Genomic DNA, 66,409 nt, shown 5'->3' on the forward strand with positions numbered 1-66,409 from the left:
ACAGCCAAGACATAATGGCGGATACGTAATGAAGGATGCTTTTAGGAACTGAAATAAACGATCAAAAAGCTTAATTTTTGTGGTGCTAGTTTGTAATATATGCTCGTTCGAACTTGCCTGGTCGAGAAAATGTATCATTTAAAGAGAAAAATTAGGTGATTTTGAATTTCATGACGACAACAACACATCTCAAAAAAGTTGGGACAAGGCCATGTTTACCACTGTGAGACATCCCCTTTTCTCTTTACAACAGTCTGTAAACGTCTGGGGACTGAGGAGACAAGTCGCTCAAGTTTAGGGATAGGAATGTTAACCCATTCTTGTCTAATGTAGGATTCTAGTTGCTCAACTGTCTTGGGTCTTTTTTTTGTCGTATCTTCCGTTTTATGATGCGCCAAATGTTTTCTATGGGTGAAAGATCTGGACTGCAGGCTGGCCAGTTCAGTACCCGGACCCTTCTTCTATACAGCCATGATGCTGTAATTGATGCAGTATGTGGTTTGGAATTGTCATGTTGGAAAGTGCAAGGTCTTCCCTGAAAGAGACGTCGTCTGGATGGGAGCATATGTTGCTCTAGAACCTGGATATACCTTTCAGCATTGATGGTGTCTTTCCAGATGTGTAAGCTGCCCATGCCACACGCACTAATGCAACCCCATACCATCAGAGATGCAGGCTTCTGAACTGAGCGCTGAGAACAACTTGGGTCGTCCTTCTCCTCTTTAGTCCGAATGACACGGCGTCCCTGATTTCCATAAAGAACTTCACATTTTGATTCATCTGACCACAGAACAGTTTTCCACTTTGCCACAGTCCATTTTAAATGAGCCTTGGCCCAGAGAAGACGTCTGCGCTTCTGGATCATGTTTAGATACGGCTTCTTCTTTGAACTATAGAGTTTTAGCTGGCAACGGTGGATGGCACGGTGAATTGTGTTCACAGATAATGTTCTCTGGAAATGTTCCTGAGCCCATTTTGTGATTTCCAATACAGAAGCATGCCTGTATGTGATGCAGTGCCGTCTAAGGGCCCGAAGATCACGGGCACCCAGTATGGTTTTCCGGTCTTGACCCTTACACACAGAGATTCTTCCAGATTCTCTGAATCTTTTGATGATATTATGCACTGTAGATGATGATACGTTCAAACTCTTTGCAATTTTACACTGTCGAACTCCTTTCTGATATTGTGCCACTATTTGTCGGCGCAGAATTAGGGGGATTGGTGATCCTCTTCCCATCTTTACTTCTGAGAGCCGCTGCCACTCCAGGAGGCTCTTTTTATACCCAGTCATGTTAATGACCTATTGCCAATTGACCTAATGAGTTGCAATTTGGTCCTCCAGCTGTTCCTTTTTTGTACCTTTAACTTTTCCAGCCTCTTATTGCCCCTGTCCCAACTTTTTTGAGATGTGTTGCTGTCATGAAATTTCAAATGAGCCAATATTTGGCATGAAATTTCAAAATGTCTCACTTTCGACATTTGATATGTTGTCTATGTTCTATTGCGAATACAATATCAGTTTTTGAGATTTGTAAATTATTGCATTCCGTTTTTATTTACAATTTGTACTTTGTCCCAACTTTTTTGGAATCAGGGTTGTACTGTATACTGTAAAATGTTATTGTATACCTTTTTCATGGATTAAAGTTTTCCGTCGTGTGACGGATTTCCGTCAACTGAACTCTCCCAAGGCCAAGTGTGAGGTTGGTGCCGAGCCGAGGAGAATTAAAATGATGGGTGGTTGGGTAGAGATTGGGTTATAACACTGTGTTGCAACACCATCAACTATCAGCAGGGTTTATTTAACTTTTTTGTTTTTGAGCCATGCTTTGTGTCGTTCATTTCCTATGTTTGATCATGTTTAAACGTTCGCTGTCTACGGTGCGGCATTAAAAAAAACGTGCTGTCAAAATTGGCAAATACATTCCCATGTGCTTGGTGTGCTTGTGTCTGACCATTTCTGTTTTGTATTAAATTAAATCTTGCCAAAATGACTTGGTTCAAACCTGGACATATAGAAATAGAGCATGTTAAAAAAAAAAAAAAAACGAAAAAATAAACCCCGGAAAGCCCGCTCCTCTGCTTCAGCCAGATTTGAAGACCCGACGGTGCAATGCTTGCAGACTGTCAGAAGTAATTAGACCTAAATTTATAGCTAACAAATCAGCAGACGCCCCAACAATTATTTTCGTTAGGCCAATGTGTAAGGTATGTTAGAACCGTGCCTTATAGCCTACGTTATATCACAATTTAAAGGACGTTTGAGGAGTTGGAGGCTGCGAGCGCAATGATGTTCCGACATGTGCTAAACTTTATTCCCTGAAAATCATACACCAGCGTTCAATGCCCCAAACGGTCAAAATGTCTAGAAGACTACGGTTAAATAATAATCATAGCCTACTAAGTTAAATTACGTCAAAGCATCTGTTTCTGGCCGATGAAATGATGGAGGAAAATGAGAACGAACGCAAAGTAGATAGCAGCCAACTTCAAGCGATCTTTTAGGTAACTTAACACTCATGTTGGCCACAATATTTCTCTTAATAAAATCTTGAATTGTTTTTGAAGTCGTATTCAACACAAAGTAAGGTCAAACCCCAATTTTAATTTAAGCGAAGATCCAAACTTTTTTCTATATTGACGTCGAGCACAGAGGAGCATGTCATTCTGCTTTCGGTTTCGGCAGCATGGATGCGCTTTACATGAAAGAAGGCACTGATGTGTCTGCCATCGATAAAGGTGTAAAACAAGTGGAGGTGGGCTTGGCTGTACGAAATAGGTGAAAACGGAAAGCGATTTAGTTCATGGTGCAAAAAACTAAACATTCCAGGTGCTTGCATTTGTGTGGTTTGCCACAAAAAAAAATATACGGAAGCAATGGAGAGAGTGCAATAAATTGAATATATTAATCCATTAATTAATTGATAAAGTTATCAGTTCTAAGTTAATCATTCTCAGAATTTCATCGAAATCCAGTCAAATTTTTTTTTTTGCTTTAATCCATGCTTTTTACGTGTTTTTTTTTTTAAACATGTATTTGATGAAAGAGGGAAAGGGTTCAAGTTAATCTTTTCTCCTCTTATAGCTTAATGGTCTTACCATCTCACCACCCAGAAGGTAGTCTGGTTAACACCAGACCACATCACAAGTGAAATATGGTCTGGAATCCGCCTATTGAATTTCTCGTAGGGGAGGTGTGGTTTACGATTGTCAACAGCTGTTTATTGGACATTGCGAATGTCTGTCTATCATTTGGCGTATACGTAGCCCATGGCCAATCATGGCAGTTGTACCCGGTGACGTAGTTAGAGCGACGAAGAAAGACTGTAACGCCAAACGCTGTTCTTTTTTTTTTTTTTAAAACAAACTTTCGCTTTAAACTATTCAGAACAGTGTCTAAAGCTTGATCGAAAGTTTGGTTCGTATCGCTCGCCGCCATGTTAAATGTGATCCGTAAACAGTCCCAAATAAACTACAAGCTTCCGTTTGTCGAGTAGTACGCGTCACCATCTTTCCACCCCTCCCCACTCTCTGATTGGCTCCCTAACTCAGGCGAGCCTTTAGACCATAGTTTCCATGCTGTCTTTTCAGATCGGAACGATTGTGCAAAGCAGCATGGGATTTCCCAGGCTACCCAGAAGGCAGTCATGCTGAGAACTTGTCTAGCTCAAAACCTGCGTGTGTCAAGGGCTTTACATACAACATTGTGTCCTTTTGTGCTTGTTTTGTCATCATCTGCAGCGGTTTGTCCATCATGCTTGGTGGTGCGTTCAAAGGAGAGAGACTTCGAGTCAATCTCAGACTCGTCATCAACCGCCTCAAACTGCTCGAGAAGAAGAAAAGTGAGTCGTGTGTTTTTTGTTTTTTTTTTCTCTCCCCTTTCCTACTTGTTATTAAGCTGTAAATATTATCACTGAATCGTTTTATCTTTGCTCTATCTCCAGCTGAATTAGCTCAGAAGGCCCGGAAAGAGATCGCAGACTACCTGTCGGCAGGTAAAGACGAGCGAGCACGGATCAGGGTGGAGCACATTATCAGAGAAGATTATCTAGTGGAGGCCATGGAGATTCTCGAGCTGTACTGTGATCTGCTCCTGACCCGCTTCGGTCTAATCCAGTCTATGAAGTGAGTTTCAGAGACCAGCAGTTTACTCCTAATCATCAGGGTTTGTAAAAATGTGTGAGAGTCTTAGTGTATGTGATGCTTTAAAATGAATATCATTAGTAACGACCAAAATGAATTAATAAAGCGGGGGGGAAATAATATTCATTATTTATTTTATTATCAACAGGGATGGGAATTTTCCGTGGATCCGCGGAATTCTGCGGATTTTATCAACCCAGGGGTCATTTTTGTGAATCGTCTAAATCCGAGGAGAAAATATTTAGGGGGGGGTTAGGTATGTGTTGACCCGGTCAACCATCGGGAACAAGGCTCTGTTTACATCGGCAGTTCAGAACGTACACTGTATTTGATTGGCCGTTGAGAGAGAAATATCGCGATTTGACCAATGGTAAACGAGCATAGATAGGAAAGGCCAAAATGTCACATGTAAGCTTCGTTCTGATTGGTTCTTCGCATTTCGCTTTCTTACTCATTCAACATGGCGCTCCACGAGGCCGGAGATTGAGGATGTAACAGCGAATAAGAGCTTCAAAATGGTGAAAATTATCACAAAAGAAAACGAATCGCTTATTCAGGTGATAGATAAAGACGTGAAGAATAAATTCCATTGGGACTGGTTAGAGAGAACTGTAACTTTGAAGATAAAAATCGGCAAAACCACTGAAGACGTAGTTGAGAAATTGTCCGATTTCACTGGAAAATGTGACGCTCCCGGCAAAGCCCAATGTATCTACTGCAATGACATTATTAATTATGGCTCTCGCGGGTGCATTGCTTTGATTGATTGAACATGCTTCAAAAGGGAAGAAAGGGAGCTGAGAGAACTGTTCAACAGGGAAATTGTGTTTCTGTTGAGACAAGTTCACTGCAAAAGAGGTAACTGCATTCTTTAATAAAGTAACAAACATTTACAGGATTATGTCAAATATTCGGTCTTTATGTGTTTAATTTATATTCATCATTCCTTTCATTCTAGCATGAAGTTAAAAATTCTTTGTAGCTGAGCATTATTGAGACTATTTTTGTTTATTAGTGTCCAAAACTCAAGCTTCTTTGGACTGAAAATATTATTCAACTGAGCAATCTGAGACCATTTCTAGTGGTCTAAAATGTATGAAACTCATTAGCTTCCGGGGGCCTTCGGCCCCCTGGACCCCCGACCAGGCTCCGCCCTGGACCTGGCTGGGGGCCGATGGCCCCCAGACCCCCAATTAAATTTTCAGCTGAAAATACAATTTCTCATTCTCATCCCTGTATCAAGCACAAAACTATCACTAAATCGCGATTTCTGGATCCCGGAAAAAGGCAGCCTTACCTCAGGGCTAATCTCGCACAACGTCACATGTGGAACCCTGGTTATCTGGGTCATTTCGGTTCATCTGACTCCATGCTTGTTTACTCACCGAGATTGGATATTGTTGTAGGAATCTTACAAAAATAACGATGTGAAAGCGCTGCGTTGTGTTCGGATGTTCAAATCTATATACAGCAGGACATTCAGTTCACAAACTTCTGAGAAATGACACTAAAGCGACAGTTTGCACAAACGAAGCGGGCAAATTTTGTGTCGCTTACTACTAATAAATCTGATTCATCAAGTGTTCACCACCACCAGGACGACCACATGGGAATTACTGGAGCAAAAAGAAACCCATTTATTTAATAAATGACATTTGATCTGACATTTGGACAGTTTGTCGACTCCCCTATTATCACCAGACGCAGGATTATGAGCAACATTTTACATGCTCGCGACATCCGATCTGATCATATCTGATGCGTTTTAACAGAAAGAAAAATGCGCGCGTGCAATCATCATTAATTATTAGCTGAAACGTATTAAATGCTCTCAGATTGCAATATTGCAAGACTCGAGTTGTTTTTAGTTTTGTTCAGGAAAACATGATGAAAGGTAACCACCGCGTTCTGCACATCTCTCTATCCGTCTCGCGCACTGCAGAGGAAGATTGTCGTGAACTGGCAGTTTCTCGTCTTGGGGGCTCGAAAAGATAACTATTTACTCCGGAATATCCTTGATAATCATCTGCCCCTTCATCCGACATATCAGAATCCCAACCAGTATCAGAATCCTCTCCAAAACGTGATTCCATATCGAGACCGGTCTAACCTAGTCTGGTTAACACCAGACCATATCACAAGTGAAATATGGTCTGGAATCCACCTATTGAATTTCTCGTAGGGGAGGTGTGGTTTACGATTGTCAACGGCCGTTTATTGGACGTTGCGAATGTCTATCATTTGGCGTATACGTAGCCCATGGCCAATCATGGCAGTTGTACCCGGTGACGTAGTTAGAGCGGCGAAGAAGAGAAGGAAAGAGAAAGAGAAGGCAAAACAAAAATAGGAAAACAATGGCACCGAACGATTACTGCCGTTTGTGCAAGACAAAGCTTGATCGAAAGTTTGGTTTGTATCGCTCGCCGCCATGTTAAATGTGATCCGTAAACAGTCCCAATTAAACTACAAGCTTCCGTTTGTCGAGTAGTACGCGTCACCGTCTTTCCACCCCTCCCCACTCTCTGATTGGCTCCCTAACTCAGGCGAGCCTTTAGACCATAGTTTCCATGCTGTCTTTTCAGATCGGAACGATTGTGCAAAGCAGCATGGGATTTCCCAGGCTAGGTCTAACCACTGCTGCACACAGGAACGAAATTGATACCTGAATTGTTACACATGTGACGTCATGCACCCTTTCGGGATCTTCCGGTTCAGTCTCGGCAGATTCCGTGAAAATCGGCTGATCTTATTGATTTTCCGTCAATTTATAGCCTTTTTGGATCAGCTATGGTTGGAAAACCCATGGTCAATCAACATCATGATTGTTGCTTTGTACAAGGAAAAAAAAAAAAGTGTGGTTTAGAGACGTTACATAGACTTTTTTTTAAAAAAAATCTTTGATTTGTATTTAACTTCATTGTGAATGAAACAACCAGAGAATAAGCAACTGTTCGTTAAATATGAAAGGACTAAAACACTTCAGGATGTGGTGTTAGAAAAGAATCATTAATGGGTGGTCTGAAGTAGTGGAGTTACTGGGACCAACCTGAAGGTGATTTTAGACTGTTCATCCCACAGAAATGTGCCATGAGTTGCAATTTTTATTACATAACCTTGTTATACAGTATATGTTATTACGTAACATAATGTACAGGTAGTCGTCGACTTACGACTGCGTTTGGTTACGACTGACCGGTCGTAAACCGATCTGGTCGTAAGCCGGCCTGTGTTAAATGAACGTAAGTATATTGTGATGTGTAATGATATTGTAATCATCTTAGTCTTATTTTATCAACATTTTCTTATTTCATTACCTTGGCTCATTATTTGGTTTAAGTCAAACACTGCGTACAGTACAATTCGTTTAATATGTGCAAAACAAAAAATACGAAATACAGGTGTGAAAAATAGAAAACATTTTAGGTTGAAACATACCAAAATACAAATGTAAAACATAGCAAAATACAAAATTTAGTGACCACTGGCATCCCGCTGGGCTGGCGGGAGCATTTGCTCGTTTCATAAACCAGGAGCTGGGGCGGGAACTGTTGTATGCGGCAAGAGGCGCTGCCGGGAGCTGGGGCGGAAACTGTCGTACGCTCAGCTGGGAAACACTTGCCGGTCGTAAAGTCGATCGGTCGTAAGTCGCATAGGTTGTAAATCGACGACTACCTGTACGTTTTATTAGTTTATAGTTCTGTTTAAAGACATGGGACATCCTCAAAACAAGTTGGTTCCTGTTATCACTTACGATATAGCAGCTATAAACGGTCGTTCCTTCACCCACCTGTGTTGCTTCTGTTTTGATTAAAAAGTTGATGAGGCAAAAACACAACTCGTCATGTTTCAGAGAGACGCAGTATCGCAATGCTTAAAGTTACAGCTTTACCTCTGACTGTTACAAAGCTCTGGCACTGGAGACTCCTTTTGGAAAATATGAAATGAACATCTCTTAACAGAGAGCTTCAACAGTTTTTATTAGCTCATCCAGCTGTAGGCCAGGCCGGATGAGCTTATGCGATCACACATCGTCTGTCCACAATTGATTAAAAAATAGGCACCTTATGGGTACATGTGGCTCCTGCTTATAAATAAAATAGTTTTCTGACCCCATGTCCATACAGTAGTGTGTGTGTGTGTGTATACATGTTATTAATGATACTCGCCTCATCTCTTGCAAGCGTCACCAAGCTGTGAGCAGCATCAGGGCTTGTAATATTTTGGTGACCAATTTTGTTTACTGTGTTTTGTTCAAAATACAGTGCTGTGAACGAGATCTATTTTCAAAATAGTAAGAAAGCACTTGTTCATGAATTGTCTTAGAAGCATTATTTAGTACTAATGAGCACATTTTGTTTCACAAGTGTAGTGTAAAGACTCTAAAGGAGAACTGAAGGTAAATTTTTATCACAATTCTCATCTCATTATCTGTAGCCGCTTTATCCTGTTCTACAGGGTCGCAGGCAAGCTGGAGCCTATCCCAGCTGACTACGGGTGAAAGGCGGGGTACACCCTGGACGAGTCGCCAGGTCATCACAGGGCTGACACAGACACAGACAACCATTCACACTCACATTCACACCTACGCTCAATTCAGGCCAAGTTTACATTAGACCGTATCTGTCTCGTTTTCTTCGCGGATGCACTGTCCGTTTACATTAAAACCCCTGGAAACGCCGGGAAACGGGAATCCGCCAGGGTCCACGTATTCAATCCAGATCGTGTCTGGTCCGGTGCTGTGTAAACATTGAGAATACGTGGATACGCTGTGCTGAGCTCTAGCTGACGTCGTCATTGGACAACGTCACTGTGACATCCACCTTCCTGATTCGCTGGCGTTGGGATCACACACACACACAGCGGCTCAGTCCCGAATCACTGCTCGTGCGCTTCACTCGCGCGCTCTGTGAGCTGCGCAGGGCCGGAGTGCACACCCTCCAGAGGGCACTCGCTGTTCAGGGCGGAGTGATTTGGAGCGCGGGAGGAAGCGCTGAGCTGCACTGAGGTTTATTTACACATTTCAACCTCCTTCAGGCGCTTAAACTCAGTGAGAACATGAACATCACAGCCAGGTGTGTTTATCTGCTGGAGAAGGTGTTCGCTTGCCATCCTTCCACTTGCAAGTGGTGAGTGACTTGCGCATGCCCGATATGCACTGGGATCATGTGACGTGCCGTCTAATTAGTCATGTGATTAGCGTATCCGTGTATTGGCGTTGCTGTGTGCACGCGAATCGTGTATTGGCGTTGCTGTGTGCACGCGAATCGTTTTAAAAACGTTAATCTGATGATCCGCTGATTCGAAATAATGTAAACAGGGCCTCAGAGTCACCAGTTAACCTAACCTGCATGTCTTTGGACTGTGGAGGAAACCGGAGCACCCGGAGGAAACCCACGCGGACACGGGGAGAACATGCAAACTCCACACAGAAAGGCCCTCGCCGGCCACGGGGCTCGAACCCGGACCTTCTTGCTGTGAGGCGACAGCGCTAACCACTACACCTCCGTGCCGCCCTATCAAAATTCTATTTATCTCATTTTATTAAATATCGGCATGCATTTTTGATCGCTATTTTGTAACTGCTATAGCAAGTTATGAGTGTTTGAAATATGATCTGTAATATATCAGTCCGTATGTCAAAGCAACGGTTGTAAACAAGATTCGTTGAGACCTGTGCGAGACATCGTAGGACGGAAGTAAAACATACAGCGGAAATCAAAGTGACCAACATCTGCCAACATTGTCAAAAGACGCGCGCGCCCTCTTTCGAATGCTGACGTAATCAAGCTGGAAGGTTTTGTTTGTTTTGATAGCAATCAGGAAAGTTTGAAAAACGTAGGCAGTCATCGTCATTTAAACTCGTTTTTGTGCGATATTTCGTTTGGAAAACAGTTTTCAAAATGGCGGTGCTGACACTTCACGTTTCGAAGTCTCGCACAAGTCTGGTGAAGATCGCGCGGATAAGCAACGCCTGCCGTGGACCAAACGAACTAAATTCAACGTGGTTAAAATCCGAATAGGCCGATAAGTATAATATTTAATTGCAATTAGTTGCCAATACGAGTCACAATATAAGGTTACTAAAACCGAAAACGTAATTGAATAACACGTTAATTAAGAAATAAAGCACGTTTAAAAATGACTTCGGTTCTCCTTTAAAGCGAAAAGCAGAAGTTTGATATCGGCTTCTCATATCTGCCAAAAAGCTTAAAAAAAAAAAACCTTACCAAACCTTTCATTTGACCTTTCAAAAGGTCCAAACAAAAGCTATGATAATCAAAAGGTAAATTTTCTTAAAATAAACTCTACTTACTTGATATCAAATCAGTAGCCTTGGCGAACCACAAGGTGAATTTCATTTATCGTTTTATCTGCCGATTGTCTTCCGATACTCCGAAGTTATAACGAGGTTTCTCTTATTTCGTTTCTGGTTCTGATTGGTTCTAAAGTTTATCAGGAAGTAGAACAGGTAATTGAACTTGATCAGGATCAGTGCTGATTGGTTATGAAGTTTCGCTATTGTTACATACATTCTTACATGATGACAGTGGCTACTGCCTCTCTTCGCCTCTGAGGCAGTAGCCACAAAAATCACTACTCCTCCTATAGGATTTATCAGATTTCGATCAAACTCACAATGTTCCCCAGGTGGGTGTGCACAAAAGTTGTCAAGATGGTGGCGCCACCGGTCACATTTACGATTTTATGGGTGTCTGAAGATTTTGTGACTCATCACATTAAACACTACTCTTCGTAAACTGCTGGGATGTTCTCACTGAAACTCACCCACAAGACTCTAAAGACATATTCCAACAAGAATTGTTCACCAGGTGGCGCCACCTGCCATGGATCAGGCTACATAGGGGTTACGTGCAATTTCACGAAAATCGCTACTACTCCTACAGGAGTGATCAGATTTTGATCAAACTCGTATGGAATGTTCCCCACGTTGGTCTGTATAAAATTTGTCAAGACAGTGGTGTCACCTGTCACGTTTATGATTTTATAGGCGTCTGAAAATTTTGTGTGACTCATCACATTAAACGCTACTCTTCGTAAACTGCTGGGATGTTCTCACTGAAATTCACCCACAAGACTCTAAAGACATATTCCAACAAGAATTGTTTACCAGGTGGCACCACCTGCCATGAATGAGGCTACAGAGGGGTCGCGTGCAATTTCATGCAAATCGCTACTCCTCCTACAGGATTGGTCGGATTTCAAAGTCTCGCGCAACCGTGGCTGATACGAGGCTATTTTTCACATTTTATTTATTTATTTAAAGAAAAATCGGTTTTGTGGAATGTCTGCCATACAAATGAGGTGCTGCTGTAGAACAGATACTGCGTTAATATTAACTTGTGATTTGAATTACAGCTGGAATTATCGTCAGAGCTGCTGTTAGAGAAAACAAATCATCCAGTCAGAATTGAAAATTCAACGGTGCTGTGGAGAACATTAGCATGTCCGACAGTTTTCCAGGAGTCTGCAGTGCCAGATTAATAGCGCCTTAGTTTAATTTAATGTAATGACTATAATCAGATTCTAGCACTGGATATTAAACTAGGAAGGTGGCCCATTCAAGTAATTATACGATTACGATTTATACTCGCATCCGACTGGCAGTTCAGCTTAAATTGGTTAAAAATGGAAGTGAATACAGAAGGCTGAAGAGACCGAGAGCTTATTACAAATCCTGCAGAAAGGAAATGGGCATCCTCATGGCTTTTGTAATTTGTCATTATAGCCTGCGAAGGCTTTAACTTTTTGTACTATTTTCGTTCCTTCCAGTATATCGAAAACTCTGTCTATGCCACAGCCATGTGATATTACACACTCAACGGCCACTTTATTAGGAGCACCCATACATCCACCTGCTGTTTGATGCATCAAATCATGCAGATACAAATCTTCAGTTAATGTTCAAACATTAGAACAGGAAAAATCGTGATCTCAGAGCGTGACTTTCTTTCACTGTGGCATGGGTGTTGGTTTGAGCCAGATGGACTGGTTTGAGTATTTCAGAAACTGCTGATCTCCTGGGGTTTTCATACACAACAGTTGCTAGAGTTGACACAGACAGAATGGTGTGAAAAACATTGAGTGAGTGAGAGTTCTGTAGGTGGAAACGAACGCCTTGTTGATAAGAGAGGTCAGAGGAAAATGGCCAGATTGGTTCGAGCTGCCAGGAAGGCTCTAGTAGCTCATAGCAACTCTTTGCAACCGTGGTGAACAGAAAAGCATCTCAGCATGCAACAGCAGAACACCATATTGGGTTCCACTCCTGCAGCCAAGAACAGGAAGCTTAGAATCAAGAACAAGTTCCTGTTAAAGTGGCTGGTGTGTGTGTATTTAGGCATTGCCTAAAAGCAGAGCCCTTGATGAGCGTAAAATGTGTTTGTAAATAGTCCCGTGTTATTTTTTAAAATACGAATAAAAATAAGTGCTGGATAAAACCCCATCTCCATCCATTATCCGTAACCGCTTATCCTGTGCAGGGTCGCGGGCAAGTTGGAGCCTATCCCAGCTGACTATGGGCGAGAGGCGGAGTACACCCTGGACAAGTCGCCAGATAATCGCGGGGCTGACACACAGAGACAAACAACCATTCACACTCGCATTCACACCTACGGTCAGTTTACCGTAGAGTCACCAGTTAACCTAACCTGCATGTCTTTGGACTGTGGGGGAAACCGGAGCACCCGGAGGAAACCCACGTGGACACGGGGAGAACATGCAAACTCCGCACAGAAAGGCCCTCGCCGGCCACGGGGCTCGAACCCGGACCTTCTTGCTGTGAGGCGATAGTGCTAACCACTACTGCCCTAAAACCCCGTCTATCTTATGTAAATAAAGATACAAATTTTGTTGTCTGGTGGTCAAGTGTTTAAGACATGTTGCCTTGCACTTACGATCGAGTTCCTTGTGGTGGTACACGTACACACGTTGTACGGTCGCAAAAATCAATAAAAATCAGGTTGATGCATTACCATATTCTCCGAAGTATGGAGCTTTGTGCATAGAACCATATAAATGTGTTCATAGGCCAAAACCAAACTAAAAGTCTCATCTCATTATCTGTAGCCGCTTTATCCTTCTACAGGGTTGCAGGCAAGCTGGAGCCTATCCCAGCTGACTACGGGCGAAAGGCGGGGTACACCCTGGACAAGTCGCCAGGTCATCACAGGGCTGACACATAGACACAGACAACCATTCACACTCACATTCACACCTACGGTCAATTTAGAGTCACCAGTTAACCTAACCTGCATGTCTTTGGACTGTGGGGGAAACCGGAGCACCCGGAGGAAACCCACGCGGACACGGGGAGAACATGCAAACTCCACACAGAAAGGCCCTCGCCGGCCACGGGGCTCGAACCCAGGACCTTCTTGCTGTGAGGCGACAGCGCTAACCACTACACCACCGCGCCGCCCCCAAACTAAAAGTTCCTACTAGATTTGCAAAACATGAAAAAATGCCAGTCAGCTATGAAGTCCTACGCGTTCCAATTAACGGCACAGCAGATATAGATTTCAGGATGTTCATAAAACTAGAAAATGGCCAAGTTTTCATCACAAAGATGAAAATTTTGACTAGATGGTAAACGAGCACCTCTGAAACAAGGTATATGTTAAATCTTCCAGTAATACAGTGCAACCATCGACACAAACTCTACTTTTTTTTTATAGGGTGCCAATACTCTTTCCTAATCAAATAGTCAGTCATTGCTTTTATTTATGCATTTATATTGCTTCCATTCAAGCCTTTCATTTGTGTGTGTGTGTGTGTGTACTTGGAACAATTCAGGTGTTTAAAATTCTCAGCATAATTGACGATATGAATCCGATCAGTCGAGCTTCACGTTTGCGAGTCTCCTTGTACATGATTGCCGCTCTCTGAGCGAACTGGATTTTTATGAATACTGTATTTCTTGTGGAAATGTTCCTGGAAACGATTTACGAATGAACTTGTGATATCCAGTTTGATAAACAAAGCCGAATGAATTGAGTTTTGCTTTCTTTCTCGCAGAGAGCTTGATCCTGGCCTTCAGGAAGCAGTGTCCACTCTGATCTGGGCAGCTCCTCGTCTGCAGTCGGAAGTCACCGAGCTCAAAATCGTGAGTAGCCTCACACACAAGTAAAGGGCTCTGCGTGCTCTTGCGACAAGGCTTTCGCAGATAGCTTTTCGCAGATAGCTTTTCGCAGACAGTTGTAATTTATCATTGAGCGGGGAGTAATAGGCGTGCGCGATGTTATTCACCGCCACAACGCAAGGGGGCGCGAAGTCGCGAAATCGCTAGGAGTAGTTGGTGGGTGTGGTTAGTGGAGTGTTTATCCTCGCTGTCCTTATAATGACTAGAACTGGAGTCGTATAGATGTATGTACTTCCTCGATCAACCGCTCTTCGTGCTGCTCCATCTTCGCTCGTGTTTTTAAAAATGGCGGTCGTGAAAACAAACCAAACCGGGAAAGTAGAGAAGCGGAAGTGCGTGTACAGCGGCTGTAGAGTGGACCAATCAGAGCCCTCTCGTCTGCGACGCTGTCTGCGACGCTGTCTGCGGTGGTCACAATTTTTGGGAGGTGTGCGCAGAGCGTCTGCGAAGGGGGGGGGCTTCGCAGACGCCATCTGCGACGCCATCTGCGAGGACTGGGTTGTCAGCATAAATTGGCCTTAACGCAGACGTGTGGAATTCGATGTTTGTTTCCATCTTGATCTGGTTTCTTTTGTAGGTTTCAGACCAGCTGTGTGCCAAATACAGCAAGGAATACGGCAAGCTGTGTAGGACAAACCAAATCGGAACGGTCAACGACCGGGTATGACTTCATGCAAGGTATATTTATTACTGTATAAAATGTACACGTTTATGTTTAAACTCTATGTTGGTTGTATTTTGCCAGCTCATGCACAAACTGAGTGTGGAGGCGCCGCCAAAGATCCTGGTGGAACGTTACCTCATTGAAATAGCCAAAAACTACAATGTCCCGTATGAACCTGACGCTCTGGTGCGGGTAAGGTGCATACACACGGCGCCAGGTATCACTTGTTGTGGTTTATTCGGATGATTATGTTGAATTTAGTGCTGTGATTTATAGCCAGAGGTCGGAGAGGAAGCAGACCTCATAGATGTGGACAGCGACTTTAAGAAGCAGGGCGGCGGAGGAGGTGGAGGAGGTGGCGGTTTCACTGCACCGGCTACTGCTATGCCCATGCCTATGCCCATGCCTATGTCTATGCCATCACCCCAAGCCTTCAACTACCCTCCACCCAAAGGAAGTGTAAGTCACGCCTCCCGATCGATCAGTCACGCCTCCCGAGTCACGCCTTCTGATCAGTCACTTAGCAAATTAATGCTAATCTAGCCTTCATGCTTTTCTAACACACTCTTCCCCTCTATGTATAGGAGCCCTTCAGTGCTCCTGCTGGCACCTATGATGTTGGCTTTACCAATTTCCAGCCTCCGGTGAGGGGAGGGCAGCCGCCTCAGCTCCCCAGCTGCCCTCCAACCTACGAGTCTGTAAGTGCAAGTACCCCTTCCAGACCAAGCTGGACGTCCTGTTGGCCTTTCAGGAAAGACGAGTTTGTTCTAGTTCACATGCCCTGCTGCTTGTTGCTGTCCTTTTCTTTGGAAAACTAACCCCTAACTCTCAATGTTTACCAAATCTGGACATTCGGAGGTCTAACAAGGTTTAGCTGCTGAAGTGAATGCAGTGGTGCCCGGATACATTTAAATAGATTCTTTTCGGCCTGAGTCGCTACTCTGGAGTCAGGTGTTTGCACGCTCTTGGGTGTGAATGAAATGAAGAAAACGAGATGTTCTTTAGAGCTAGTGTGGTTTAGGGGACCTTTAGTAACATCCTACTCCTCCCCTACTGCCTTCATTCTGGACTTCTCAACATTCTTCCTGAATATTTTCCTTCCTTCCTTCCTTCCTTCCTCCCTCCCTCCCTCCCGACTGGTCCTTCCCTCTCTCCTTCCTGACTGATCCTTCCTTCCTTCTTCCTGACTGATCCTTCCTTCCTTCCTTCCTTCCTTCCTTCCTCCCTCCCTCCCGACTGGTCCTTCCCTCTCTCCTTCCTGACTGATCCTTCCTTCCTTCTTCCTGACTGATCCTTCCTTCCTTCTTCCCTCTGTCACTCCTTCCTGACTGATGCTTCCCTCCCTCCCTATTCTTTCATCCTTTCTTTCTTCCTGATCTCTCTCTCTCTCTCTCTCTCTCTCTCTCTCTCTCTCTCGCCTTACTTCTTCTGTTCTTCCTGACTTGCATCCATCCTTCTCTACTTCCTTCCTTACCTGCTTACTAACGTGCTTACTTCATTTTCTTATCAATAGTAACAAAATATCTCCGTATTGTGAGAGACTCTAATTCTGTAGTTACTAATTAATAAAAGTCCAGCAGTTTGTAATACATAATTTTGGGATATTTAAATATTATTCTATCCACATTCACTGGATATGAGCAGTCATGCACTCTGATTGGCTACTCTACTACTAGGCTAATTAGCTCATATACCATGAGTAGAGAAAAGCAAAATGGCAACGCATGTTGCTGAACCAACCGAGGATGAAATAAAAACTCTACTCGAAAACAAACCCCCAGAAAATACCAAAAAAAAGCAACAAATTATGGAATAAAAGTATTTGATGGTAAGAATGTGTATTTATTTTTCAAGAAATAATAATAATAATAATAATAATAATAATAAATTTATTATTATTATTATTATTATTATTATTATAGCATTTTTCACAAATTGTTAGTCATTTCACCGTTGTTTACATTCTTCATCTTTAAGGCTTTTTTTTTGAGACTGGTTCAAAAGCTCAAAGTAGTTTGAAAATTACAGAACTGAAATGTCCAAGGAAGAATTAAATAAATGTCTAAAGCTATTCTGTACCTCGGCATGACAGCAAGACAAACAACAACAACAAAAAAACACAAGTCAATTTGTGCAGCCATCGATAGGTTTTTAAGAGGTCTACTTAAGTGGAAATGGTTTTGTCGGCCTTTTGTATAAAGGTTTTTTTTTTTTTTAAATTTATCAAGTTTGCAGAAAATAAAAATGCTCCGTTTCTCAAAATCCAGTGAATGCGGATAGAATAAAACAGTTATTCCTCTCAATCTCGTCATACACGGCTTGTAGCTAACTCGGTGCTACGCGCCTCGTCAGCTATCGGCTCATGTAGAACTCGATTTCATGGAATAACTGTTAAATATTCCATTCATGATTTTGTGTATGTAGATAAATTAAACATAACCCCCGTTCAGAAAGCATCGGGGTACAAACTTTTGCACTCGCCAATATGCAGTGGTCACCTTTTTATCGTGCTTTTTATTTATTTATTTATTTAATTTAAAAAAAAAAAATTTTAGAATCTAGCAAACGCTTGTGTAGCCAGTCTCAGCTTAATGGTGTTTGTAATTAACATATCCTATGATTTAAAAAAAAAAAAAGCCATTTCCTTTTCCTGAGAGCAATAACACACTAACGCCAGCATCTAAAGATATAATATGCAGAATAGTAGCACTTTTTTTATACTCTCTCTAATGTATATTTTGTTTTTGTTGAAGATTGATGAATTGACCATCAAACCCTCTGCTTCTCCCCAGATTGTCCCAGGTACATATCCATATTCTCATAGAAACCTCACATGGTGGTTGTGGATGTTTATTTCCTCCAGACACCTCACTGTGTGTTGCCGTGTGTGCTTCTCTGTGCAGGCCCTGGTCCATCTGCTCAGATCTACGATAACTCCGTGATTCCCGAGCTTCCCTCAGTTCCTGACACGCTTCCCAACTCATCCTTGGGCGGCAGTAACGGCGCATCAGACGACATTGACTTTGACGACCTGTCACGGCGCTTTGAAGAGCTCAAGAAGAAGACTTAATCTCTCACAGCCCCACATCTGTCCACCTGTGTGTCCAGCTTCAGGAAAAGAGGGAGGACAAAAAAAAAAAAAAGCCCTGGTCAGATTATTTACCCAAAATCTTCATCTGGAGCAACGTTTTAATAATAATAATAATTACTTCTGACATCAGTGAAACATTTACCTCATACAGAAATAAAATGCACTGGTGTCTTTCTGGTGGAGGTTATTTTAATCCTAACATCGCAACATGAAGGATCTGATGGAATCTGAACACCATAAATCAAAACTTTTTTTTTTCATTCAACTATTACTATAATCCGTTTTTTAAGCACTTTCCATATATGGCCTTTCTGTAATGTAATCTATTGTAATATATATAATATAGCTTGAGCATTGCCATGCCCAGATGGTATGATGTGATGTCATCGTCAAGCCACTTTTTAACTTGGTTATGATCAATCATTAGGATTTTTTTTTTCCCCCTGGTTGAATAATAAAATGATTTAAATAATATTAATAAGAAGAAAGATCTAAGCCAACACGTAGTGCTTGTACTATGTGAAAGTGTTCAATGAGTCAGCAGTTGTTTTCAGTACAAACAGAATAGACAGGTTGAACCTGTTGGGACTGATTACACCCAGTCTCGAGGTTGGGATTTTATTTTATTGTTTTTCTCCCTCCGAGTGATGTAATCCACTATGTGAGCTACGTCACTGCTCAACAGGGCTAATTTGTTCGATTTGTCATGTGACCTGAATATCTCTGGAATGACATCACTACCTTTGGGAGGGGGGAAAAAAGATTAAATTAGCAAAGCATCACCTGATGCTGAGCAAGTGAATTATTATGACGTGGTTATTTCTCCTTAATGCCAGGACTATCCTTATGTCTTTTTTTTCTTTTGGTAAGATGAAAGTTTTCACACGAGAACATGGTTTTAACAAATAACAAACCGACTCACTGGTCTTTATCTTGGAAGCAAACACTCCCAGTAGTATTATTACCTTCGTCATTTATATTATCATCTCCTGATCTGTGGCCTTGCCTTTTTTCTTTTTTCCATTTAGTTCCAGTTTCTAAATGTATATTATTTTATATATATATATTTTTTTGGGGTGGTGAAGGGTTTACTTTAGTTTTTTTGTTCTTAGCTTCTGGAAAGTGTTAATATTTTCAGCATACACAAACTTTTTTTTTTTTTTAAATAGTTCTGAAATTCTTGACTTGTCTTTTTTTATTTCCACCCCTGTAACACTACTGTGCAGCAATGTTTCCCTCCACATCAGATAAAGGAGCAATATTGGGAGCTTTAGGAGTCTTGTTACTTGTTTAACATGTAGTGGAAACTTATGAGATGCTCATATAATAAAGTATATTTGCTCACAACTTTTCTCACACTACGAATTTTATTAAAGGACTGATTTGAGTCATATATTTGCAAATATGTTTGTTTCTTTATTAACAGGATATCACCTGCCCTTGATTTAGCATCATTTGATTTAATTCGACATGTATTTGGTTCTGGCACAGTGGTGTAGTGGTTAGTGCTGTCGCCTCACAGCAAGAAGGTCCTGGGTTCGAGCCCCAGGGCCGGCGAGGGCCTTTCTGTGTGGAGTTTGCATGTTCTCCCCGTGTCCACGTGGGTTTCCTCCGGGTGCTCCGGTTTCCCCCACAGTCCAAAGACATGCAGGTTAGGTTAACTGGTGACTCTAAATTAACCGTAGGTGTGAATGTGAGTGTGAATGGTTGTCTGTATCTATGTGTCAGCCCTGTGATGACCTGGCGACTTGTCCAGGGTGTACCCCGCCTTTCGCCCGTAGTCAGCTGGGATAGGCTCCAGCTTGCCTGTGACCCTGTAGAAGGATAAAGCGGCTAGAGATAGAGATGAGATGTATTTGGTTCATTAAAGTTCTTTTAAAAACAACAAAAAAACCTAAAAAGGCTGTTCTAGCAGATCAGATGCCAACGTTACGTTCTCACGGTGGTCACCAGAGGGTGCTCTCACTTTACTGCTTAGTTGTGCTCTGACCATCAAAGTGCTCTGGATAAGCAGATGCGGTATTTTATTATAATTTAGGAGCATCATATAATAATACAGCCCCGATTCCAAAAAGGTTTGGGACAGTACAAATTGTAAATAAAAATGGAATGCAATGATGTGGAAGTTTCAAAATTCCATATTTTATTCAGAATAGAACATAGATGGCATATCAAATGTTTAAACTGAGAAAATGTATCATTTAAAAAGAAAAATTAGGTTTTTTTTTTTTTTTAAATTTCATGACCACAACTGTCTTAGGTCTTTTTTTGTCGTATCTTCCGTTTTATGATGCGCCAAATGTTTTCTATGGGTGAAAGATCTGGACTGCAGGCTGGCCAGTTCAGTACCCGGACCCTTCTTCTATGCAGCCATGATGCTGTAATTGATGCAGTATGTGGTTTGGCATTGTCATGTTGGAAAGTGCAAGGTCTTCCCTGAAAGAGACGTCGTCTGGATGGGAGCATATGTTGCTCTAGAACCTGGATATACCTTTCAGCATTGATGGTGTCTTTCCAGATGTGTAAGCTGCCCATGCCACACGCACTAATGCAACCCCATACCATCAGAGATGCAGGCTTCTGAACTGAGCGCTGATAACAACTTGGGTCGTCCTTCTCCTCTTTAGTCCGAATGACACGGCGTCCGTGATTTCCAAAAAGAACTTCAAATTTTGTTTCGTCTGACCACAGAACAGTTTTCCACTTTGCCACAGTCCATTTTAAATGAGCCTTGGCCCAGAGAAGACGTCTGCGCTTCTGGATCATGTTTAGATACGGCTTCTTCTTTGAACTATAGAGTTTTAGCTGGCAATGGCGGATGGCACGGTGAATTGTGTTCACAGATAATGTTCTCTGGAAATTTTCCTGAGCCCATTTTGTGATTTCCAATACAGAAGCATGCCTGTATGTGATGCAGTGCCGTCTAAGGGCCCGAAGATCATGGGCACCCAGTATGGTTTTCCGGCCTTGACCCTTACGCACAGAGATTCTTCAGATTCTCTGAATCTTTTGATGATGATATGCACTGTAGATGATGATATGTTCAAACTCTGCAATTTTACACTGTCGAACTCCTTTCTGATATTGCTCCACTATTTGTCGGCGCAGAATTAGGGGGATTGGTGATCCTCTTCCCATCTTTACTTCTGAGAGCCGCTGCCACTCCAAGATGCTCTTTTTATACCCAGTCATGTTAATGACCTATTGCCAATTGACCTAATGAGTTGCAATTTGGTCCTCCAGCTGTTCCTTTTTTGTACCTTTAACTTTTCCAGCCTCTTATTGCCCCTGTCCCAACTTTTTTGAGATGTGTTGCTGTCATGAAATTTCAAATGAGCCAATATTTGGCATGAAATTTCAAAATGTCTCACTTTCGACATTTGATATGTTGTCTATGTTCTATTGTGAATACAATATCAGTTTTTGAGATTTGTAAATTATTGCATTCTGTTTTTATTTACAATTTGTACTTTGTCCCAACTTTTTTGGAATTGGGGTTGTACAAGCTAGATCTGCTTTACGCTAACATTTTGTTGTGTGTATCACTCACACACTTTGTTCTGGGTTTGAGCCCAGTGGCCAACAGGGGCCTTTCTGTGTGGAGTTTGCGTGTTCTCCACAGTTCATAGACATGTGGTTAGGTTAACATGGGGGGGCCTTGGGCTGAAGTGCCCTTGAGCAAGACACCTAACCCCCAACTGCTCCTGGGGCATTGTAGCATAGCTGCCCACTGTTCTGGCTGGGTGTGTGTGTGTTCTCATTACTTCCATCCATCCATCCATCCATTTTGGCATATCGCTACAGTGACATGGCTGCTCTGACGGCTTTAGCCATCAAAGTGTCTAGGGAATATTACAGTAGTGGTTTTCCATTGCCTTCTACTGGATTATTATAAAGGTTTTCCAGTCACAGACAATTTAGAGCCACCGATTAGCTGAACCTGCATGTCTTTGGACTGTGGGGGAAACCAGAGCACCTGGAGGAAACCCACGCAGACGCGGGGAGAACATGCAAACTCCGCACAGAAAGGCCCTCGCCGGCTGCTGGGCTCAAACCCAGAACCTTCTTGCTGTGAGGTGGCAGTGCTAACCACTATACCACCATGCCGCTGTTCACTGCTTCAGATGGGTTAAATGCACTGCGCTTAAGCATACATAAGACAAATAAAGGCTTCTTCTTCATCATCCATGCTTGCTCTGTAATGTTCCAGTTATAGCGACAGTCCCACTGAAACTATTACCACAGTAGAGCTTGTGCCACTGTCAGTGGACATGAAGAGTTTGGTTCCAAAACGTGATTTAAAAAAAAAAAATCAAGCTCCCACCAAAAGAAGTTTGGCATTTGATCGCTATTCAAAGTTCCAAAATCAATTTTATGCAAAACGTGATATCCACCATGTTTCTCTGCATTGTATAATCCACTTTCTTTCCAAACTGCAACAAACACTACTACTGATTTTCAGCAAAACCTAATATCTCTGCTCAACCAATCACAGTGCACCATTCAAATACATAAACAGTAATAGCAGCTCCCAGTGATTGTCAACGTCTTGGAGAATCCCCATCTTTTTGTGAGATTTTGAATAAAGTAACTGAATAACAATGATGGAATCAAACATTTTTTAATGTTTTACATTATTATTCCTTGAGCACCTGGGCTCTAGATATGCCAATTAATATATACACTGATTAGTCATAACATTATGACTACTGACAAGTGAAGTGAACAACATTGATTAGTCTATCCACATTCACTGGATATGATCAATCACATGCTCTGATTGGCTACTCTACTACTAGGATATCAGCTCATATACCATGAATAGAGAAAAACAAAATGGCGGAGTGTGTTGCTGAACCAAGCGAGGATGAAATAAAAACTCGACTCGAAAACAAAACCCCAGAAAATACAAAAAAAGCAATAAAATATGGAATAAAAGTATTTGATGTTGAGAATGTATCTTTTTTTCATTTTTCAATAATTATTTTGTATTTTTCACAAATTTGTCCTGTCATTTCACCGCAGGCTTGTAGTACTCGAGTCCGACTTGTACCCTAATTTTAAGCACTCGTGACTTGACTTGACTTGGACTTGGACTCAGACTCGTGCATTAACCGCGTTAGGACTTGTAAATTGGAGACAAGGACTTGGAATTTTTTCTTTATTTTTTGTAACATGCCATAATAATTTGGCATAAGATATTTATATCTGGGCGGCACGGTGGTGTAGTGGTTAGCGCTGTCGCCTCACAGCAAGAAGGTCCGGGTTCGAGCCCCGTGGCCGGCGAGGGCCTTTCTGTACGGAGTTTGCATGTTCTCCCCGTGTCCGCGTGGGTTTCCTCCGGGTGCTCCGGTTTCCCCCACAGTCCAAAGACATGCAGGTTAGGTTAACTGGTGACTCTAAATTGACGTAGGTGTGAATGGTTGTCTGTGTCTATGTGTCAGCCCTGTGATGACCTGGTGACTTGTCCAGGGTGTACCCCGCCTTTCACCCGTAGTCAGCTGGGATAGGCTCCAGCTTGCCTGCGACCCTGTAGAACAGGATAAAGTGGCTAGAGATAATGAGATGAGATGAGATATTTATATCTACATTAATTTTTGTACTAATTTCGTGCAAGAGTGTCACACCTGTGCGCCTTGGCGCGTGCATCAGATAGACTCTCGGGCGCGCTCTGGACAGTGTGGACGCTGTAAACGACTCGCACCTGCACAGGATTAAGGCGTAATCAGCGAGCCAATATAAAAACTGTGAAAACACACTTACTTTGCGAAGTATTGAGTTGTGTTGCTGATACGTTACTGAGCCTTATTTCCTTATTTGGTTTTCTGATCCCTGATTTCCTGTTTCTTGTCTTTGATTCTGCCGAGTCTACAATAGCCTGTTTGTGCCTCGCTTGACCTGTTGCCTGTTTCACTATTTTACGATTTTGCCTACCGTTCTGGATTGTTTACCGTCTTCACTTGTATTAATAAACACACCTTCTGCACTTATGTCCATCTCCCAACCATCTGTGACAGAATACTTCACACTCCCTGACAAAAAGAATGCACATTCACCTGTTCATATGTCATGTTCAGGAACAAACTAATGTTAATGGCGCGTAAACAGCCACCGTCAAATGGTGCAGTTGGAGTCTTGTTCTCGGACTTGACTCGAAATTTTTTTTTAATGACTCGGACTCGAACACTGGGGACTCGAGACTGGACTCAGACTCAAGGTTTAGTGACTCGACTACAGCACTGTTTCGTCGGTTTGTTTACATTCTTCATCTTTAAGCATTAAAAGTTGTTGAATTTTTCTTAGACTGGTTCAAAAACTCAGAGTTTGAAAATTACAGAACTGAAATGTCCAAGGAAGAATTAAATAAATGTCTAAAGCTATTCTATACTTCGGCACAACAGTAAGATGGCACTTTCTACAAAAAAACACACTAAAGTCAATTCTTGCAGCCATCGATAGGTTTTTAAGAAGTCAGCTTAAGCGGAAATGATTTTGTCAGAAGTTTTATATAAAGTTTTATTTATCGAATTCGAAAATAATAATGATAAAAATACTTTGTTTCTCAAAATCCCGGAAATGTGAATAGAATAAAAGTTCCACTCAGTCATCGTCGTATATGGTTTATAGCCAACTCGGTGCTACGTGCCTCATTGGCTATCAGCTCATGTACGACTCGATTTTGTGGAATAATTGTTAATTATTTCATCACAATGGAACCTGTCAAGGGGTGGGATATATTAGGCAGCAAGAGAACAGTCAGTTTGTGAAGTTGATGTGTTGGAAGCAGGAAAAATGGGCAAGCGTAAGGATCTGTGCGACTTTGACAAGGGCCAAATGATCTTCCATAAATCGTAAATAAATGTCTTTTTACAGAAAATCTCACCATAAGCAACTATTTTGTTCTTTGTTAAATGACAGAATGTGGTTTGCCTTTTAGCCGGTTTTAAAATTCACTCCGATATTGCAGTGTATAGTGAATAATTTCAGACAGAAAGAAACTTTGTTTTAGTCACTGATTACAATCAAGTGCTGCAACACAACTCAAATTTAAATTGAAATAAATCCAAGGTCTAATGTTGATCCAAACCGCCAGAGTCTTTTATGTGTAAAGCAGTTTGAGCTTTGTGACTAATTTGTTTTTTATTTTTGAATTACTAGATGGCGGCACGGTGGTGTAGTGGTTAGCGCTGTTGCCTCACAGCAAGAAGGTCCAGGTTCGAGCCCCGTGGCCGGCGAGAGCCTTTCTGTGCGGAGTTTGCATGTTCTCCCCGTGTCCGCGTGGGTTTCCTCCGGGTGCTCCGGTTTTCCCCACAGTCCAAAGACATGCAGGTTAGGTTAACTGGTGACTCTAAATTGAGCGTAGGTGTGAATGTGAGTGTGAATGGTTGTCTGTGTCTATGTGTCAGCCCTGTGATGACCTGGCGACTTGTCCAGGGTGTACCCCGCCTTTCACCCGTAGTCAGCTGGGATAGGCTCCAGCTTGCCTGCGACCCTGTAGAACAGGATAAAGCGGCTAGAGATAATGAGATGAGATGAGATGAGAATTACTAGATAGACGTAACTCAAGATAAGAGAAGCCATTTATTTCAGTTTCCATAAAGATAAGAACAATTACATAGAGAAGGAAATTAAACTGATCTGGTAATGTGTCACTTCCTCTTGGATTTTAGGATGACTGAAATCAGAGATATATTTCCAGTTAAACCCAACCCTGTGAAATGGGAAAACTAGATGTCTTTTTCCACTTCAACATTCCCACAAAGCTGTGATGCAATTTCAAATTTTGACAGATTCTTATGCTAAATATACAATAAAATACACAGTTTTTAAAGTTTTACTAAGACTATATATTGTAAATAAATTGCAAAAATCAGAGCACTCTGTAAGCAATTAACCGGTGACACGATTTATTTTAGTGTGGAGGGATTTCGTATTAAATACGGCCCCAATTTCGATAGAAATACCTTAAAGATGATTTTGCACTTGAACTTCTTAATTATTTATTTAAAATCCTGTGTGCACGTTGTGTCACTTTACGATTAGTTACAGGTTGCGCTGTACTTTTGCATGCGTTATGGGATTTTAGAGGGAGAATAGACACATATAGTACACATTTATGACACAAAAGATAAAACCTCCACCCTGATCGTTGTTTACATCAAAATCGTCAAGAGTCAGTTTAAGATTTTTTGCATCGGTCAAAATGACATCATTAAAGATTAGGGTCCGTCTTGTCTCATCATCCTAGTGCTGGATTTTACTCAAAAGCATCAGTGCATGTGCCGTCCGCAGTATGACTCGCATTTTTCACGTTGCTCTGCAAAAATAAACACGATCCATTAATATGTCTCTTTTAAAACATGCAAATATTAGAGGCTAAACCTGTTATTCTTAATAATTCAAGGCATCAAAAACATGTTGAGTTTCATGCACTTTGCTTTCGTTCCTACCGTCTAGCAAAAGCTCAACCTCCTTGTTGTCTTCGACTTTCACCGGCCTCAGAATGAGGGCGAAGAAGATGGCCAGACCAACGACCTGTCAGTTAAACCAGCATCCATGAGTTACAAGATGCTCCATATCAACACACTGCATCTATTAATGTTATTATTGTGTAATAATGATGTTGTTTCAGATGTAAAGATGTATTTACTACATATACTGAGGTCATTACTGCATGTACTAAAGCCATTACAGAGGTACAGGTATCATTAACTCAGTTCATTACAGTATAATAATGATGTTATAATCAATGTACTGCTGCCATTATTGCGTGGACTGATATTACTGCTTGAACTGATGTGATAACTACATACAGTATACTGACTATTACTGCATGTACTAATGTCATTATTGAGGTACTGAAATGATATTATTACTGCATGTACTGATATTATTATTGCATGTGCTGATATTGATATATTAATAAGATATTATTAATGAGGTACTGATATATTATTACTGCATGTACTGATATCAGTACTGATGTACCAATGTTATTATTGCATGTACTGATATGAAATATTAATAAGATATATTAATGAGGTACTGATATGATATTATTACTGCATGTTCTCAGGTAATTATTACATGTAGAGATGTCATTATTCTGATCTCGTGTGCACGTAAAGAAGTCATGATTATGTTTAATGACATCATTACTGCATGTACTGATGTCATTATTGTGTATAGTGATGTCACTACTGAATGTACTGATATCATTACTGTGTGTAATTAAGTCATTATTGTGTATAGTGATGTCACTACTGCATGTACTGACATCATTATTGTGTATTGTGATGTCATTACTGAAGTCATTATTTAGTATAGTGATGTCATTATTTAGTATAGTGATGTCATTATTGATGTCTTTTGTATAGTTATTGAGTATAGTGATGCCATTACTGCATGCACTGATGCCATTATTGTGTATAGTAATGTCATTAGTGCATGTAGTGATGCCATTATTATGGATAATGATGTCATTACTGCATGTTATTATTATGCATAGTGATGTCACTACTGCATGTACTGTCATTATTGTGTATAATGATGTCACTATTGCATGTACTGATGTCATTATTGTGTATAGTGTTGTCACTATTGCATGTGCTGATGTCATTATTGTGTATTGTGACATCATTACTGAAGTCATTATTTAGTACTGTATAGTGATGTCACTACTGCAGCCACTGATGCCATTACTGAGTATAGTGATGCCATTATTGTCTTTTTTAATAGTTATTGAGTATAGTGATGTCATTACTGCATACACTGATGCCATTATTGTGTATAGTGATGCCATTACTGCATGTAGTGATGTCAGTATTACTGATGTCATCACTGCATGTCCTTATTGTATAATACTGCATGTCATTGCGTACAGTGATGGCATTACTGAATGCACTGATGTCATTATTGCATATAGTGATGCCATTACTGCATGCGCTGAAGCCATTATTGTGTATAGTGATGTCACTACTGCATGTACTGATGTCATTCTTGCATATAGTGGTGCCATTATTGATGTATTGATGATTGCTACTGCATTTACTGAAGTCATTAATTGAAGAGTGAATAAAGCGTTCATGTTCACCTTCAGAGGCTGGATGATGAAGATGCTCTGGAACATGGACAGTGTCAGGGTGATGACCCATCGAGTGGACGACTCTTTCCCATACTTTAAGCCATACAGCAAGGTGAAGAAGGTGGAGATGCCGCTTATGGTAAGGAGAAGACCCCAACCAATAAAGATGAACCACCAGGGCAGCTTGCAGCCAGCTTTTTCCTTCTTCTCTTGCACAGGCACAAAACTGAGCATGGAAAAATAAATAAATGAAAAAAGAAGGAAATAAAAGTGATATCTTAATATCTTGATATATTTTTATTACTCAGTTCATTATTAGTCCAAAAATTCAGTGCTCCATTTAACACATTAACCTCTTAGCTTGTTATTGCTATCTTTATTATCCTGCAACTACCATGAAACTAACATGAAACATGTGTAGTGTACCACAGTGATTGGAGATTTAGGGGTTAAGCTTGAAATAACTCATAAATTGAATAACTATTTGAGGGATGACTGCATCCAGTTTTTATTACTGATGAGAAGAAAACACTTTATGGTAGGTGACAGACTTTTAGGTTTTATTGCATATAAAGAAAGTATTGAGCCAAGAAGGGAAAAAAAAATCTATAATTAATTAATAGATTTTTCCTCTTTTTCTGAACTGCTGGACAAATATTTACAGAAATCAACGGAATCGATGAAATACGTCCGTGAACAACTAAGAAGAAGAAAGAAAACGGCTGCAAGAGAGAAGATAACAGGAAATAGACAGAAATTAACTAGAATGTTTTTTTTTTTGTTGTAAAGTTAAACCACTTCAAGAGACAATCCCTTAATTAACCAGTGAACCTTGAAAGAACCCCTGAAGAACCTTCTTTTCTAAGAATTCATGTATTAATTGAATGCATATGTAGCACAAACTCCAAATTCTTGTTCATTATTTTCTTACTACAGTATCTAGAACCTAGAATTTAAATTGAGCAAAACTTTCTTGGTACTTTAAATGGTTTTATTTTTCAAGCAGGCGGCACGGTGGTGTAGTGGTTAGTGCTGTCGCCTCACAGCAAGAAGGTCCTGGGTTCGAGCCCCGTGGCCGGCGAGGGCCTTTCTGTGTGGAGTTTGCATGTTCTCCCCGTGTCCGCGTGGGTTTCCTCCGGGTGCTCCGGTTTCCCCCACAGTCCAAAGACATGCAGGTTAGGTTAACTGGTGACTCTAAATTGACCGTAGGTGTGAATGTGAGTGTGAATGGTTGTCTATGTGTCAGCCCTGTGATGACCTGGCGACTTGTCCAGGGTGTACCCCGCCTTTCGCCCGTAGTCAGCTGGGATAGGCTCCAGCTTGCCTGCGACCCTATAGAAGGATAAAGCGGCTACAGATAATGAGATGAGATGAGATTTTTCAAGCATTCTTTAATGGTTCGTTGGATAATTAAGTGTTTGTAGACAAATCAGAATTCTGACCTCTGCACTGGATGAGTGTTGGTCAACGCCTCAGCCTTCTTCAGCATCATGTTCACTGTGCTCTTGGCCAGATCGAGGTCCTCAGGGTGAGGAAACACTTTCTCTCCAGCGCGATCCAGTAATGATGACAGATGGCATGAAGTGTGAAAGACAAACTGGCTGCAGTAGGCCCAGTGCTGATCGCCAACAGTTTGACCTGAGTGGATGGAAATGTAGGAAAGGCAGTTAGATTTAGAGAGAAATCCATTCAGAAAGATGTTGTAATAAGCCACTGACTAAACACATTTTTGTAATGCCTACCTTCTATATTCACAATGACGTTATGCGTTTGATTAAGTGCAGCGAACAGATCTGCGGTGGTCTCGAGATTTTGCTGCAGTGCAATCACGTCATTTTTGGGGCTTTTGCTGAGGAGATTCACAATATCCTGTGTGTCCTGAAAAAATGACAATTATGTACATAAGATACAGGTCCATGCAGAATTTTGGATCCCCTTAGGATCATAAGAAGGCAAAGAAATGTAATGTAACAAGACACTAGTTCAAAAGTTTGCATCTCCACCAGGCTTGTAGTACTCGAGTCCGACTCATGCCCTAATTTTAAAGACTCATGACTTGACTTGGACTCGGACTCGTTCATTAACTGCATTCGGACTCGTAAATTGGAGACAAGGACTCAGATTTTTTTCTTCATTATTTTCTAACATGCCATAATAATTTGGCATAAGATATTTATATCTACATTAATTTTTATACTAATTTCGTGCAAGAGAATGCACATTCACCTGTTCATACGTCATGTTCAGGAACAAACTAATGTTAATGGCGCTAAAATGCCTGGAGAGAAGCCCCTAGGATTGTCCGCTTTGCTTATACAGACTTCTCGTGCAGTGGGAAAAAATGCACTGCTATGTGTTCCACATGTAGAAGAACTATCGAGGAGATGACGGGGACAACCTCGAACTTCAGTTGTCATTTGGCATGACTCCACCCAGAGAAGGAAGTGACACGCTATGTTCATTGCTCTGTTGATAGCGGGGCTTGCTTGCTGAGCGATGAATTAGCTAGTGTTAACCCTCTCTCATGTTATTTGCCCTGCTGATAGTGGGTGGGGCTTGCTGAGTGATGAACAAGCTTTTTATCTGTAGCCTATTGGGGCAGTCGAGCAGTAACGTTAGTCCAACACAGTAGCAGAGACGGTTTCACATAAAGGCAGCAACAGCCATGAAGTTAAATGGTTTAATGGCTTAAATGGTGCAGTTGGAGTCTTGTTCTCAGACTTGACTCGAAATTTTCTTGACTTGAACACTGGGGACTCGAGACTGGACTCGGACTCGGGCTTTAGTGACTCGACTACAACACTGATCTCTACTTTTAAATTTGCTTCATAGCTTGTATGCTATTATGCCTTTATAATCACTTCCACCTCTTTCATGTCCTCCGAGCAGATTTGGATCCCTTTCAGACAGCCATGGCCTGAAGGTTAGAGAAGCAGCCTTGGGCCCACAGGGTCGCCAGTTTGATTCCTGGGATTGGCAGGAAAAACATGAGTGGAGTTGAGTGAATGAACAGCACTTTCCTATTCCTCTGTATCATGGCTGAAGGGCCTTGAGCTAGACATCTAACCCCCAACTGCTGTCTGGGTGCTGGAGCATAATTGCCCACTGCTCTGGGTATGTGTGTGTTCATTGCTTACTTGTGTGTTCACTGCTTCAGATGGGTTAAATGCAGAGGAGAAATTTCACATGTGACAAATAAAGGCGTTTTCTTCTTTCTAACCGCTGTGAGTAGTGTTTCTGCCTCACAGTTCCAGGCTCCCTGGTTCAATCCTGAACTCTTTCTCAGTTCCGCCAGTAGCTGGACTGACTACTATGGCATTCATAAATGTGAACGTGTTTGTAAATGGGCTGGTATCCCATTTGAGGGTGTATTCCAACCTCCTGCTTTGTGAACCCAGGATAGGCTCCAGATCTGCCATGACCCTGACCAGGATAAAGCGTTTACGGTAGATGTATGCTTTACTGTCTTATGTTTGTTCCATTATTGTACATTAAAGTATGATTACATTTTTCCTTATCTCACTCCATCCGCAAATTGGCCTAGTGGTTAGCGTGTCCGCCTCTCGATTGGTCGGGTCATACCAAAGACCATCATAAAAATGGTACCTACTGCAGTCTGGCAAGGCACGCTGTAATACAGTTGCGAGTGAGGAGTCAAACTCTCGCGGTTACCAGAGGACTAGCCCCCCACTGTAACCCTAGCTATGTAATAGGCGAGAGGCCGAGGGCTACGGAAATGGAGATCGGCGCCACCCTATGCGCCACATGGCGTGGGAAGGACTTATCTCACTCCATTACCAGGGGGATGCAAACTTTTGCACTTATTACATTTGAATCTTCAACATTACAGTCTTCATTATACAACACATACGGTAATAACGTTTCAGATATCAGAGCAATGAAAATTTTTCAGATCTATTCGACTTGAGGACCTTGAGGATGGTCTGCATGGAAACAACAGAAGATTTGTTGCTGTTGTTGGTCTTGGACTTCTCTTCATCGTCTTTTCTAACGCGTGGTTGTATACTGCGGAATATGGTGACAATGAGGATGTTAATTGGGAACATGAGGAGAGCGCTTTCCACTGCAACCATGATCTGCTGCCAGGTGAGTTCAAAGGATCCTGCGGAAGCGACAGGGCAAGACGTTTAGACTACAAACAACTTAGATGATTCTGTATTTTTAATATATTTCACCATAACTACTGTACTAACTACTGTATGTAAGCGATAAAACATGTGGCATGCTGTTATAGGAAAATTATCAGTGACAAGGTGGTGTAAAGCAGAGTTACTGTTGTGAATTTGTTTTTTATTCCTTTAATAGCCTACCACAGCAATTTTCCCAAGACTGCCAGTTTTAATTGAGTAAAGAATGGGTAATTTTTAACCATTTATAATTACATTTAATGTTAACAGTGGTGTGCATTGTTAAATGCCTCTATCTGGTCCAATGTGGATTATTCTATCCACATTCGCTGAATATGAGCAATCACGTGCTCTGACTGGCTACTTTACTACTAGGATATCAGCTCATATACTCTGAGTAGAGAAAAACAAAATGGCGGCGCGTGTTGCTAAACCAACCCAATGAAATACAAACTACTTGAAAACAAAACTCTGAAAAATACAAAAAACAAGCAACAAAATATGTAATAAAAGTAATTGATGGTAAGAACGTATCTTTTTTTTTTTTTTTTTCCAAAATTATTATTATCGCATTTTTCACAAATTGCTCCTGTCATTTCACCGGTTTGTTTACATTCTAAGCGGAAATTATTTTGTCTGACGTTTTGTATAAAGTTTTTATTTATCGGATTTGCAAAAAATAAAAACAAACATGCTCTGCTTCTCAAAATCCAGTGAATGTGAATATAATAAAATAGTTATTCCACTCAATCTCGTCGTACATGGCTTTTAGCCAACGAGGTGCTACACGCCTCGTCGGCTATCAGCTCATGTACGTACGACCCGATTTTGTGGAATAACTGTTAACTATATTCCATGTACAACACAGGAAATGTGTCGACCATATATGGACTGTATATTAGCACACTGCAAAAAATGATGAGTCGAGAGTATGAAATGTGGCTCATCGCTCCAACCTATCTTAATGATGACAGGAGACTGTCCATCTTCGGGAATGTTCCAGAACATGATGTTGATGACCATGGTGCACAGCAGCAGGCACATACAGCAGGAGACTCGCTGCACTCGGGTGAAGGGGCTGTGGCGTGGTGGATTCACAATAGACATCCAAATGTGTTCGTCTCGGAACCCAGTGGATGTCCGAGCATGGAATAAATTGCTGGGGTGGGACAAAGGGAACGGGAGTGTGAGCTTCATTCTTAGAAATAAAGGTGTGTTAGGACTGGGACTGTTTTGGCCTCTAGAGGCTGCTGTTATTTCCTTTTCTGGTCATGTTTGTTTTGGCCTCTAGAGGTCACCACTGTGTTCTGTGTTTTGTTTTTGTCTTATTGCCTGTTTCCTGCCCCGCCCTGTCCTTAATTAGTTTGTGTATTTATACCCCTGAGTTCAGTCCTCTTGTCACGGAGTCTTTCGCTACGTTCACACTGCAAGGCTTAATGCTCAATTCCGATTTTTTTGTGAAATCCGATTTTTTTGTGAGGTCGTTCACATTAACAAATATATGCGACTTGTATGTGATCCTCAGTATGAACGAAAAGCGACCTAAAAGTGTTCCGCATGCGCATTGCAGGATACGATGACATCACACGCAGTGAGCATGGCCAGTGTTTACGGAAGTAAAACCGCCCGGTTGCGGTATGACCCATCCAATCTAGCTTGAATAGCTGCATCCCCCCAAATGGAAATCAGCTCCCTAACCTCTGCGTCCTTCCATTGAGAAGATTCAGAACCTTCACAGCCCGAAGCGTCCCTCGCATTGATGTCATGCGCAGGGGCGCAGATACGTTTTTTGAACTGGGGGGGACAAAAAACTGGGGGGGGACAAAAAACTGGGGGGGGACAAAGCTGCCAGCAAACCAACCCCAACCCCGATCTCATCTCATCTCATTATCTCTAGCCGCTTTATCCTTCTACAGGGTCGCAGGCAAGCTGGAGCCTATCCCAGCTGACTATGGGCGAAAGGCGGGGTACACCCTGGACAAGTCGCCAGGTCATCACAGGGCTGACACATAGACACAGACAACCATTCACACTCACATTCACACCTACGGTCAATTTAGAGTCACCAGTTAACCTAACCTGCATGTCTTTGGACTGTGGGGGAAACCGGAGCACCCGGAGGAAACCCACGCGGACACGGGGAGAACATGCAAACTCCACACAGAAAGGCCCTCGCCGGCCCCGGGGCTCGAACCCAGGACCTTCTTGCTGTGAGGCGACAGCGCTAGCCACTACACCACCGTGCCGCCCCCCAACCCCGATATGCCTGTCAAACTTGTTGTGGGTTACCATAGCAACCAAGCTCGAGCTCGCAACCTGTGCAGTCTGCGCAGCTCAACCAACCGAATATCAGTCTTTGTTTTGTTTTATGTGAGTTGTTGCAACTATGTATACACTGCTGTGCACCTCAATAAACCGAATGATAATTAGTCTTTTGATTTTTCCGTGAGGTTTGCCTTATGCAAAGTGGGGGGGACCGAACGAAGTGAATTTAAATCTGGGTGGGACGAGTCCCACCCTCTATCTGCGCCCGTGATTATGCGCCATGTTGTTGTAACTTTTTTTGAGAGACCCGCCGCCTACTTCAGCGCAGAATAGTGACGTTTGTGGCTTGTTGATGACGTGTAAGTCGGATGAATGCGACCTGGCGGTTCAGACTGAAGTCGCATATGAAAAGAGCGGATAGGAATCGGAATTAGGACCACATATCCAAACGGCCTGGGTCGGATTTGAAAAAATCGGATCTGTGTCGTTCATATTGTCAATAAAAGATCGGATACAGGTCACATATGGGCGAAAAGATCGGATTTGAGTCACTTCAGCCTGCAGTGTGAACGTAGCCTTTGTGCTGTTATGTTTAGCTCCAGTTTCCTCTGTACCGTGTTCCTTGCCTTTGTCTTTTTGGTTTTGCACTTTGCTTTGCTTTTTGGACTTTTTGGACCTAGTATTTACTGTTTTTTGGATCTTCTGAGCGTTGGTATTTTTGCCTTTTCTTTTCTGGTTTTTTGGCTTTTGTTTTGACTTTTGTACTTTGGATATTTCTTATTTTTCCCTTCATCTTCTGAGCGTTTTGGATTATTTCTTGTGGACTGTATATATTGTAAATAAACCTTTTGATACTTTTTCTACTTCCGCCTCACGCCTCTGCATTTGAGTCATCCCCCTGGTGGCCTAGTGGGGGTTTGCTGGATTATCACACCAGCTAACCAGGTTCGAGTCCCAGCAAAACCCTAACAAGGTGAACTCTGTAAAAGTTTTTTCAGATGTCCATCTAAAGGAACCATTAGAGCTTGTATGTAGAACCTTGTTTTCCTGTCGGAAAGGGTTCCAAGTACAACTCTAAACCCCTTAAACTCTCAGCTCATTATTTAATTATTCGTTTTAAAGCATATTATTCACTAATGACAGTGGAACTTTAGGAAAGGTGTCTGAGACTGAGAAACATATGTCTGGATCTACTGACTCTCCAAAGTCATTAGTAATTACACTCTCAAAAAATAAAGTACATTATTATTCCTTTAGGGGTACAATGGTTTGTCACTGGGGCAGTACCCTCTAAAGTACTTATTTGTACCCTTTATATACTGCTTGGGAACATGTATGTGCCTTTTAGGATCTAAAAACGTACACATCGTTACCTTGAGGTCCAATAATGAGCCCTAGGGGATACATTAGTGTTGATTGTACCTTGGGGGACAGAAATTGACTCCTACTGTACCCCTATTTCTGAACCATAATAAACTGTAATAAAATGACACAAGTACAAAATATTAATCAGAAACATGACATGGTAGGGGAAAAAATGGTTCTTTGGTCTACCTAGAAATGTTAACCAACTTCTCCAAAGTTCTGCAGTACCAGTCAAAAGTTTGTACACCCCACTCATTCATAGGTTTTTCTGTATTTTGTATTTTCTACATTGTACAACAATACTGAAGACATAAAAACTGTGAAATAACATCTGGAACATATATGGAAGTTTAAAAAAAAGTGTTAAAAAAACCAAAATATCTTTGGTATTTTAGATTCTTGAAAGTATCCAGCGTCTACCTTGACGACGCTTTGCACACTATTGGTATTATCTTAACCGGGTTCAAGAGATTATCACCTGGAATGCTTTTCAATTAACAGATGCGCCTCGTCAAAAGTTAATTAGTGGATGAGTTTCTTGCTGCCTTAATATGCTTGAGATCAAACAGTAAATAGTAAATAATAAAAATACAAAGAATAAAATACCCCTATTTGGCAACTATAGTAGTCCATATTATGTCAACAACTGCTCAATTAAGTAAAGAGAAACGACACAATCATTCCTTTAAGACATGAAGTGTCATTTAATGAATAAAAATAAAGAAAAAAACATCAAATTAGAAGGGGTGTCCAAATTTTTGACTGGTACTGTATGGAGAACCTTCCCAAGGTGGAATAAGTTGAAGAGACTGTTATGGTGCTTGAAGAACCTTTTCCCCATCTATATTTCTAAAACAATAACACATTTTCATGTGATTCATCACAGTACCCAAAACTGGTGATCTCGTTCTTCTTTGCTGGATTGAATGTTCTTTTACAAGGTGTGTCACCATTGCCCTTGATCCAGGTGTTGCACAGGAAGTGCCAGAACTGACGAGTCTGGAAGTCCTGTATTGTCACTTTCTGCAGGTACCTGATGGGAGACAATTCGCTTTAGTTAATATCACTGTAATTAGGGCCCAAGCACCAGAGGTGCACGGCCTCCGGTGTCCCCCAGAGGGTGCTGCACCGAGGTCTCATCATTCATTATCTCTAGCCGCTTTATCCTTCTACAGGGTTGCAAGCAAGCTGGAGCCTATCTCAGCTGACTACGGGCGAAAGGCGGGGTACACCCTGGACAAGTCGCCAGGTCATCACAGGGCTGACACATAGACACAGACAACCATTCACACTCACATTCACACCTACGCTCAATTTAGAGTCACCAGTTAACCTAACCTGCATGTCTTTGGACTGTGGGGGAAACCGGAGCACCCGGAGGAAACCCACGCGGACACGGGGAGAACATGCAAACTCCGCACAGAAAGGCCCTCGCCGGCCATGGGGCACTGCACCGAGGTGCAAGGCCATATTGTTTTCCTAAGGATTCTTCTTCTTTTTTTTCAATACTTGGCCATTTTTGAGGTGGTTCCCATGGGTGAAAACTCATGAAATTTGGTACACATATCAGTCCTGGCCACCGCTACTCAGGGATAGAGGCTTGGCCCGGGGGGGTCTAGTGGACTCCACAGCACCCCCACATGTCATTGAGACCTTTGCCTGGTATATAGTTTCACCTATCCATGTCAAATTTGTTAAGTGTGTAGGGTGCCCCGAGACGAACCAAATTGCAATATACATTGTATTAGCCATACTCAACAGGAAGTGAGTTATTTTTGGTTTTGTGCATTTTGACACATTGTATTTTGACGTTCTCCTCCTAGGCAGTTTGTTGGATTCATACCAGATTTGGTATACCGGACATGCTTCATCGCCGCTTGCAGCTATATTTTAGCTTTGTTTTCCAAATCACATTAGTGAAAGATAAGAGAAGATATCAGTACATTGCTTTAGAACATCTCGTCCCTACAGACCTTTTCTTCTGACCTATTCAGTGTATTAACTCCCTATGTGGAAAGAGGAAAGGAGACATGCTCACCAGTCTGGATCTCCTCCTGTATTGTCATGCCACAGTTTAATGTTCTGCAGCTCTCCCAGAGAGAACGGAGTGCTGAGCATGAACATGTCCACTCCTCCTTTCTCAAATGCAGGCTGGTCTGGGTAAGCAAGGTGATGGGTGTCGCTCTCGCCATCGGTGCCCTCCAGAGTAATCATAACCTGTCCAAAACACACATGCACACATAGCACAATCTCAATGTCACCTATGAAAAATATACCCTCACTGGCCACTTTATTAGGAACACCCATACATCCACCTGCTGTTTTATGCGATTCTCTAATCAGCCGATCCCTTGACAGCAGCATAATGCATCAAATCATGCAGATACAAATCAAGAGCTTCAGTTAATGTTCACTTCAAACATCAGAATGGGAGAAATTGTGATCTCAAAGCATGACTTTCTTTCACTGTGGCATGGGTGTTGGTTTGAGCCAGATGGACTGGTTTGAGTATTTCAGAAACTGCTGATCTCCTGGGGTTTTCACACACAAACAACAGTCTCTAGAGTTTACACGGAATGGTACGAAAAACGAAAAACAAACATTGAGTGAGCGACAGTTCTGTGGGTGGAAACAAACGCCTTGTTGATAAGAGAGGTCAGAGGAAAATGGACAGATTGGTTCGAGCTGCCAGGAAGGATATAGTAACTCATATAATCACTCTTTACAACCATGGTGAGCAGAAAAGCAGAAGACCATATTGGGTCCCACTCCTGCAGCCAAGAACAAGTTCCTATTAAAGTGGCCGGTGAGTGTATATGGCAACCTGGGAAAACCCATCATATGGCGCTGTGGCTGAAAATGACTTTTTGACTTTTTTCTTGTATGACAAAGAGTTTGAACCGCAGACAGCATAAATGATTAGATAGTATGTGTCTAACATTTTATTTGCACTATAATGGTGTTTATAAAAGGCTAATGAAGTCATCATTACAATTTTGCCACATTTAACTACCCCAAACGTCAAATGAACACGCCCCTTAGTCTGTTTAGTCACATTTTTATTGGCTTTATTGGCTACCAGGCACTATGGTGAGAAACAGGCTTGACCAATCAGGATCATGCATTTTCCCCCATTTCTGTTTAAAAGCTAAACTCAGGGTTGTCGAGGTGACAGCTGATGAAGTACTCAATGAGAAAAAGAAGCTTATTGGCTTAATGTTGTCCTAGCATGTTATTTTCAGAATTTTTTTTTAAGGAACTGTCTTTAAAAACTACAGTCACACTACAGCTTGCGATGCTTTGTGATAGGTTATCGATGAAAATGAGGCGTTTTGGTGATGATGCATGGCGATGTACAGGTGAGCTATGAGTTGTGGTCACACAGCAAGTGAACACTTGACTGTCACACCTTCACGCGCTCACAGGATCCAATCGTTATGGGAAACACCTGATGCTGATTTGAGCGCAATCAGTACGCGCATATCAGGACACCGAGGCTTTGTGAAGTATTATCATTATCACTGTCACGTTTATTTCTAGCCATGTTTATGACTCTGTTTTTAGTTTCATTTGTGTTTTGTTTTTGTAAATATCATGCCTGCTAATAAACACTCTTCCTGCACTTAGGGCCATCTACCACTGCATACCTGACAGAATACTCCGTAAAGTCTCTGTGAAAACAGCATCCTTATATGCATGTGCTGATTGCACCCAAGTCAGCATCAGGTGTTTCCCATAACAACTGGCTCCCAAGTGCACACACAATGCGCTTCAAAGGATCCCTGAATATACAGTGCAATGCAATAATGAGTACACCCTCTTTGAAAAGTAACATTTCACACAATATGACAAGGAACACAAAGATATATTTCCAAAATGTTCCCAGACTAAGTTAAACACAGGTTCTGTTGAGCTTTTGAACTCAAAACAAAGGCTAATAATATAACTTAAATGATTTTTATTTCAGTTTTAGTGAAATTTGTGTGGTGCAGAAATGAGTACACCCCACTGAAGGGCTCTGAGTAAAGCAACTTTTTAGGCTACCAATGTGGACCTGAACAAACAATTAACCACAGGTGAGTCTAATTAGTCATTACACAGGTGTTAATTAGGCAGTTGGCTACAAAAGGCTGTTACCTAAAGCAAACCACCCTTTCCCATTTCCTGCTGTCAGCAATGGCACCTCATGGCCAGGAAATGTCTCTGGATCTGAGAAAGCGGATTATTGCTTTACACAAGAGAGGTGAGGGCTACAAGAAGATCAGTAAAGCCTTACTTATCAGTAAGAACACGGTTGCAAAAGTGATCCAAAAATTCAAGACAGATGGAACTGCAGCCAAAGTACAGAGACGTACAGGCCGGCCAAGAAAATTAACACCCAGGCAGGAGCGGCTTGTAATGAGAAAAGTTGAGGAAAATCGGCATGCAAGTGCACAACAGGTATCTAAGGAAGTAGAGACTGAAATTGGAGTGAATGTGTCACGTGACACAATATGCCGTATAGTGCAGCGGAATGGCTTGCATGGGTGTCATCCCCGAAGGAAGCCTCTCCTAAAGCCCAGTCACAAAAAAGCCCATCTAGAGTTCGCCAGGGCACATGCTGAAAAGGATGAAGGCTACTGGGACTCTATACTCTGGAGTGATGAGACCAAAATCAATCTTTTTGGAACTGATGGCTTCAAAACAGTCTGGCGTCGCAAGGGTGAGGAGTACAAGGAAAAATGCATGGTGCCAACAGTGAAACATGGAGGGGGTAGTGTTCTTATGTGGGGTTGCATGAGTGCTGCGGGTGTTGGAGAACTGCATTTCATTGATGGCATCATGAATTCTCAAATGTGCTGCTCTATACTGAAAGCTAAGATGCTTCCATCACTTTGGGCCATTGGTCGTCGTGCCATTTTTCAACATGACAATGACCCAAAACACACATCTAAGGCCACTGCTGACTTTCTGAAGAGGAACAGGGTGAGAGTGATTCCATGGCCAAGTATGTCACCTGATCTGAACCCTATAGAGCATCTTTGGGGAATACTGAAGAGGCAGGTTGAGCATCACTCTCCATCCAACATCCAGGCTCTGAAAGATGTCATCCTTGAAGAATGGAAAAAGACTGATGTAGCCAAATGTTGTCAACTTGTGCACTCCATGCCAAGGAGACTTGGGGCTGTCATTGCAAATAATGGAGGCCATACAAAGTACTAAATGTACTGGATGTAATTGAGTTTGTTGTGGGGTGTACTCACTTTTGCTCCACCCCACTTTCACAGAAACAGAAAAATATGTAATTTAAGGCATCTTTTCACCTTTCTGCTTGAGTTATAATGTAAGAACATAGTGCAATAAACATCATCAAGGAACTGTTTGGGACATATTGTTTGTGTTCATTTTAATACTGTGAAAAATGTTGTTTTTCAGGGGGGGTGTACTCATTATTGCATTGCACTATAAATGCACTTTAAGTCTCGGTGAAGGTTAGGCTATGCTGAGCCACTGTGTTGATGAAGCTCCCGTGAGCATCAGGAACATGGATTCAAGACAAATACATCTCAAGAGGCTTGGTGATGCTTCACCAAGCTTCGGGAAATATTCCCACACCCATCTGCAAGCCTTTGCTGCTTAGTTTGCCGATGAAAACATCACCACCAAATTTCAGTGCATGCACTGGAATTTTTCATGATGTTTTTTGCCACTCATGGGACAGAGACACAAGAAAAAACAGCTCGCGAAGCTTGGAGAACATTCGCTGTGCATTGCATGATTGGTGGCTATGCGAATATATAGATTTAGGCACTGCTTAAAAGCAGAGCTCCCATCTGTTTCTGGGTTGTAGAATTTTCTTATATCATAGCCAGCCTCTTTTGTTTTATTTCTTTACCATTATAGTTACTATACTGTTTCCTTATGTTGTACAAAATGTCAGGCGACAACAGTGACAAGTTACTCACTACTATACTGTCCCGACTACTACTCTACTTCACACTTCACTACTCACTTCACTAGTTGTTGGGTTTCCTATGGTGGCATGCACGCACAGGACCGAAACCATCAGAAAACAACTCGATGGGTTTCTTTATGTATCCATACTCTATGCCTATGGCTCCGCTAATACTGGCCACTAGGTGGTGTGTATGACTGGTAATTACTAACACTGGCCACTAGGTGGTGTGTCATCTCATCTCATCATCTGTAGCCACTTTATCCTGTTCTACAGGGTCGCAGGCAAGCTGGAGCCTATCCCAGCTGACTACGGGCGAAAGGCGGGGTACACCCTGGACAAGTCGCCAGGTCATCACAGGGCTGACACATAGACACAGACAACCATTCACACTCACATTCACACCTACGGTCAATTTAGAGTCACCAGTTAACCTAACCTGCATGTCTTTGGACTGTGGGGGAAACCAGAGCACCCAGAGGAAACCCACGCAGACACGGGGAGAACATGCAAACTCCGCACAGAAAGGCCCTCGCCAGCCACGGGGCTCGAACCCGGACCTTCTTGCTGTGAGGCAACAGCGCTAACCACTACACCACCATGCCGCCTAGGCAGTGTGTATGACTGGTAATTACTAACACTGGCCAATAGGCGGTGTGTCTCATCTCATCTCATCTCATTATCTCTAGCCGCTTTATCCTGTTCTACAGGGTCGCAGGCAAGCTGGAGCCTATCCCAGCTGACTACGGGCGAAAGGCGGGGTACACCCTGGACAAGTCGCCAGGTCATCACAGGGCTGACACATCGACACAGACAACACCGGTAATTACCGGTAACACTGGTAATTATTAACACCGGCCCCTAGGTGGTGTGTATGACTAGTAATTACTAACACTGGCCACTAGGCAGTGTTTAGGACTGGTAATTACTAACACTGGTATGATGGAAGGCACACATAGGACCAAAACCATCAGAAAACAACTCGATGGGTTTCTTTATGTAGCCACACTCTATGCCGATGGGACTCCACTCGTGCGAGCTCCGCTATCAATTTTTCATCACCAAGTATTCGCAAACCCATTGCGAGCTGTAGTGTGACCAGGGTCTAAGACATTTTATTTCCTGTGCACATGAACGATATTAATATAAGACCGAGTGATTAAAAAGAAAAGGTAAAGTCTGTTTATCAGATACTTGGACTTTAAAGGGATATGTTCTTGTGACGTGACGAATTGCCCAGTCGAATCACTTGCACACACCTTGGCCGAGGTTCCTGCTTGCTTCCGGTTTCCTGTCTGTACATTCACCAGGTAGTTATAATGAGCACATGGATGATTGTCTTCCAGCAGCATTGCTTTGCGCTGAAAAAACAGAAAGAAAGAACGTATTCTCATTTCTCTCTCTCTCTCTCTGGTTAGCATTATCATAATTTCAGACTGTATGAAGGTGGACGTGGTCTGTACCGTTCTCAGGACTTTTTTGTCAGCGTACCATGCCCATACCGCAAGGATCAGGTAGAGGAAAAAGAAACCACCTAGGACAGCGGCCACAACATAATTCTGAGTGATGGTGGCGAAAAGTGCACCCGTTTGTGACAGGTCTAATGGATTGGGCATCACGAAGAAGGAGCTCCCGTAGAAAGTGTTATGGTTACATAAGCAGTGAGTCATTTTGGGTAGTGTTTTAGGTCCAACCTGTGTGAAAGAGTTTACACAGAGGTGCACACTGTTATCTCCAAACACTTGGATTGTATTGTTACACAGTTAGAATTCCATGCATTTTTTTTTTTTGCCCTTATAGATAATTACACACTTACCCAACAGCCATCTATGCTCCAATCATTGAGACCGTCATCCCAGTACATACACTTAAAGCTCAGGAGCGAGAGATTGACCATCACTGGCTTGCTTAACGTGTAGTTGAACAATGTTATGTTCACATACATGGTCCCGTTGTTGTTGCTGTGTATCATCTCGGGGTGGATGATCCAGCGATAGTTATCATCTTCACATGTAGTAGTGAGAAAGCAGAAACAAAAAGCTAATTGCAAATTATATGGTGTACAAGTATGCAAAACAGCATCATTACTGATAAGGAAGCTGCATTAAAGCTATATTTAAAAATTGAGATTGGAACCCGAGGACTTTTCCTGCAGCAATAGTTCGGAAAAATACCAAACTCAGCATTATATCACATTACGTTTAAAACAAACAAACAAACAAACAAACAAACAAACACCCCCGTGCGCGCACACACAATTTCATTTTTCGGTCCATATTTTCTATTCCAAATTCTTTTCTGTATACACTCACCAGCCACTTTATGAGGAACACCTGCTGTTTGATGCAGTTCTCTAGTCAGCCAATCCCTTAACAGCAGCACAATGCATAAATTCATGCAGATACAAATCAAGAGCTTCAGCTAATTAATGTTCACATCACTTCAAACATCAGAATGGGAAAAACTGTGATCTCAAAGTGTGGTATAGGTGTTGGTGCCAGATGGACTGGTTTGAGTATTTCAGAAACTGCTGATCTCTTGGGGTTCTCACACACAAACAACGGTCTCTAGAGTTTACACAGAATGGTGGGAAAAACAAAAAACATTGAGTTCTGTGGGTGGAAACACCTTGATAGTACGAGAGGTCAGAGGAAAATGGCCAGGGGTGGGTTTCCCGAAAGCCTCTTAAGGCCAAGAGAGTCTTAAATGACCTCTTAAGATCCATCGTCAAGCTAACGTGGTTTTCCCGAACAACATTGTAGCCCAAGTAGTCCTTTAGTTTGCTCGGAATTTACGAGAGACCGGGACCACTCGTTTAAAACAAAAAACGACTCGCTCACAGCTGAATACACAGAATGCGCTGCACCACCAAGGAACTCTTACAGTCAACAGGGGAAAATGGCGTTGAATCTGCTGCCGGGGTTCAATAATTTTTCTTGTACATTGAGTTAATTATTAAATAAATATATGCAAAACTTTATGAATGTATGTCAATATGTTATGGAATTACGTATGGATATCAGAATGCCATATTGATATCGCTATTAGGCAAGTAATTAAAATGGCCGGTGAGTGTATAAATTAGGTGAACTAGATGCTACTGAAAAACCCATACAAACTACTACTACTACCAAAGAAGAATCTGGCAACCCGGGAAATGTGAACTACACTCAGAAGTTTTGCATATTCTGAATGGTGAGTTCAGCATGTGCGTAAACTCACTCTGAATACATGTAGCCTATAGAGGGACATGTAAATACTGACATAAAATTTGAACTTGTGTCCGAATATAGCTCTTTAATTTTAAACTTTTTCCTGAGGTTTAACCAAAACATGGCTCATAACCCACCTTTTCTACAACCCCGATTGCAAAAAAGTTGGGACAAAGTACAAATTGTATATAAATATCAGTTGTATTCACAATAGAACATAGACAACATATCAAATGTCGAAAGTGAGACATTTTGAAATTTCATGCCAAATATTGGCTCATTTGGAATTTCATGACAGCAACACATCTCAAAAAAGTTGGGACAGGGGCAATAAGAGGCTGGAAAAGTTAAAGGTACAAAAAAGGAACAGCTGGAGGACCAAATTGCAACTCATTAGGTCAATTGGCAATAGGTCATTAACATGACTGGGTATAAAAAGAGCATCTTGGAGTGGCAGCGGCTCTCAGAAGTAAAGATGGGAAGAGGATCACCAATCCCCCTAATTCTGCGCCGACAAATAGTGGAGCAATATCAGAAAGGAGTTCGACAGTGTAAAATTGCAAAGAGTTTGAACATATCATCATCTACAGTGCATAATATCATCAAAAGATTCAGAGAATCTGGAAGAATCTCTGTGCGTAAGGGTCAAAGCCGGAAAACCATACTGGGTGCCCGTGATCTTCGGGCCCTTAGACGGCACTGCATCACATACAGGCATGCTTCTGTATTGGAAATCACAAAATGGGCTCAGGAATATTTCCAGAGAACATTATCTGTGAACACAATTCACCGTACCATCCGCCGTCGCCAGCTAAAACTCTATCGTTCAAAGAAGAAGCCGTATCTAAACATGATCCAGAAGCGCAGACGTCTTCTCTGGGCCAAGGCTCATTTAAAATGGACTGTGGCAAAGTGGAAAACTGTTCTGTGGTCAGACGAATCAAAATTTGAAGTTCTTTATGGAAATCAGGGACGCCGTGTCATTCGGACTAAAGAGGAGAAGGACGACCCAAGTTGTTATCAGTGCTCAGTTCAGAAGCCTGCATCTCTGATGGTATGGGGTTGCATTAGTGCGTGTGGCATGGGCAGCTTACACACCTGGAAAGACACCATCAATGCTGAAAGGTATATCCAGGTTCTAGAGCAACATATGCTCCCATCCAGGCGACGTCTCTTTCAGGGAAGACCTTGCATTTTCCAACATGACAATGCCAAACCACATACTGCATCAATTACAGCATCATGGCTGCGTAGAAGAAGGGTCCGGGTACTGAACTGGCCAGCCTGCAGTCCAGATCTTTCACCCATAGAAAACATTTGCCGCATCATAAAACGGAAGATACGACAAAAAAGAGCTAAGACAGTTGAGCAACTAGAATCCTACATTAGACAAGAATGGGTTAACATTCCTATCCCTAAACTTGAGCAACTTGTCTCCTCAGTCCCCAGACGTTTACAGACTGTTGTAAAGAGAAAAGGGGATGTCTCACAGTGGTAAACATGGCCAAGTCCCAACTTTTTTGAGATGTGTTGTTGTCATGAAATTTAAAATCACCTAATTTTTCTCTTTAAATGATACATTTTCTCAGTTTAAACATTTGATATGTCATCTATGTTCTATTCTGAATAAAATATGGAACTTTGAAACTTCCACATCATTGCATTCCGTTTTTATTTACAATTTGTACTTTGTCCCAACTTTTTTGGAATCGGGGTTGTAGTTTTGCCATCTCAGATGTGCCATCTGAGAGCCTGATAGAGAAATCATCTCAATGATTTCTATAAACCTTGATTCTTTTTTTTTCAGGACTCTCCTTACCCTCGCCAGTCAGGATGGTGCTCATATTGTCATTGTTTGATTGGAACGTGGGAGAGAGAAACATCTGAAGAGAGACATTTAGATCTGGTGTTGCAGTAACAATGACTGTTGCATTTGGATCAGTAATGTTGAAGGATGTGATGATAGCAAAGCCATATTCCAGAGACACACTTGCAATTACTGGGTCAGCGGCGTCAGAACGTGGCAGAAATATCTGCACAGAAATGAGAGAAGAATATGTTCCATTAGTCCACCACTGACAGGATTAAACAATGCTGAGGTATTACTGCCATTACATGATTCATATGCGAAATGTACACCTTATATTTCATACATTTTTCACATGAGGAGGTTTCCCCATGTAAATATTTCACACAATTCATTTTTCTCATCTCATCATCTCTGGCCGCTTTATCCTGTTCTACAGGGTTGCAGGCAAGCTGGAGCCTATCCCAGCTGACTACGGGCGAAAGGCGGGATACACCCTGGACAAGTCGCCAGGTCATCACAGGACTGACACATAGACACAGACAACCATTCACACTCACATTCACACCTACGCTCAATTTAGAGTCACCAGTTAACCTAACCTGCATGTCTTTGGACTGTGGGGGAAACCGGAGCACCCGGAGGAAACCCACGCGGACACGGGGAGAACATGCAAACTCCGCACAGAAAGGCCCTCGCCGGCTACGGGGCTCGAACCCGGACCCTCTTGCTGTGAGGCGACAGTGCTAACCACTACACCACCGTGCCGCCCCTGATTTTCCCCATCATTTGTTTATTTTCATGTGCCTTCTTTCACATAACTGATTTTTCATGTGATTTTTTTCAAATGATTCATTTTCTTCACACAATACCCCACCCTCCATGAATCAATTATTTTTACGTGATTTTTAAAATTATTCTTTTTTTTTCTAAAGGATTCATTTTCTTCACATATGATTTTTTTCACAATTCATTAATTTTACATGTAATTTTTTCAAATGATTACATTTTCAAATGATTCATTTACTTTCACACATGATCCCCCCCCCCACATGATTCAATTATTTTCACATGATTTTTTAAAAATAATTATTTTTTTCCTGAAACGATTCATTTTCTTCACGTGATGTTTTTCACATGATTCAATAATTTTACATGTAATTTTTTTCATATGTCTCGGTTTTCACATGATTCATTTATTTTCACGTGATTTTTTATGATTCTTTTTTCTAAAGGATTCATTTTCTTCATGTATGATTTTTTTCACAGTTCATTAATTTTACATGTAATTTTTTCAAATGATTCAGTTTTCACATGATTCATTTACTTTCACACATTATTTCTCCCCCACATGATTCATTTATTTTCACATGATTTTTTAAATAATTCTTTTCCTGGGCGGCACGGTGGTGTAGTGGTTAGCGCTGTCGCTTCACAGCAAGAAGGTCCTGGGTTTGAGCCTTGTGGCCGGCGAGGGCCTTTCTCTGCGGAGTTTGCATGTTCTCCGCGTGGGTTTCCTCCGGGTGCTCCGGTTTCCCCCACAGTCCAAAGACATGCAGGTTAGGTTAACTGGTGACTCTAAATTGACCGTAGGTGTGAATGTGAGTGTGAATGGTTGTCTGTGTCTATGTGTCGGCCCTGTGATGACCTGGCGACTTGTCCAGGGTGTACCCCGCCTTTCGCCCGTAGTCAGCTGGGATAGGCTCCAGCTTGCCTGCGACCCTGTAGAACAGGATAAAGCTGCTAGAGATGAGATGAGAGATTCTTTCCCCCCCAAAAAACGATTCATTTTTATCATGTGATTTTTTCACATGATTCATGAATTGTACATGTAATTTTTTCATATGATACGGTTTTCACATGATTCCGTTATTTTCATGTGATTTTTAATGATTTTTTCCCGAAAGATTCATTTTCTTTACATATCATTTTTTCCTACATGATTCATTAATTTTACATGTAATTTCTTCAACTGATTTGTTTTTCACATGATTCCTTTACTTTCCCACGATTTCTCCCCTCCACATGATTCAGTTATTTTCACATGATTGTTTAAATGATTCTTTTTTCCCCAGAATGATTCATTTTCTTCACGTGATTTTTTTTCACGATTCATGAATTTTACATGTAATTTTTTTCAAATGATTCATTTTCACGATTCATTTATTTTCACACATGACCCAATTCCCCTCCCCCATGATTCAATTATTTTCATGTGATTTTTTAAATGATTCTTTCCCCCCAAACAATTCATTTTCGTCACATGTGATTTGTTCCCCATGCATCTTTTATATCACTTGATTTTTGTTACATATTTGTTAATTTTCACATCATTTCTCTTACAGTTCATCACAATATTCACATGATGTCACATGCTTACCTGAGTTCGCATTTGCAAGTTCAGGGCAGGAAATGTAATCGCGTGAAATATATGTGATTTTTCTCGAAGGAAAGTGTGAAGAAACGAGGGATCAGTAAAGAGGTCACCAGGACTCACCTCGATCATAGGTGAGAGATTGTGGAGGTTGACATCAGACGATTCACTAGCGAGTGACAGGCTGCAAACGGTGCCGGTGATGCTAGTGTTTGATTGGTTACTCATTGGGTTCGTTTTGTAAGTGAACAGCTGGACAGAGATGAATAAAAACAAACACATTTTAATAAAGGACAATAGCAGAAATTTTATTTGAGCTTGTATTAGGTATTAGATCCATGGACGCTGCTGTATCTTCAGCACATAGCTGAAAATCAGCGCTATGTGCTACACATAGACACAGACATGAGAGTAAAAGTCCGTGCTTGGCTGAACAAACCTGAACGTTGATGGGTTCGGATGGTAGCTGTGACTGTAATGCATCAAAAGGGGGAAATTTTATAAAACCATCTTCTTCACTCCCAAGCAACATGTTGTCCAGCTGTGCTGGCTCCTGTCTTTAAAAGGAAGAAAAAAAACCCAGCAGCTGAATGCAATATGAAATTACTATTTATTTATTTAATATATTTATGGGCGGCACGGTGGTGTAGTGGTTAGCGCTGTCGCCTCACAGCAAGAAGGTCCTGGGTTCGAGCCCCGGGGCCGGCGAGGGCCCTTCTGTGCGGAGTTTGCATGTTCTCCCCGTGTCCGCGTGGGTTTCCTCCGGGTGCTCCGGTTTCCCCCACAGTCCAAAGACATGCAGGTTAGGTTAACTGGTGACTCTAAATTGACCGTAGGTGTGAATGTGAGTGTGAATGGTTGTCTGTGTCTATGTGTCAGCCCTGTGATGACCTGGCGACTTGTCCAGGGTGTAGCCCGCCTTTCGCCCGTAGTCAGCTGGGATAGGCTCCAGCTTGCCTGCGACCCTGTAGAAGGATAAAGCGGCTAGAGATAATGAGATGAGATGAGATGAGAAGAGATAACTTTAACCTGGATATACCTTTCAGCATTGATGGTGTCTTTCCAGATGTGTAAGCTGCCCATGCCACACGAGCTAATACAACCCCATACCATCAGAGATGCAGGCTTCTGAACTGAGCGCTGATGACAACTTGGGTCGTCCTTCTCCTCTTTAGTCTGAATGACATGGCGTCCCTGATTTCCATAAAGAACTTCAAATTTTGATTCGTCTGACCACAGAACAGTTTTCCACTTTGCCACAGTCCATTTTAAATGAGCCTTGGCCCAGAGAAGACGTCTGCGCTTCTGGATCATGTTTAGATACGGCTTCTTCTTTGAACTATAGAGTTTTAGCTGGCAACGGCGGATGGCACGGTGAATTGTGTTCACAGATAATGTTCTCTGGAAATATTCCTGAGCCCATTTTGTGATTTCCAATACAGAAGCATGCCCGTATGTGATGCAGTGCTGTCTAAGGGCCCGAAGATCACGGGCACCCAGTATGGTTTTCCGGCCTTGACCCTTACACACAGAGATTCTTCCAGATTCTCTGAATCTTTTGATGATATTATGCACTGTAGATGATGATATGTTCAAACTCTTTGCAATTTTACACTGTCGAACTCCTTTCTGATATTGCTCCACTATTTGTCGGCGCAGAATTAGGGGGATTGGTGATCCTCTTCCCATCTTTACTTCTGAGAGCCGCTGCCACTCCTAGATGCTCTTTTTATACCCAGTCATGTTAATGACCTATTGCCAATTGACCTAATGAGTTGCAATTTGGTCCTCCAGCTGTTCCTTTTTTGTACCTTTAACTTTTCCAACCTCTTATTGCCCCTGTCCCAACTTTTTTGAGATGTGTTGCTGTCATGAAATTTCAAATGAGCCAATATTTGGCATGAAATTTCAAAATGTCTCACTTTCGACATTTGATATGTTGTCTATGTTCTATTGTGAATACAATATCAGTTTTTGAGATTTGTAAATTATTGCATTCCGTTTTATTTACAATTTGTACTTTGTCCCAACTTTTTTGGAATCGGGGTTGTAAAGAGAAATGACAGTCATTAAGACATGAAGAAGTGTCTTTTAATAAATAAAAATAAAGAAAAAACTTTGAATTAGAAGATGTGTTCAAACTTTTGACTAGTACTGTATGTTAATGTCAGTTTCTGGGACGGTAATATGCAGCCTTATGAACGCTACTCTTAAGTAAGTGAATCAAAAAGCAGTGTTTATGTCAGCGTCTTGCTAAAGCTCTTAAAGTGATTATATACAATTTTGTCAGTTGTCATGAACACGAACGTGAAAGTGAAGAAGGCCTTTCTTATGTCAGCTGATGTTTATTGGAATAAATGCTTATATAGATTTATGTAGGTGAGGAGCAATACCTTGAGTAAACTGTTACAGAAGTGTTTTCGTACCCACACTAGATGAATGAACAGCTTTAAGATATTCTTAAACTATCCTAAACATTTATGAAATGCTAAATTTCAGTGTATTTACTTATAACTTGAAGAATTCTTATAGTATAACTTTAAGTGGGGTGGCACGGTGGTGTAGTGGTTAGCGCTGTCGCCTCACAGCAAGAAGGTCCGGGTTCGAGCCCTGGGGCCAGCGAGGGCCTTTCTGTGCGGAGTTTGCATGTTCTCCCCGTGTCCGCGTGGGTTTCCTCCGGGTGCTCCGGTTTCCCCCACAGTCCAAAGACATGCAGGTTAGGTTCACTGGTGACTCTAAATTGACCGTAGGTGTGAATGTGAGTGTGAATGGTTGTCTGTGTCTATGTGTCAGCCCTGTGATGACCTGGCGACTTGTCCAGGGTGTACCCCGCCTTTCGCCCGTAGTCAGCTGGGATAGGCTCCAGCTTGCCTGCGACCCTGTAGAACAGGGTAAAGCAGCTAGAGATAATGCGATGAGAAGAGATAACTTTAAGTGACTTTCCATGACTTCTTCAAGATCATAAAATGCTGTTAAAAAGAACGTTTAAGATGTCATGTACAGTTACTAAATTTAACATTTAAATGTACTTAAAGTCACGACTACTTTTAAGAATACCAATATAGGATCTTAAAGTTACTAGTATATTTAATGAATTTAAAAAGTTCAGTAAAGATACTTAAAATTACGAGTAAATTTAAGGGATGGTCTGAAAGGTAACTTAAAGGTACACTGCCTTTCAGATTTTTCAAGTGTAGGTCGTAAAAAGAATTTTCCCTGACACCTAATTATTGTTGTTTAGTGGACCGAAAGCTACTGAATTTGAATCACAGACTTCCAATTTTGTTAGTTTTTTTTAAATAGAACAATTAATGAATTTAGAGCCACGTGGCCCTAAATTCTCCGCTATTTTTTCCTCCTGCACCATGACCCAATTCAAGATACTATGTCATGCATCACGTGGTGTTATTTCCCCGTTCGCACAAGGCATTGCAGGATACAAATTTGAAACAGGAGAGAAAACTGGAGTACGTGAGTGTGCGAATGAAGCGTGAAAGACCGACTACAGTAACGGAAAGTGAGAAGAAAAGACGTTATGTTATATACGAAGGAAAGGAAACGCAGGACCAAACTAATAAATATCGGCAGTCAGCGAGCACCTCGGTGTGATCAGCTGTTTGTTTAGCAACAGAATGATGTAACTGTCAGTGCACGCTCAAAGGTAAACCTGTAGATGGCAGTAATGCAACACTGTGGATGTCAGTTGCTGTAAAACCCAAAAGAAGAAGAAGAAGGTAAATCTGCGCATGCACACACGGACTTCCTCTGTCTACTTGACTACACGAAGTGAGCGATTTCATGCACATTATTTGCCCGGGAATCCCCTCAAATTAAAGAGAACTGAAGTCATTTTTAAACTTGCTTTATTGCTTAATTAATGTGTTATTCAATTACGTTTTCAGTTTTAGTAACCTTATATCGTGACTCGTATTGGCAACTAATTGCAATTAAATATTATACTTATCGGCCTATTCAGTTTTTAGCCGTGTTGAATTTAGTTCGTTTGGTCCACAGCAGGTGTCGCTTATCCGCGCGATCTTCACCAGACTTGTGCGAGACTTTGAAACGTGAAGTGTCAGCCAGATGTCAGTGCTGCCATTTTGAAAACTGTTTTCCAAACGAAATATTGCACAAAAACAAGTTTAAATGACGATTACTGCCTACTTTTTTTTCAAATGTTCCTGATTGCTATCAAAACAAACAAAACTTCCGGCTTGATTACGTCAGCATTCGAAAGAGGGCGCGTGCGTCTTTTGACAACGTTGGCAGATGTCGGTCACTTTGATTTCCGCTGTACGTTTTACTTCCATCCTACGATGTCTCGCACAGGTCTCAACGAATCTCGTTTACGGCCGTCGCTTTGACATACGGACTGCTATATTACAGAGCGTATTTCAGACACTCATAACTTTCTATAGCAGCGACAAAATAGCGATCAAAAATGCATTCCGTTATTTAATAAAATGAGATAAATAGAATTTTGAGAATAAAAAAAATTTGCCTTCAGTTCTCCTTTAAATAACTTCCCAGCCACAGAATGGCCTGATATTTTGTGAGATATTACAGAAATAAACATATATCACAATGAACAAATTTCAGACGGAACTAAATTTCACCGATTTTATGAAATCGAAAGGCCGTCTGGCTTTCAATACACTACAAAATTTAAGGTTCCTTTAAGGTTGAGATTAAATGCAATTAAATTCACCTTTTCACCGAGTGCCAGTTAATTCTTACAAGGAAACTTTATCGATTCCCAGTATATAACAAATCAAAGTGTGTGGTAAGTAACAGGTTAACCCCCCCATGGTTTGTTTGTGTTAACTGTAGAGTGTAAATCCAAATTACACCTACCTGGTTGAGAAAAGTGTGCCTGATAAGAACTCCCAGCTATACACCTGACCATTGTCTTGCTGTGTCAGCACATTTATCTCCATATAAATCCAGACAACCAGAACAAGCAGCTCTTCAAGCTGGTTCAGAAAATTCAAACACACACACACACACACACACACACACACACACACACACAAAAACAAAACAAAACAGCGCATATTGGTGGTTATGAAATGTAATATGCATCAAAACAAATTCTTTCTCTCTCTCTCTCTCTCTCTCTCTCTCTCTCTCTCACATTGCCCGGACTGTCGTCTGGTTCACACTGCTCTATGGTGTGCAAAAGAAGGCCTCCAGTACAATTGAGAGTGAGGTTCTTGCTTGGCTCATCTATTGAGCTAAGTTCCTTTAGGGCGTTTAGTATTTCAGTGAGGTATTGCTTCTGTGAGTTGAAAAGAGAAAAAAGTGAGATCATATACACACTGACAAATCGTTTCAATAAACTGACATCGAAAGCAACACAAAGTTATTTTAGAAATGACTCGCAGTATTTACAGACACGTCACCTTTGAGTCGTGTGCCATCTCCACTGGTTCATTTGCAATTCTGTGTAATATTAGCTCAGCGTACTGCAATGTACATGACAAGATTAATGCCAAAGAATATTAACAATTATTCTATTCACATTAACTGGATATGAGCAATCACACGCTCTGATTGGCTACTCTACTGCTCGGATATCAGCTCATATACCATGAGTAGAGACAAACAAAATGGCAGAGTGTGTTGCTGAACCAACCGAGGACGAAATAAAAACTACTCGAAAACAAAACCCCAAAAATAAATTTTATAATAGAACACATCTTTTTTATTTTTCAAGAATTATTATCATTATTATTATTATTATTGCATTTTTCACAAATTGTTCCTGTCATTTCATCAGTTTGTTTACATTCTAAATGGAAATGAGTTTGTTGGACATTTTGTATAAAGTTTTTATTTATCAAATTTGCAAAAAATAAAAATAAAAATGCTCCGTTTCTCAAAATCCAGTGAATGTGAATATAATAAAACAGTTATTCCACTCAATCTCGTCGTACATGGCTTATAGCCGACTCGGTGCTACGTGTCTCGTCAGCTGTCAGCTCATGTACGACTCGATTTCGTGGAATAACTGTTAATTGCCTCATAGATGTATGTACAGTAATGACGTTAAAAAAAAAGAAAAAAAAATCACTGACCCGGAGGAGGGCTGGTAAGTCTGATGTTGATGAACCCATTCTAGCTATAGAGTCACTTACTGAAAAAAAGAGAAAGAAATTTAAAAAGCTCTGTATACGGAATATACAGTGCTGCGCAAAAGTCTGAGACACCCTGTTTTTTTTTTTCATATAAACTTCTATTTTATGACTTCTACATGATCGAGTCAGTACAAAAACATTTTAGAGTTCCAAACGTTTGTTCATTTTCCAGCATAAAATTAAATCTCGTTATCTCTAGCCACTTTATCCTGTTCTACAGGCAAGCTGGAGCCTATCCCAGCTGACTACGGGCGAAAGGCGGGGTACACCCTGGACAAGTCGCCAGGTCATCACAGGGCTGACACATAGACACAGACAACCATTCACACTCACATTCACACCTACGGTCAATTTAGAGTCACCAGTGAACCTAACCTGCATGTCTTTGGACTGTGGGGGAAACCGGAGCACCCGGAGGAAACCCACGCGGACACGGGGAGAACATGCAAACTCCGCACAGAAAGGCCCTCGCTGGCCACGGGGCTCGAACCCGGACCTTCTTGCTGTGAGGCGACAGCGCTAACCACTACGCCACCGTGCCGCCCATAAAATTAAATGTTACAGGAAAAAAAAAGTTTATATCTGAGCAACATATGACATAAGAGAGCACGTTTCAGATTAAAAAAAGAAAACATAATGAAGGCTGCTGGGTTTTGGTGCAAAATGAAGAAGCGAGTGTGACAGTCAAAGTGTCCAGAAGAACTGGGGCTGGTTCTGTAAGATGCTCAGTAAAACCTACAGCTCATTTAAAAAGAAGAAGAAGAACAACAACTTTATTCATCACACGCTTGTGAAATTCCTCTCTGCATTTAACCCATCTGAAGCAGTGAACACACACGTGCACACACGTGAGTAATGAGCACACATACATACCCAGAGCAGTGGGCAGCCATGCTAACAGCACCCGGGGAGCAGTTGAGAGTTAGGTACCTTGCTCAAGGGCACCTCAGCCCAAAGCCGTCCCATATTAACCTAATGTGCATGTCTTTGGACTGTGGGGGAAACCGGAGCACCTGGAGGAAACCCACGCAGACACAGGGAGAACATGCAAACTCAGCACAGAAAGGCCCCTGCCAGCCACTGGGCTCGAACCCGGAACCTTCTTGGTGTGAGGCGACCGTACCGCCCAATTTCCTTATAAAACTGCACTCATTGTACCTGAGACTACTATTTATTTATTTAAAGCAAAGGGTCGTCTCACACCAAATATTGCCTTTGTTCTATTGATTTATTATGGCTTACTGCTTACAGTTTATAGTATTTTTTTAATATGGAAACATTTCATTTCATTATTTTTTAAACCATTTTTGGTTTACAGCATTTCTTTACATGCTCCTAAGACTTTTGCACAGTACTGTATGTATATATACGGCCTCATATTCCACTGTCATTTCCCATTGAATTACTTAAGGTGTCCGTGGCCCTCCGGATCCGAATGCTCCTCTGCACTCGTACATTTTCATCTTCATCTGGTGTTAAATCTGTAAGAGAACAGTATCTTTTATTTTCAGTTTGCTGGATGCACTTTGTATTACACTGTGGATTTGATTTTTTCCAATGATACAAAATACATGTAAAAATTGTCATATGTAATTTTTTTTTTTACCCTGAGTACACAGGTAACCCAAGGTCATGTTGCAGTAGGGTGTGGTCACCAGCTGGAACGGATCCATTCTCATGTAGGTGCAAAAATGTTGACTAGGGTTATCAGGATGCTGACCCATGGGCATTCCTGGACATTTAGTGTAAAAAGAAACAGAATATTTACTCTTTATTTACAAAAGCATCAAGAAGAAATATATTCATTCATGCCAGAAACTGTAACTACACGTTTATGTTTCATTCCTTAAATCACTATTCTTGCTTATTCAGTTCATCTTAAAGCACATTATGAACTAAAGTGAAATTAAAAGGAAATTATAGCCAGTTACTGAAATTACATAGGACAGTAACTAAAAGGTATTTGCATATACTGTATTTTGGAAAACAAGCAAGCAAACAAACAAACAAACAAACAAACAAACAAACAAACAAACAAACAACCCCCCCCCCCCCTGAAAAAGTAAAAAAAATTTTAAGCAATTTGAATTTTACATTGTTATCACTTAAGGCTGAGTGATATGATGATGCGATGTTGACATTGTGATAAATTATGACACAATAAATTTTTCTGATACATATATAGATATTGTAATACCTTAATTTGCCTTAAAAATTACAAACTGCTGATGTGATGTCAACATATTTTTACTTAATGTTTAAAATGTAAAGAACCCAAAAAAATTATTTCAGAGATAAATATTTTGAGTCATATTTTTATAAATTAAAAATGTTTTTAATATAAAAAAAATTTATAGACATTCCCAAACAAGTTTTTTAATGCAAGTGTCAAACCGTGGTTTTTTTTTTGTGTGTTTGTTTTGTTTTAGTTTTTTTTTATTTAAATGCAACACTACTGTATTGCTGGGAAACCTATATCCTGTGATACATATTGTATACTATAGAACTGTATTTGAAAATCATGATATATGATATGATATATGATATTGATGTCATACCACCCAACCCTATTATCGCAAAATAATCATGATATCATTATCACAAATATCAAGATATCATATCAAAACATTTTCATCCAACACATTCTTCCTGACATTTTATTACAATTGCTAGATTAATTACAATATGTTGTTCAAATCATTTTTCCCCTGCAAAAAAACCAAACAAAACGATTAATTTTGGATTGTAGATTTATTCGAATATCAACCCACATTTTATGTGGACCATTCTGGAATTCTGTTGTTTTTAGAGACATTGTAAACAAGACATATATCTTCACTGTTTTCTATTAAAAAAAACCAAACAAACATGGGGTGTGCAAACATTTGCACTCAACTGTAAAGCTTCAGAAGTGCCAATCTGAAGGTTCTGATGGTTCGGAAACTTTAAATCCATACAACATAACTACTGTAGCGGGTTTTATAATTCAGAACTAACTATTGTACCATGTCCATATTAGTGCAAGATATTTCTCAGAATATAATCAGAATAAAAATCTTTGATGCATAATATTCTAAATATTATGTAATCTGTAGATATGTCATATCCAGACATATTATTTTTGTTTGCTTCTGCCAAATATATTTTTTAAAATCTAAATAATTTGAATCTAATAATCTATAGAATAAGCGGCAAAGTTTGTTTGTTTGTTTGTCTTGAGCTAATGTCGCCATTTCTCAACGGATTTTCACCAAATTTGGCAAGTAGGTACAGGAGATAGCCACAATTTGGCAGAACTCAGAAATTCCATATTTGGGCCCAAGGGGGTCCCCGGTGGGCCCCTGGGTGGTGGATGTTTGGATTTTTGTTTGTCTTGGGTTAACATCACCATTTCTCGATGGATCTTCACTAAATTTGACATGGAAGTCTGGGGGCAACCCAGAATTTTGCAAAACTCGGGCAACACCGGGTAACCTGCTAGTCTAATTATAAACCTCAGATTCAAGCAAGTTAGTCATTGGAGCCACTTGACCAGAATAAAGCAGAACTTGAAGATGCAATATAGAAGTATCTTGTGTATTAATGAACGCAGCCTTTCTTTTTTCCATTCATATTTGACTCACTTTCTCCCACTAGCGTGAGAGTAAAAACCTTATTATTACAGGTTTTTTGTAGGGATCCCAATCCCGTGAGTATCTAATACTCAGAATCCAAGCAACTAGGTTCAAAATAAAAGCCATCACATGGATTTAGACCATAAAGCTTGAGAAAGAGATAAGGGACAGTGGAGACCACAAGGATTTTTAAAGACAGCTCACGACAGGCTTGAGTTAACTAATAAATTGAAAATAAATCTTGACTAATACCATTATATCACATCTCACCTGTGACAAAGAAAGAACTTCGAAAGTCAATCTTACGACAGTTCCAGCTATCTCGCAGTATTTCTTACACATTTAGCCTCGATTGCCACAAATCTCACTTGTTGCAAATAGGAAGGGAAAAGAGCAAACATGACATAGCAAACTGGACAGGATTTTTTCCCCCCCTACTCACCAGGAATAACACATCCATTGTCAGAGCCCATCAAACTCTCACCGATCCACCAGCCTGGAGCTGTCGTATTGAGGCCCTTGAACACTTTGGAAACAAAATCCTTGATTTTACAGTCCAGATAGTTCAGAAGTTTCCCTCCTTCATTCTCACACACTTCACTCGCCCGTCTCCATGACTGTGGCTTTGCAATGAATTCATACAACACGTCCTGAAAAACGGATTTGTTGATATTTTGGTTGTCTGATACATTTTGGTACGTCTTTAGGAACCCAGCGTGAGAGGATAAAAGAAAAGTCCCTGAGATCCAACAATAAATGCAGAGTTGCTTTAGGAGAGGCATTGTGGAAAGAGCCAAAAACGAGCAAACTTCACTTTCAGTAAAGATTGAGGAGACTGGAAAACATGGAGCTTCTGCCCATCTTAGGCAAATTGGAGCAACTCTCTTTGTGAAAACAGTGGATGTGAGCTAACTTCCTCATTTTCATTAGGAAAATGATAGGAGACACTCAAACTACATGCAAAGTCCGATTTCAGCTGTGCCTTGGCTCAAAGATTGCTTTTTGGATTGCTTAGACTATGCAGTACAAAATGAGATAATGATATGATATGATATATAAAATGTTATAATCATGTTGTCTGTTATCACCCACATGAGGATGGGTTCCCTTTTGAGTCTGGTTCCTCTCGAGGTTTCTTCCTCGTGTTGTCTGAGGAAGTTTTTCCTTGCCACCGTTGCCACAGGCTGCTCATTGGGGATAGATTCAGGAAAAAATTAACTCATGTTTGAAGTCATTAAAATTCTGTAAAGCTGCTTTGCGACAATGTCTACTGTTAAAAGCGCTATAAAAATAAACTTGACTTGATATATGCAATATACACAAATGATACAATACTATACACATACAATAGTGTATATATGTTACAGGTCGGTGTATATGTTGTATATCATGTATATATGTTGTAGGTCAAGTGGAATTTTTCAACTTGGGTTAGAATTTTTAACCCAGTTCATAATTTGCTACTTGTATTAGGGAAACTTAGTCTCCAGGGTTAGGTTTAGGGTTAGGATTTGAGAGGACTTTGTATTTTAAACTACTTGATGATGTAGTAAGACTGGACTCATTAATAAATTCAAAGTATATATCACTCCTTCCATTGCAGTTGTTGCTGGTCTTGTGGTTAATGTGTCTGATTAAGAATCAGGAGGTTCTGAGTTCAAATCCTGTTTTGGTATGAGAAAAGGATGTTTAAAAAAATGCTAATTAGGTAAACAGACAGATAAGAGGAAAATACTGGGTAGGTGTAGACAGAGAGGTGGATGGAAGAAAGAAAGACAAAAGAAGTGATGGAAAATCATGTTTAAGAATCTTAGATAATCCAAAATTTGACCTAGGTTGGGAATTAGGTTAAAAATTTTAACCCAGGTCAAATAAAACCCCCACCTAGGTTGATTTTTTTTTTTTTACCTGTAACATACACAAATACAATATACAACCCCGATTCCAAAAAAGTTGGGACAAAGTACACATTGTAAATAAAACCGGAATGCAATGATGTGGAAGTTTCAAAATTCCATATTTTATTCAGAATAGAACATAGATGACATATCAAATGTTTAAACTGAGAAAATGTATCATTTAAAGAGAAAAATTAGGTGATTTTAAATTTCATGACAACAACACATCTCAAAAAAGTTGGGACAAGGCCATGTTTACCACTGTGAGACATCCCCTTTTCTCTTTACAACAGTCTGTAAACGTCTGGGGACTGAGGAGACAAGTTGCTCAAGTTTAGGAATAAGAATGTTAACCCATTCTTGTCTAATGTAGGATTCTAGTTGCTCAACTGTCTTAGGTCTTTTTTGTCGTATCTTCCGTTTTATGATGCGCCAAATGTTTTCTATGGGTGAAAGATCTGGACTGCAGGCTGGCCAGTTCAGTACCCGGACCCTTCTTCTACGCAGCCATGATGCTGTAATTGATGCAGTATGTGGTTTGGCATTGTCATGTTGGAAAATGCAAGGTCTTCCCTGAAAGAGACGTCGTCTGGATGGGAGCATATGTTGCTCTAGAACCTGGATATACCTTTCAGCATTGATGGTGTCTTTCCAGATGTGTAAGCTGCCCATGCCACATGCACTAATGCAACCCCATACCATCAGAGATGCAGGCTTCTGAACTGAGCGCTGATAACAACTTGGGTCGTCCTTCTCCTCTTTAGTCCGAATGACACGGCGTCCCTGATTTCCATAAAGAACTTCAGATTTTGATTCGTCTGACCACAGAACAGTCACAGTCCATTTTAAATGAGCCTTGGCCCAGAGAAGACGTCTGCGCTTCTGGATCATGTTTAGATACGGCTTCTTCTTTGAACTATAGAGTTTTAGCTGGCAACGGCGGATGGCACGGTGAATTGTGTTCACAGATAATGTTCTCTGGAAATATTCCTGAGCCCATTTTGTGATTTCCAATACAGAAGCATGCCTGCATGTGATGCAGTGCCGTCTAAGGGCCCGAAGATCATGGGCACCCAGTATGGTTTTCCGGCCTTGACCCTTACGCACAGAGATTCTTCCAGATTCTCTGAATCTTTTGATGATATTATGCACTGTAGATGATGATATGTTCAAACTCTTTGCAATTTTACACTGTCGAACTCCTTTCTGATATTGCTCCACTATTTGTCGGCGCAGAATTAGGGGGATTGGTGATCCTCTTCCCATCTTTACTTCTGAGAGCCGCTGCCACTCCAAGATGCTCTTTTTATACCCAGTCATGTTAATGACCTATTGCCAGTTGACCTAATGAGTTGCAATTTGGTCCTCCAGCTGTTCCTTTTTTGTACCTTTAACTTTTCCAGCCTCTTATTGCCCCTGTCCCAACTTTTTTGAGATGTGTTGCTGTCATGAAATTTCAAATGAGCCAATATTTGGCATGAAATTTCAAAATGTCTCACTTTCGACATTTGATATGTTGTCTATGTTCTATTGTGAATACAATATCAGTTTTTGAGATTTGTAAATTATTGCATTCTGTTTTTATTTACAATTTGTACTTTGTCCCAACTTTTTTGGAATCGGGGTTGTACACAATACAAAGGTGGCATGGTGGTGTAGTGGTTAGCACTGTTGCGTTACAGCAAGAAGGTTCTGGATTCAAGCCCAGTGGCTGGCTGATGGGGGCCTTTCTGTGCGGAGTTTGCATGTTCTCCCCGTGTCCGCGTGGGTTTCCTCCGGGTGCTCCGGTTTCCCCTACAGTCCAAAGACATGCAGGTTAGGCTAATTGGTGGCTCTAAATTGACCGTAGGTGTGAATGTGAGGGTGAATGGTTGTTTGTGTCTATGTGTCAGCCCTGTGATGACCTGCCGACTTGTCTGGGATCGAGTCTCTCCCACCTCTCGCCCACAGTCAGCTGGGATAGGCTCCAGCTTGCCCATGACCCTGTACAGGATAAGCGGCTACAGATAATGGATGGAATACAATGTTCACAAATGATACGCACAGACTGCTTTTTGACTGAATTTAAGTGGATAAAAGAAATGAAACACTTGCTTTTGCTTGAGTGATGGCCTACTTGAGCAGAAAATAGTTTCACAAATGGATAAATCTGTAAACAAAACAAAACAAAAACAGCTAAACAAAACCCATCCTCTAATAAATCTAATTACATACAAGCTACAAACTCTCGTGAAGCTCTCATTGTTTTTTCTCATGTCAATCCCTGTTGTCTGAGATGAAAAGTGTCACTGAATTAGTATTGGAACATATGAACATTTAGTACACTATCGTATTAAAGGAAAGCGATGAGATTTTTTCTAAACCTGGGCCCTATTTTTCCATCTCTTTGGGTCCAAAATATTTACCAGGAACAAAAATTAAAAATTGGCTTAGAATGCTACCGGCATTACTTTGTAAATAGACATCTTCACAAATTCTGCATGACTTCTCCTTTTGTAAAGATCAGAAAACAGTCCCTGTGCACGGGCACTGAATGGGGTTCTGCGTTAGAGACCGGAAGAAAAGAAGGGTTAAAGGAACAGTCCACCGTACTTCCATAATGAAATATGTTCTTCTCTGAATTGAGACGAGCTGATCCGTACCTCTCCGAGCTTTGCGCGACCTCCCAGTCAGTCAGACGCGCTGTCACTCCTGTTAGCAATGTAGTTAGGCTCAGCATGGCCAATGGTATTTTTTGGGGCTGTAGTTAGATGCGACCAAACTGTTCCGCGTTTTTCCTGTTTACACAGGTTTATATGACCAGTGACATGAAACAAAGTTCAGTTACACAAATTGAAACGTGGCGATTTTCTATGCTATGGAAAGTCCGCACTATAATGACAGGCGTACTAACACCTTCTGCGCGCTTCGACAGCGCATTGATACCTTCACTCGGAGTTGTACCATTTTTTTTAGACAGGGCGGACGGACCAGGGAATTCGCCTGCCTGGCCGTGCCCGACGAGGAGCGCTCTCGGCCGGCTTGGGAGGCAGACGGCAGCCCCTCCTGGAAGTGTGGTTTTACCATGGGCCTCATGCGGAAAAATGACAAAGTCCCAATTTTACCATGGGGCTCGAGTTGTACCATTTTTTTAGACAGGGCGGACGGACCAGGGCATTCGGCCGCCTGGCCGTGCCCGAAGAGGAGTGAAGGTATCAATGCGCTGTCGAAGTGCGCAGAAGGTGTTAGTACGCCTGTCATTATAGTGCAGACTTTCCATAGCATAGAAAATCGCCACGTTTCAATTTGTGTAATTTAACTTTGTTTCATGTCACTGGTCATATAAACCTATGTAAACAGGAAAAACGCGGAAGAGTTTGGTCACATCTAACTACAGCCCCAAAAAATACCATTGGCCATGCTAAGCCTAGCTACATTGCTAACAGGAGTAAACAGGAGTGACAGCGAGTCTGACTGACTGGGAGGTCGCACAAAGCTCAGAGAGGTACGGATCAGCTCGTCTCAATTCAGAGAAGAACATATTTCATTATGGAAGTACGGTGGACTGTTCCTTTAAACAATGAGTGTATAAACAGTCATTTTCTACAGTTTCTTTACAGTTATTGAGTTAAACAGACACAGATGTATCTCTGTAGGGATCCTTTCCATGTTGTCAGACACCTGTAATAATATTATGAGCCTGTCAGTGGTGAAAACAAGTGGTTTACTTTTAATGTACACCACTATATTACAATAAAGATTCAATAAAAGCAATATTTCAAACTTATCCCTGCTTGTTTTCTTCCTAGCTAGAGATTCCCCTTGAATTCACATGTGACACATAAATGCTACTATAAATAACATTTTTAAGCAAAAAAACCCCCAAAACACCACAAATCAAAAGGTTTTCATCACAATTTTGACATCACAATATAGAAAATCATGTGTCCCAATGGTAAAATGAACTCATTTGAATTTTTTATGCATATTATCAAACGAGGAGGTTCCAGTGCACCCTCCTTCTCTGCACTGCATGTGACGTTGGTGATACGCACATCTGAGTCAGGACGTTAAAGGTTGTGCGTGTGTGTGCGCGTGTGTAAATTTACCCTGTTGTCACTACTGCTACTACATTCTTAGATCTTTATTTTTTCTTTTAACTGTTTGTTGCTTACGATCTTATCCTGACGCAAGTTGTATACAGGGCGAATACATATAAAACCGTGACAGTATTTGAATTTTCACGCTTTTTTATAATTAATACAACACATTTCTGAAATGCTTAAGGTGTTCTCTATCTACAGGACATGGGAAGGAAACATGCTTCATCATATTTTAAAGAAGAACACCCTACCCTTTTCAAAATGGACTAAAAACCGTTTTTAATGACATTTGGTCATTTGAGATTTGGCCTTTATTTTTCTTCGCACATGATTTCTTTGTAGCAAATAAACAACTTGTCTAAATAACAACATTCAGAAAGCAGGCAGGAGAAAAATACGTATACTTTCCTACTTCCACAAGTAATTACCAGCCAGGTGTTACTCATGAAATTCACAAGATTAGTTAAACAACAAGAAATGTGACTACTTCTATAAAAGCAGAACTTCAGTGTTCTGGAGCATGCTGGTCTTTCTATCATGCTGAGAAGAAACGATATCAGCCATGACCTCAGATAAGCAATTGTTGCTGCTTATAAATCTGGGAAGGGTCATAAGGCCATCTTCAAACAATTTAAAATTCACCATTCCGCATTCTAATGAGAAGGACTGTTTACCAAAGGAAATCTGTCAATCTTTCCAGGAGTGGATCTCTCCGCAAATTCAGTCCAAGGTCAGATCATTTATGTTCATGACAGCACAATCAGAAAAAGACTGAAGAAGTATGACTTAGGGAAGGGTGGCAAGGAAAAAGTAATTTCTTTACAAAAAGAATAATGCAGCGTGACTTAGGTTTGCAGAATTGCATTTGAACAAACCATAAAAGCTCTGGAACAATACGCTTTGGGCTGAAGAGACCAAGGTGGAGATGTTTAGTCATCATTTATAATGAAAACCAAACACAGCTTATCACCCAAAACATCTTATCAGCTGTCAAACATGGCGGTGGTGGGGTGATGATTTGATTTGGGCTTGTTTTACAGCCACGAGGCCTGGGAAACCTGACGAGTCACGGACTACAGATTACGGAAATATAAAAAAAGGATACAAAATACGGAGTGGTTATGGATTTTAACATGGATGCATCACGGATGCTAGTAATTTATGGATTGGTTATGGATGTTTAAGTATATTATGGACTGGTTACGGATTTCATAGGGATGATGTATTATGGGCGGTTAATTTTACAAAATGTTGCTACGAGTTTATGTAAGAATGACACAGACGTCACAAAGATTGTCTCCATGGTGACGTTATCTGCCAATAGTAGCTATATGATGGAGGTAGAAGCGCCAGGAGTTGAGTCAATACTCACTAATCAGCAGATGAGTCTTTCGATAAGAGATGTGGAACATCTAATAATATCTAGAGAAC

The 66,409-nt window shown here is 41.2% G+C and overlaps 2 protein-coding genes across 4 annotated transcripts in view; one reads left to right on the top strand and one right to left on the bottom strand.

Moving 5' to 3' along the window:
- The window catches only part of ist1 (IST1 factor associated with ESCRT-III), a 23,910-nt gene extending 4,506 nt beyond the window's left edge, over positions 1 to 19,404 (top strand). Inside the window, exons 2-10 of one of the 3 annotated variants that reach the window (XM_060940880.1) lie at positions 3,745 to 3,845; positions 3,948 to 4,128; positions 14,179 to 14,266; positions 14,880 to 14,963; positions 15,048 to 15,158; positions 15,243 to 15,425; positions 15,551 to 15,664; positions 17,720 to 17,768; positions 17,870 to 19,404. In XM_060940880.1, the coding sequence (XP_060796863.1) occupies positions 3,758 to 3,845; positions 3,948 to 4,128; positions 14,179 to 14,266; positions 14,880 to 14,963; positions 15,048 to 15,158; positions 15,243 to 15,425; positions 15,551 to 15,664; positions 17,720 to 17,768; positions 17,870 to 18,036 (1,065 nt within the window). In that variant the 5' untranslated portion in view covers positions 3,745 to 3,757 and the 3' untranslated portion in view covers positions 18,037 to 19,404. The remainder of the gene's footprint in view (positions 1 to 3,744; positions 3,846 to 3,947; positions 4,129 to 14,178; positions 14,267 to 14,879; positions 14,964 to 15,047; positions 15,159 to 15,242; positions 15,426 to 15,550; positions 15,665 to 17,719; positions 17,769 to 17,869) is intronic. The other 2 variants (XM_060940881.1, XM_060940882.1) reach the window with 2 other exon arrangements.
- A 6,238-nt stretch (positions 19,405 to 25,642) lies between these two features.
- pkd1l3 (polycystic kidney disease 1-like 3) lies at positions 25,643 to 59,838 on the bottom strand. Its single transcript, XM_060940417.1, has 22 exons — positions 59,441 to 59,838; positions 56,991 to 57,116; positions 56,791 to 56,865; positions 55,325 to 55,383; positions 54,650 to 54,712; positions 54,382 to 54,525; positions 54,102 to 54,220; positions 49,687 to 49,804; positions 49,371 to 49,499; positions 46,886 to 47,099; positions 43,671 to 43,858; positions 43,318 to 43,548; positions 43,114 to 43,215; positions 37,958 to 38,136; positions 36,809 to 36,952; positions 33,246 to 33,448; positions 32,074 to 32,264; positions 29,884 to 30,019; positions 29,584 to 29,779; positions 28,151 to 28,367; positions 26,508 to 26,592; positions 25,643 to 26,374 (listed from the first exon to the last, which is right to left on the bottom strand). The coding sequence occupies exons 1-22, from the start codon at positions 59,778 to 59,780 to the stop codon at positions 26,328 to 26,330; spliced, it is 3,306 nt and encodes a 1,101-aa protein (XP_060796400.1). The 5' UTR covers positions 59,781 to 59,838; the 3' UTR covers positions 25,643 to 26,327.
- Between the last annotated feature and the right edge of the window lie 6,571 nt (positions 59,839 to 66,409).

The sequence above is a fragment of the Neoarius graeffei genome, chromosome 15 (genome assembly GCF_027579695.1).
Source record: "Neoarius graeffei isolate fNeoGra1 chromosome 15, fNeoGra1.pri, whole genome shotgun sequence".
Taxonomy (NCBI): Eukaryota; Metazoa; Chordata; class Actinopteri; order Siluriformes; family Ariidae; genus Neoarius; species Neoarius graeffei.

Coding starts and splice junctions, on each gene's coding strand:
- pkd1l3 (XM_060940417.1), bottom strand. CDS start 59,780: ATGCCTCTCCTAAAGCAACTCTGCATTTATTGTTGGATCTCAGGGACT. Junction 54,526..54,649: donor AGATGGCACACGACTCAAAG/GTGACGTGTCTG, acceptor TTCAACTCACAG/AAGCAATACCTCACTGAAAT. Junction 26,593..28,150: donor TCATCATCCAGCCTCTGAAG/GTGAACATGAAC, acceptor TTTAACTGACAG/GTCGTTGGTCTGGCCATCTT.